This window comes from Stenella coeruleoalba (assembly GCF_951394435.1).
Source record: "Stenella coeruleoalba genome assembly, chromosome: 20".
In the NCBI taxonomy this organism is placed as follows: domain Eukaryota; kingdom Metazoa; phylum Chordata; class Mammalia; order Artiodactyla; family Delphinidae; genus Stenella; species Stenella coeruleoalba.
In genome coordinates this window covers 51199563-51260510 of record NC_137166.1, presented here as the reverse complement: position 1 = coordinate 51260510, position 60948 = coordinate 51199563, and the positions used below count along the sequence as shown (strand labels likewise).

The 60948-nt window shown below is 54.8% G+C and overlaps 7 protein-coding genes across 13 annotated transcripts; 4 read left to right on the top strand and 3 right to left on the bottom strand.

The window, feature by feature from the left end:
• Positions 1 to 559: 559 nt before the first annotated feature.
• Positions 560 to 6155, top strand: CA11 (carbonic anhydrase 11). Its single transcript, XM_079908537.1, has 9 exons — positions 560 to 1051; positions 1138 to 1212; positions 1967 to 2109; positions 3877 to 4062; positions 4294 to 4389; positions 4544 to 4616; positions 4709 to 4863; positions 5121 to 5286; positions 6042 to 6155. The coding sequence occupies exons 1-9, from the start codon at positions 985 to 987 to the stop codon at positions 6065 to 6067; spliced, it is 987 nt and encodes a 328-aa protein (XP_079764663.1). The 5' UTR covers positions 560 to 984; the 3' UTR covers positions 6068 to 6155.
• A 306-nt stretch (positions 6156 to 6461) lies between these two features.
• DBP (D-box binding PAR bZIP transcription factor) lies at positions 6462 to 13281 on the top strand. Of its 3 annotated transcripts, XM_079908538.1 has the most exons (4): positions 6462 to 7315; positions 8209 to 8619; positions 10239 to 10450; positions 12037 to 13277. In XM_079908538.1, the coding sequence occupies exons 1-4, from the start codon at positions 7177 to 7179 to the stop codon at positions 12250 to 12252; spliced, it is 978 nt and encodes a 325-aa protein (XP_079764664.1). In that variant the 5' UTR covers positions 6462 to 7176; the 3' UTR covers positions 12253 to 13277. The 3 variants fall into 3 exon arrangements, with proteins under 3 accessions (XP_079764664.1, XP_079764665.1, XP_079764666.1); XM_079908539.1 differs by lacking the exons at positions 6462 to 7315; positions 8209 to 8619 and adding an exon at positions 8652 to 8867 and having other exon boundaries at positions 12037 to 13281; XM_079908540.1 differs by lacking the exons at positions 6462 to 7315; positions 8209 to 8619 and adding an exon at positions 8652 to 8872 and having other exon boundaries at positions 12037 to 13281.
• Positions 13282 to 13297: 16 nt separating this feature from the next.
• On the bottom strand, positions 13298 to 20898 carry SPHK2 (sphingosine kinase 2). Of its 5 annotated transcripts, XM_079908532.1 has the most exons (8): positions 20678 to 20898; positions 20341 to 20469; positions 19655 to 19801; positions 16220 to 16694; positions 15219 to 15368; positions 15008 to 15102; positions 14801 to 14916; positions 13298 to 14392 (listed from the first exon to the last, which is right to left on the bottom strand). In XM_079908532.1, the coding sequence occupies exons 3-8, from the start codon at positions 19691 to 19693 to the stop codon at positions 13300 to 13302; spliced, it is 1968 nt and encodes a 655-aa protein (XP_079764658.1). In that variant the 5' UTR covers positions 19694 to 19801; positions 20341 to 20469; positions 20678 to 20898; the 3' UTR covers positions 13298 to 13299. The 5 variants fall into 5 exon arrangements, with proteins under 5 accessions (XP_079764658.1, XP_079764659.1, XP_079764660.1 ...); XM_079908533.1 differs by lacking the exon at positions 20341 to 20469; XM_079908534.1 differs by lacking the exons at positions 19655 to 19801; positions 20341 to 20469; positions 20678 to 20898 and adding an exon at positions 17590 to 17688.
• Positions 20899 to 21029: 131 nt separating this feature from the next.
• On the top strand, positions 21030 to 24963 carry RPL18 (ribosomal protein L18). Its single transcript, XM_079908541.1, has 7 exons — positions 21030 to 21095; positions 22251 to 22337; positions 22706 to 22813; positions 23346 to 23444; positions 23982 to 24105; positions 24249 to 24318; positions 24846 to 24963. Exons 1-7 carry the CDS (start codon positions 21093 to 21095, stop codon positions 24919 to 24921), a joined length of 567 nt encoding a protein of 188 aa, XP_079764667.1. The 5' UTR covers positions 21030 to 21092; the 3' UTR covers positions 24922 to 24963.
• Positions 24964 to 26985: 2022 nt separating this feature from the next.
• FAM83E (family with sequence similarity 83 member E) lies at positions 26986 to 35864 on the top strand (the record flags this gene model as incomplete). The annotated part of the gene is made up of 5 exons (XM_079908104.1): positions 26986 to 27459; positions 28904 to 29071; positions 29423 to 29547; positions 33417 to 33864; positions 35313 to 35864. 5 exons carry the CDS (start codon positions 26986 to 26988, stop codon positions 35586 to 35588), a joined length of 1491 nt encoding a protein of 496 aa, XP_079764230.1. The 3' UTR covers positions 35589 to 35864.
• Positions 30789 to 32160, bottom strand: SPACA4 (sperm acrosome associated 4; the record flags this gene model as incomplete). Its single annotated transcript, XM_079907837.1, has 1 exon — positions 30789 to 32160. One exon carries the CDS (start codon positions 32158 to 32160, stop codon positions 31780 to 31782), a length of 381 nt encoding a protein of 126 aa, XP_079763963.1. The 3' UTR covers positions 30789 to 31779.
• A 780-nt stretch (positions 35865 to 36644) lies between the features above and the next one.
• Positions 36645 to 44857, bottom strand: SULT2B1 (sulfotransferase family 2B member 1). Its single transcript, XM_079907679.1, has 5 exons — positions 44649 to 44857; positions 42253 to 42379; positions 41940 to 42034; positions 39095 to 39275; positions 36645 to 36849 (listed from the first exon to the last, which is right to left on the bottom strand). Exons 1-5 carry the CDS (start codon positions 44844 to 44846, stop codon positions 36656 to 36658), a joined length of 795 nt encoding a protein of 264 aa, XP_079763805.1. The 5' UTR covers positions 44847 to 44857; the 3' UTR covers positions 36645 to 36655.
• Positions 44858 to 60948: the final 16091 nt, after the last annotated feature.

The window sequence follows — 60948 nt, the reverse complement described above, 5'->3', positions numbered from 1 at the left end:
ATCGCGCGCCAGTCTCCCAGGGGATCCCGCCGCCGGGTTAAGGGAGCCCCTGGCGGAGGCCCGAGTGATGCATTGGGCGGGGGGCTGCAGGCACTGACGCAGGCTCCAACCTGGGTCCCCGCGAGCTGGGAGACGCCGGATCCTCCGGGGCCAGCGGCCCTGAGAGGGAAGACATCCGAGGACTCTTCCAGCTCCACCTTAAGCGCCCCCCTTCCCCCTTCTGCGGAGGATGGAAACTGCCAGCTCTTGGGCCCCAGGTGTCCGGGCCACCCCCGCCCCCATGGCCCCAGCGCGGCTGGGAGCTGGGGACCATCCCCCCAACGACCCCTCCATCCTGCCCCTGGGGCATCCCACACACACACCCACGCCAGCCCAAGGAGGAGGGTTTTCTGCTGTGAGAGCTCCCCCCACCCCCAAACAACGATAGAAAAATTAAATAACAGCAAGAGAGAAAAGAGAGGGAGGGGGAGGAGGGAGGAAGGGAGGAGAGAGAAGAGAGAGACGGAGAAACCGAGGAGGCAGGAGAGGAGGAGGTGGGGAGAGGGAGAGGAGCTGGAGGCCGAGCGGGAGCGAGGGAGGAGGAGGAGAAGGGGAGAGAAGCGGGATGGAGGTATGGAGTTAGGTGGCTTGCGAGAGCGTAATGAAAAGAGAACGAAGAGGGGGGTGTGGATTAGAGACCCAGAGGTAACCCGAGGGAGAAGCATAAGGCAGAGAGAGTAGGAAGATCGGGAGGTAGAGGGAGAAGGAGGGTTCGGGAAAAGAGGAGAGGAAGGGGAGGCATAGAGAGGGAGGAGAGGAGAGCGGAGTAGGGGCGTGGGGGCGTCTCAGTCCCCGGCTGCCTCAGTAACTGGGGAACTGGGACTCCCTGTGGGTAGGAGAGGAAGGCTGGAAGTCCGGAGGGGTCGGGGTTCCACAAAGAGAGGAAGAAGCTGAGAGAGGGCGGGCCAGGGCATTGGGAAGGGGTCGCCCCGAGGCCTCCCGGGGATGGGGGGTGCAGCTCGTCTGAACGCCCCTCGAGCGCTGCTACTCTGGGCCGCACTGGGGGCGGCAGGTAAGGCCTGGGGGTTGGGGCAGGAGCCCCTGACTGGGGTGGGGGAAGGGTGCCAAGGAGAGGGGTTCAGGCTGCTCTCTCCCCAGCTCACATCGGACCCGCACCTGACCCCGAGGACTGGTGGAGCTACAAGGATAATCTCCAGGGAAACTTCGTGCCAGGTGCAGCCAGGGCGGGGACCCAGGAGTCTGGGCTGCCGGGCGCTTTCTTCCTGAGACCCAGGAGTTCTCTCCTTCCCGCCCCCGACCCCCGCAGGACGCAGGAGTCCCATCCCCTTCCTTCCTCCCTCAGGAGGCCCAGCTTCTGAACCCGAGGGGCTCAGCATGGGACATTATACATTAGCATTTCAAGTAGTGAGTGGGAGGGAGTGGAAGGTAAGGGAGTGTGGGGCTGGAAAAGTGTGTGTGTGTTTCCTGGGAAAGAGGCAGGTAGGTCCTGGCTCCTACTGAGAACCAGAGGTTCAGTGGCCCCGTTGCCCACCTCGTCCAGCCCTCTCTTGCAATTCCTTCTCCCCACTACATTCATTATCCGGCTGTGGTACAAGTGAGATGAAAAGAACTACAACTCCCATGGGCTCTGGGGCAGGCAGGCACTGGATGGGTAGGCTGGCAGTCTAGGGGCTGCTGGGAGTTGTAGTTCCTTCCCCAATGACAATTTAAGATAGGTTTGATCAAAGAGACTTGGAGGTGTTGGGCGGGGTGGGGCGGTCCTTAGGAAACTCCTCCAAGATTCTTCTAGGACCTAGGATTCTGGATCCCAGCCCCCTCCTCCCTCAAAGCCAGGAGTCCAGACTCCCAGCCCTTCGTCTCCTGGGATCCAAGGAGTCCAGACCACAGCCTTCCCAGCAGATCCCAGCCTTGGGATCCAGTCCATATTTCTGACTCCCTTTCCTCCCTGCCCCACACCTGCTCCCAGGGCCTCCCTTCTGGGGCCTGGTGAACGCAGCCTGGAGTCTGTGTGCTGTGGGGAAGCGACAGAGCCCCGTGGATGTGGAGCTGAAGAGGGTCCTTTATGACCCCTTTCTGCCCCCGCTGAGACTCAGCACAGGGGGAGAGAAGGTAAGGGGCCTGGAGGGCGGGGTTACCGAATCCACTGGGGCTGGGCCTGAGTGGAGGTGGGGGGGCAGGGCTTTCAGTTGGGAGGCTGGCCTTGGGGAAGGAGGCCTACAACACAAGGGGTGGAGAGGAGGCTACTTACACTCCACAGTGGATCACCAATTGTTCCCTCCTCAAACATGGCTCCTAGTCTTCCCATCTCTTAGAATCAGTGGTAAAACAGACTCAGTGTGCCAGGCGCTGTTTTCAAACTTGATAAATCCTCTAATTTTCACAACAACCCCATGAAATAGGTACAATTATTATCCTTATTTTATGGATGCAGAAACTGAGGCACAGAGAGGTTAAGTTACTTACCCGAGGTCAAACACCTAGAGAGTGCCAGGGCTGGGATTCAAAGCTAGGCAGTGTGGTCCCAGAATCCATGCGTTTGCCCGCTTTGCAATACCATTTGTGGTTTTTTTTTTTGGCCGCGCCCCGCGGCATGTGGGATCTTGCTTCCCCCACCAGGGATCGAACCTGCACCCCCTGCACTGGAAGCGCAGAGTCTTAACCACTGGACCACCAGGGAAGTCCCGCAATACCATTTCTCATAAGAGGTGGCACTACCGTTCACTCAGCCAAAAGTCTCAGAGCTATTCCCCATCTCATTTCCTCCCTCACTCCCATTTCCCATCCATGTCCTTTCTAGACTTCTTGCTAAACAGCATTTCACTTCTTGTCCCTCCACTGCTCCCACCATCATCTTGCACCTGGACTGGTGCCATTGCCTCCTTGCTGGCCTGCTTCTCTGCCTCCTGCAATCCATTCTCCATCCCACAGCTAGAGAGATGTTTAAAAACACAAACCAGATCATACCACTCTCTCCTACTCAAAATCCTTCTATTAGGACAAGTAATAACAGCACACACTTACACAGTACGTAGCACGTGCCTGGCACTGTGCCAAGTGTGTTACATACATTCAATTATTTAAATAAAAATACAAAATACCCCATCATTGCCCACAAGGCTGTGCACCATCTGGCTCCCATCACCACTCTCTCCTTTGCTCACTGGGCTCTGGTCCCACTGGCTTCTTCACTGTCACTAAAATAGGCCATCTCAGGGCTTTGCACTGACTGTTCTCCCTTCTGGAATGCCCTTCTCCCTGCTCCTTGCAACTAACCCCTCCTTATCCTTCAGGTCTCCATTCAAATGTCACTTCCTCATGGAAGCCTTTCTTGACACCCCACCCCCATCCCAATCTATGGGTCGTCCCCCCCTTTTTTTGGCTGTGCTGCTTACAGGATCTCAGTTCCCCGAGCAGGGATTGAACCCAAACCCTGGCAGTGAAAGCGCAGAGTCCTAACCACTAGACTGCCAAGGAATTCCCTGGGTGTCCTATTATACTTTATCAGAACTCCCAGTTCTCCCCAGTGTGAGCATAGGATGTAATTAACTAAGCATTTACTTATATGATTCAGAATTTATTGTCTGTCTCTCCTCCACTGGAGCAGAAGCTCCATGAGGCCCAGAATTTTTGTCTACTTGCTCATTGCTCTCTTCCTGGCATCCATGGCACATAGTAGCAGCTCAATAAATATTTGTTAATTAAATTCACCAGTATTGAGCACCTACCATGGACCAGCCCAGAGTCTGGAAAGACATTAGTGTTCAGACTATGCTGAATGATTAAATGTTTGTTGGCAGAGGGAAATGTACGAATGGAAAACAGTAGGGAAAAGGTCTTCTCTCTGCATCCCTGTGAAGGCCTCCACCTCTCCCACAGCTCCGGGGAACCCTGTACAACACCGGTCGCCATGTCTCCTTCCTGCCTGCACCCCGGCCTGTGGTCAATGTGTCTGGGGGGCCCCTCCTTTATAGCCACCGACTCAGTGAACTGCGGCTGCTATTTGGAGCGCGTGATGGAGCTGGCTCTGAACACCAGATCAACCACCAGGGTTTCTCTGCTGAGGTGATGCCTGATAACCTCTGACCCTCGACCTTCACCCTGAGTCGACCCAATTCCTCCCACCTCACTCTCCTCTTAATGCCTCATCCCATCCTCCTCCACAGAACTACCCCCGCAACCCTGAACACTAATCCTTAACCTGACTTGGGACCCCAAAGGCCCAGAGCTGCACCCATTGCCCATTCTGTCCCCCCTGTCTGCCAGGGGACCCCACTCTCTGTGCTCCCCTCGCAGGTGCAGCTCATCCACTTCAACCAAGAACTCTACGGGAACCTCAGCGCCGCCTCCCGGGGCCCCAATGGCCTGGCCATTCTCAGCCTCTTTGTCAATGTAAGCCCAGGCAAGATTCGGGAGGGAGGGGCTGGAACCTGGGGTCTGAGAAGAGGGAGGCTGGAAGGCCCCAGACTCCGGGGTCCTAGGGGAGGAAGGAGTTGGGGGCTTGGACTTCCGGGTTCCTATCTCCTCACCTCATACCTCCCCACAGGTGGCTGGTAGCTCAAACCCATTCCTTAGCCGCCTCCTTAACCGGGACACCATCACCCGCATCTCCTACAAGAGTAAGTCCCTGGGCATTGGAGGGTGGAGAGGGTGGGGCTGGGGTGTGCACAGCAGGGGCACCCCTCTTCACTCTGACCTGATATTCCCGCAGATGATGCCTACTTTCTTCAAGACCTGAGCCTGGAGCTCCTGTTCCCCGAATCCTTTGGCTTCATCACCTATCAGGGCTCTCTCAGCACCCCACCCTGCTCGGAGACTGTTACCTGGATCCTCATTGACAGGGCCCTAAATATCACCTCCCTCCAGGTGACCCTGGCAGCCCATTGCGCCCTCCCTGCCACCCCCAACCCGTTCCTTGGCCTGGGTGTCCCCTTGCCTCACCTACCCTCCTACCCCCGGTTGAGAGGGAACTGGAGGGGATTCGAGAGTCTGACAACCCTGGAGCATCTGGTGGGGGCTGCGCAAGACCCCGCCCACCCGCTCTCGGGGGCAGGGCTTCCTGCGTGACGTCACCAGAACCATTCATTATTCACTCCCAGTTTCCCACCCCGCTTCCACGGCAGATGCACTCCCTGAGACTCCTGAGCCAGAATCCTCCGTCCCAGATCTTCCAGAGCCTCAGCGGTAACGGCCGGCCCCTGCAGCCCTTGGCCCACAGGGCCTTGAGGGGCAACAGGGACCCCCGGCACCCCGAAAGGCGCTGCCGAGGCCCCAACTACCGTCTGCATGGTATGATCCAGTCTGCACCCCCTCCACGTCTTGGTCTAACCCGCCTATGTGTCTCCCCTTGGTGTCTCAATATGATACAGTCCTACCCCCCTCTGCTGCTCTGTATGATCCAGCCTCTTGAGCTCTCACTCGCTCTTTCTCCCTTCCCCCTTTGTGTCAAAGTGGTACAACCCACCTCCCGGTCATAGACCATTGCTGGTCCATGATTTGTCTTCTTCGCTGCTTGCAACTTGGTATAACCCGAGCCCCCTGGTTTCCTTATGGTACGATCAAGTACTGGTCCGTGGTGCCTATTACTATGGCTTTCCGAAATGGTACAGCCCGAATCCTTTTCCCTGTTTTCATGTGGTACAACCCACCTCCCTTACTGAGAAACAGCATGGTACAATCCCCTTTCCCCCCCACTGCTTCCTCGTGGTTCAGCCCAGTGATCTAACGTCTACCTCTCTGGCTTCTCAACATGGTACAGCCCATACCCCCCACCCATGAATACCTTCACGTAGTTCCACTAATGCTGAAACCGGATGTCCCTATTCCACCCTCCTGCTGCCTCCCTATGGTTCAGCCCAGTGCAGTATAACCATTTCCCCCAGCTTCTCAACCTGGTACATTCCGGTTCCCCCTTCGCAGCCCTCCCTGTGGTAGAGCCCCGGGCGGCCCACCCACCCACCCCCATCCCCGCCCCCTGCATGCTCCCTTCAGGGTCCATCGTATCGTGCCCTAAACTAACGCCCCCCACCCGTGTCATCTTACAGTGGATGGTGCCCCCCATGGTCGCTGAGACTCCCCATCGAGGATTGCGCCTGCCTTTCCCAAGACTCCCCACAAGGGGGGGAGTCACCCCCAAAACAAAGCTATTAAAGGGACAGAATACTTCCTGTATCTCAGTGGTCTGATTCTAGGGGCGGCGGGGAAATATTTGGGTATTAAAGAATAGCAGCCTTCTTCTAGAAACCAATCTCCGTCTTCCTAAACCCCACTACTCGGTTTTTTGGCTTCCCGTTTCCCGTCATTTGGATTCGCGGCTCCTTTAAGCGGCTCTTCTCCCCTCCCACCCCTTTACCCACCCTCCCCGTCAGGCAGCACGCGCAAAGCCATGTGCTTCCCCCTCCCGTCTGCCTCATTGGCCCAAACTGGGTCACGGTCCCGCCCCCAACGCCGTCTCCCATTGGGTGAATGTAGGTCAGGGTCCCGCCTCCCTCCAAAAGGCAAGGTAACTTCACGCACTGAGACCCTCTCTCGCACTCCCAGGACTTGGCGGATCCAGGGGTCCCATTGGCTGTGCGTCTAGAGGGGTCAAGACGCCATTGGCCCGCGCTTTCAGCCGGAGGGAGGCACGCGGCTGGGGTGCAAGGCCGGAGTCTGGCGGGGGCCGAGAGGAGGGGTGCGCTCTGTGGCGTCGGGTGTTTTGGTTTGGCTTTTTTTTTTTTTTTTCCGCGAAAGAAGTTTGCTTTGGCCACGCCTCAAGGCAGCCGCCTCCTCCTGCCCTCTCCCCGGCCCTCCGCGCACACCTCTTGGTGCAGATTGCAAACCTCCTTCCTAGGAGAGGGCTGCAGATTTTGCAAGAGCCAGGCTCACCCACCTTGTAGAAGGAGCGCCTTGTGTCCCCTTGAACCCTCGGTTGCAAAGAGCCGGCCGCCTGATTTGATCAGCCCCTCACCCAGACTGTATGGTCTCCTGGGACCCTCTTGAGTTGCACGTTTCTGCACCGAGGACTGCAAATCCCCGTCGCTCCTAGGATTTGCAGTGTTCTGGATACTGGAGGCTTGCAAGCTACGCTCGCCCGCCCCTGGGCAGACACTCGCCCGAACCACAGGAGTGTGCTGCTGACTGGCAAGCCAGCTGTTCGCCTCTCCATGAACCCGTGAGCCTGCGGGCAGGTGCCGGGCGATGGCGCGGCCCGTGAGCGACAGGACTCCGGCCCCCCTGCTACTGGGCAGCCCGACCGGGGCCCCCCCTGGCGGGGGAGCGCTGCTTGGGCTGCGGAGCCTTCTGCAGGGGACCAGCAAGCCCAAAGAGCCAGCCAGCTGTGAGTTCTAGCCCCCATCTCGCCCAACTCAGACACCCTACTCCCTTAGTGCCGGGAGGGTCCACAGCTACCTCCTACGTGCCAAGAGTCCATCCTCCCAACCTTTATCTACCCAAATATTATACTTAGGTGTTTAGGCCCCTAGATCCCTCAGCACCCAGGACCCAAAAGTACCGGTTCTCATGCCTGTCCACTCCCAGGATTCAAGACTCTAGGCCCCAGCCCCCTCTTCCTTTTGGTTCCGAGAGTCTGGACCCCTGGGGTCCAGGGAGAAGGGAGGGGGGTGTGTCGGATGCTCACACGGTTGTTACACGGGCTTGGGCGGGGCCTCCTGGGGTCACATGGAGTCTAGGGATGAGGAATGTGCCCCAGGAATAGAGCCCCTTCCTGCCCCTTAGAGTGTGGGGGCAGGGAAGAGGGGGTACAGTGCGCAGAGAGTGGGGGGGGTTGTAGATTACAGAGGAATTAACAGAGCTGTCATTTTTAAAATCTCTCCTGCCCAACCCTCCACCTACCTCTGTCTGAACTTCCATCCCCCTTCTGTGTGTCTATCCCTTCCTGGGTCTCTGTCCCCATCTCTCTCTTTGCGTCCCTGTCCTCCCCTCTTTTTGAGTCTCCCTTCCTCTCTATCCCTTTCTCGGTCCGCCACCCCCGTCTCTTGTCTTTTCTCTCTGGGTCTCTCTCCCTCTCTGAGCCTCTGTCCCCTCCTCTCTCTGGGTCTTTGCCCTCCCTCCCGGGTCTCTCCCCCACTTCCCTCCTGCCCCCCCTCTCTCTGGATCTCTGCGGTGTGGGGCTCCATCTCCTCGTTCCTCGTGTCTCTCTCCTCTCGGAGTCGCTTCTTCATCTCCGTCTTTCTCCTCCTCCCCACCCTGCCCGCTTTCCCTGGCCCGCAGGTCTGCTGAAGGAAAAGGAGCGCAAGGCGGCCCCGCCGGCAGCCACGGTCCCCGGGCCGGGCCTGGAGCCAGCGGGACCTGCGGATGCCTCAGCTGGGGCGGTAGTGGGCGGCGGGTCCCCACGGGGACGCCCTGGGGCTGCGCCCGGCCCGGGTCTGTTGGCGCCGCTACTGTGGGAGCGGACGCTGCCGTTCGGCGACGTGGAGTACGTGGACCTGGACGCCTTCCTGCTGGAGCATGGGCTCCCTCCCAGCCCGCCGCCCCCCGGCGGCCCGTCGCCAGCGCCCTCGCCCGTGCGCACACCTGCACCCTCCCCAGGGCCCGGCTCCTGCGGCTCGGCTTCCCCTCGCTCCTCGCCCGGGCACGCCCCCGCCCGGGCTGCCCTCGGGGCCGCCGGCGGCCACCGCGCAGGTGCGACGGCTAGGGCGGGGCAGGGCCCTGGTTGGGCGGGGCTTGGACTCCAGAGGGCGGGGGTGTGAGAATCTGGGGGTCAGGAAGGTGGGACTGGGGCTGCATGCCCGAATTCCGGGTCCCCTAATTGGGAGATGTCGGGAGAGGAGTCCGGATTCTGTGTCCCCTAATGGATCAGGAACTGCGTATCCTGGACCTATAGGAGATGAGGGACTTGGGACCCCAAGTTCCAGGAAGCCTGCCCAGTGGTGAGGTCGTGTGAATTTTACGTGGGACATGAGGACAAAGGCTCTGGATACTCGAGGAGTAGGGATTGGGGTCCCAGGACAGTGGAGTTATTTACTGGGGAGTGGACTGCACCCCAGAATCTGGACCCGGAAGCGGTGGAACTGGGGTAGGACCGGAAATCCTAGGCCTCTACGAGGGAGGAAGACGAGGGCCGGACACAGACTTCTGTTTCCCCAGGACAAAAGGGACTGGCAGCCCTGCCTCCTCGGCCCCCCCATCCCAGTGGAGAGGGGCTGGCGCCCCGGGTCCCGGAGTCCTTCAGAAGGGACCTTCATCCTGGGTCTTCCATTGGGGCAAGGACCGAGCTTTCTATATTCCTGGGGTAGGGGCTTGGGGTCCCAGAATCGTGTATATCCTAGTGGCGAGGACGTTTGGGGCCTGAGAATATCGAGGGGGTCGGTTCTCGAGTGTTCCCTAGAGAGCAGAGGGATCTGGATCCTTGGCGGTTGAAAGGTTCGAGCTGGGAGACCCCAGGGAGCAAGAGGAAAGGTGTGCTCCATCTGGCACCTTGGGGTAGCCAGGGGCGGACTGCAGGTTGGGGATTCCTGGACACACCTGCTCCTGGTCCGACCTCCGGGCAGGACCGGGGCCCTCCCCTTCCCAGTCGCACATTCCCGCGCCACGTGAGTCCTCTCCTCCCTCCTCCGTGCTTCGTGCTTCGCGCACGCGCGGTCACGCGGGAGGGGGCGGGACTGGGGAACAGGAGGGCGCCCGTGGCGGCAGGGGGGCGGGGCGGGAAAGCAGGCGCCAGCACGTGACTCGGCCCTGAACCTGTGTCCTCGGTTGGCCCCAGCTGGCTCTCTCTTAAAGGTACAGGCCTCTCTTACGCTTGAACCAACCTGGAACCTCAGAGCCCTTTATGCTTCTTGTCCCTAACTCTTTGGACTTAGCAGCTCTTTAAAGAGCTAACCTGAGGTCTTTTCGGTGCATTAAATTCCTTTTCTCTGAACAGCGGGGGGTCTAGGCTTTGTTTGGGGATTCAGTTAAGAAGGGTAGGACTATAGGGAAGGAAGCTAACGCTGTAACTCTGAAGTCCTGAGGTTTTAGAAGCAATAATTGAGGTTCCTGTGTTACTTAGGGCAAGTCACATATGATTGGGCCTCAGTGTTCCTGTGTGTAAAAGTGGAGCTGGTTTCATGATTTCTAAGCATCTTTGTGGCTTAAGGAACCTTCATATTTTATATTAGGGAGGTTGATCCCTGGCAGGCTTTATGTTAAACCCCATAAGGGCCTTCCTTGTGGTGGATATGATACCTGAGCAGGGGGTAGCCTCTGGGAACCCCCTCCCCAAAATAAATACACACTCAGGTGGCACATTCTATTTCCCCAAGGCCTGACCTCTCGGGACACACCCAGCCCTGTGGACCCAGACACGGTGGAGGTGCTGATGACCTTTGAACCTGACCCAGCTGATTTAGCCCTGTCAAGTATTCCCGGCCATGAGACCTTTGACCCTCGGAGACATCGCTTCTCAGAGGAGGAACTTAAGCCCCAGCCAATCATGAAGAAGGCACGGAAGATCCAGGTGCCAGAGGAGCAGAAGGTGAGCATTGCTGGGTGTAGGACGCAGGCTTCGTGGGTGCTGGCTCCAGAGCCAGCGGTGGCCCTTTCTTTAGTCAGACCTGGGTTTCTCACTTGGGATTAGCTCACATTCTCCTAACCTACAGCTAAGGACCAGTCCTCCTTGGCCAGGGGCTGCACAGGGACAGAGGTTTGGGCTTGAGATTTGTGCAAACCGTATCGTTGTGGGATTCGGACTCAGCCAGCACTGCTGGGACAGTTTTACAGGCTTGGAGCTTCTCCTGTCGGTTGGACCCAACACCCTCATTGGGGCAGGCTTCGGGCTCTACCAGGCCCAGTTGCTAAGGATAGCATCCTTTAGGAATGTGATATCAGCTTGTTTCTTCTGAGCAGCCAGCTAGGCAGGGGTTGGTCCTTGAATCTCTGAGCTGGGGCATCCTTCAGGGCAACTGCATCTGCCTAGGATGAAGCTTTGCCAGCCCCTCTAGGCCTTGTTTTCTGGACTCACTGTTAAGAGGCCTCAGGTTCTCATTAGCGGCCAGGGCCACATTCTGATTTGGGGTGCTTTGGGCAGTGACTGCATCTCTCTAGCATTCAGTCTTTGTCAGTCCTGGGTTCTTCCCTAACAAGAAGTACTTGGGCTTGTCTCACAGACTTTGGCGTGTCCTTGTGTAAGACACAACTACTTGAAGCAGTGAGTACTGGCCTGTAAACCAAATCTAGACCAGTGGTTTCTCTTGCCATGAGGCCTTGTTGCTAGGGAGTGGGTTTACCCTAGCTAGCAGGGACTAGGCTTTAATGAAATGGGGATGGAGGGGCATCTTTCAGAGCTCTGGGTCGTCCTTGTACTAAGGAGTGGTCCTCCTCCACAGCCCAATTCCAGGACTGGAGAACTCTAGACATAATGGTGTGGGGAGGTCTCAGGATAGGCCCGTTTGCAACCAGGGACTGTTGGGGAGGAGGCAGCTCCCTGGCCTCTATTCAAAGCCAGTGGGTCAGAGACTGGCTGTGGTCACTGGGACCACTTACACCTCACTTTTGTTTCCTAATGAGGGGTGAGGTTGCCTTGGCAGCAAGGTCAGAAGGGCCCAGCTCTGAGAGGATTTTATGGGACACCAAACCCCATCACTAGGGAACCTAGGCTTTCCTTAGCAACCAGGATCTGGAAAGGTGATGTATAGGGCAGTGCTTTTCAATGGGAGAAGTCTTCAGACCCTGAAGGTCTTGTTGCTAGGGAACAAGAATCCTTAGCAAACCAGGAGCTAACTGCAGGCCTTTTGTCAAGTGAGAAGAGCTGGGCCTCCTCTGCACAGTGGAGACTTGAAGCTCAGTTGCTTGGGGTGGGAGGCTATCTCACGCCTTAGCTGTTGCTAGGGGCCTGCTGTCCATAGCAGCCGGGGCTCTAGAAGGCCAGATCCTTGGGTACCCATTCAGGGGAGATCGGGTATCCTCTAGGCCCCACTGCTGGGTGAGCAGCAGCCCAGGGTGGGGGTGGGGGGTAGGTTTCTTAGGTGCACTCTGGTCCTTGAAGTCAGAAGCAAAGCTGCTCCTCCCTTCTCTCGCTGGGCCGGGGCCCCTCTGGACCTCAGTGCTTTCCCACCCATCCAGGATGAGAAGTATTGGAGCCGGCGGTACAAGAATAACGAGGCAGCCAAGCGGTCCCGCGACGCCCGGAGGCTCAAGGAGAACCAGATATCGGTGCGGGCAGCCTTCCTGGAGAAGGAGAACGCCCTGCTACGGCAGGAGGTGGTGGCCGTGCGCCAGGAGCTGTCCCACTACCGCGCCGTGCTGTCCCGCTACCAGGCCCAGCACGGAGCCCTGTGAGGCCGCCCCCACCCCAACAGGTGGAGCTCTCCTCCGCCTCACTCAGACTTGCGCCCTGACGCCCTCTTCCCTCCCCGCCCTGTGGCCCACGGGCCGGCCAGCTGGGTGCCCCAGGGATGTGATGATGCAGATAAATACATTTATATTTTTAAGAAAAAGTGAGCCTCCCCGCTCCCTCGCGGGGGCGGGGAAGGTCCTCAGTGTGTGCCCCCCGGCACGTCGGGGACCCCATCCTCCCACCGCCTCCGTTAACACGATCCTGAATAAATCTTGAGAACCCCAGAGCCAGCTGTCGTGGGGGAGGAGGCAGCTCCCTGGCCCCAGTTCAAGGCCAGCGGGTCACGCTGGCCGCAGTCCATGGGCAGGTCTGGGCTTCGGTCCATAAAAGGCAGGAGCTGCTGGAAGTGCCTAGAGTCTGTTCCCTCCCACGGGTTGCTGGATGGAGGAAGGGGCGAGGGCCTGAGAGGAATGAAGCCACTACCTTTATTGCATAGACCTTTTCAATTGCTTTGAAGATTGGGGCTGGGGGACGCACAGAAGACGGAGGAAACGAACTTCCCCGCCCCCACCCACGGGGGGACGGACATTAGTGCAAATCGGAGCGCCGCCCGGGGAACTTGCCCCTCCTGGGCTGATTGGCCAGCTTGGTGGAGACACCGGAGTAGACGGGGCCGGTTATCTAAGGCCTCCCCAGCCCGTACATTCCAGGTCACGTCACTGGACTACGCGTTAAGACAGGCTCCGCCCTCAGCCGACCTGGCTTTCTACGAGCCGTTCTCGAGGGTCTGGAGAACCCGCCCTCGTTGATCAGGCACTACCCTTGGGGCGAGCCCATTTCTCCGTGACCGTCAGGACCCCAACCCCCGGAATTCGGGACATCCTCCAGCATCACCTCTGGTCCCCTAGGGTAGGGCGCAATCCTGAGACCAGGCAGGACCACTGTAGCCTCCGCCCTGACTCTAGCAGCCACACCACGACCCCTAGCTCAGGCTCCGCCCCCTCAGGAATGTAAGCCCCGCTCCGGGCGAGTTCCAAGCTTGGTTGGAGTTAAGGCTCCCGCCCAGGGCAGCCTGAAGGACCCGTGAGCAGAGTACCGAGGCCGGGATGCACCTGCGCCTGCAATGGCCCATACTCCACCTGCTCCCCGTCCACCGTGAGCACGCCGCGGGGCGTGAGCGGCTCAAGGCGGAAGGCACGAGCCGCAGCGTAGCCCAGCTGCGGACAGCCCAGGCTGAAGTGGCTACCGCGCTCCATGGCCAGAAACAGGCGCAGGAGCGCCGCCCGTGAGATGCCACCGCGCACCCAGCACAGGTGCACCAGGCCGTCGTCAAAGCGCGCGTGGGGCGCTGCCACTAGGTCAGCCCCCAGGTGACTGGGTGAGATGGCCAAAATAAGCACAAAGTCCCCCTCCATTGTCACCCAGCCTGGGGGTAGTGGAGCGCCTAGAGGAGGGAGCAGGTGGTCAGGTGGGCCCCCAGCAGAGATGGCTACCCGGGCATCAGGGGTGGGAGGTGGGAGCCCAGAGGATGCTGGCATTTCTGAGGCCCCCTCGGTGATGGGTGAGAGTTGAGCTGCCTTGGGGGAGCCAGGCGGCGAGGGCAGCAGTGGGTCTGGGGACAGTGGAGCATCCCCGGCCCCACCCCAGTCCCCAGCCAGCTCTGGGCCCCCACCGTTGAGGGACAGGATGGGCAGGGGTTCAGGTGAGCCAGGGGAGGTCAGGGCAGGCTGAGGCAGGGGCAGGGGCAGGTCAGACACTGAGCGGTGCAGGGGTGAGTGGGCCACGGGTGGAGCTGGGCCGGGGGCTAGGGTCAGCTCTGACTTGGCACGTGGCAGGCCATGGGCAGGGGCGGGTGAGGCGGGCTCCACCGTGGCAGGGAGGTAGGAGAGGCGGCCGCGGTAGGTGTGCAGTGTGGCGAGGCCCAGGACTGTGCCCAGCGTGAAGCGAGCACTGCCCAGGGCCCTGAAACGCTCGCTCTGGATGTCCACATCTGACACAAAGCCCCAGGCCACAGACAGGAAGGAGAAACAGCGGGAGCCGGAGGCCAGAGTGACGGAGAGCAGGTCCAGCGGGTGGCTGCCACCCCGGCAGAGCAGCAAGGAGCAGTTGAGCAGCAGGTCAATGCCCAGGGCCGGCTCAAACCTTCACAGTCAGACATGGACGGATACGGTGGGAAAGAGCAAACAGGCTGGGTGAGATACACAGTGCCAGGCGGGGAGGAGAAACACACAGACGGGTGGGGCAGCAGACAATGGGGAGAGGAGGCCGGGCATGTCCTGGGGCCTGCCCGCAGCCATTTGGCCACCTCCAGACGGACTCTTCTTACTGAGCCAGGTTCCCTGTCAGTTCTTTCATTCCATAAGCATTCACTGAGTGCCTCCTGTGTGCCAGGCACAGTTCTAGGCACTAGGGAGACAGCTAAGAACAAGACAGGCAAAAATGTCTGGGGGGTGTGGGGAGCATCCCTCAGCCAGACTGACCTGGCTGAGGGGAAGATGTGGTGCAGATGTACCAGGTCCCTGTTATCCCAGGAGGGCTCCTCCCACCTACCCCCCATGCTGGTTCACGGCTCCTGCCAGTGCGTTGCCCGAGCCACAGGGGAGGATGCCCACGGGGGTCTTCACGGCCTCTTCCCAGTCGGGGCGTTCTAGGAGTCCATTCAGTACCTGGAGGGTGGGAGACCAGACACCTGCGTGTTGGCCCTGGCCTCCGCAGTCCCACAGGGCTCAGGCTTGGGGCAGGGTGGTCCTACCCTACCTCATACAGCAGCCCATCTCCGGAGACGGTGACGATGCCATCCCACTCGCTCAGGCTCAACCCCTGGACCAGCTCCCGGGCATGGTTATGTCGTTCTAAGGTGGGGAACCAGGAAGTGAGGCAGGCTGTTCCACCCCTGACCAACCACCACTCCCCAGGACTCAGGAGTCCTAGCCCCCAGCTCCCGCCTCTATCATGACACTGCCCTTACCTGTCTGGATGAGGTTGAAGGACAGCCCCGCTTCAGAGATCATGGGCAGCACATGGTTCTTACACCACTGCCAGGCCAGGCCCCGCCCCCCAAAGGGATTGACCAATAGGAGCAATCGGGGAGGCCTTGGCAGAAGGTCGGGGGTGATTTCTGCAGAGAGAGGAGAAGGAGTCTACAGAGGTCAGGGCACCAAGCCCCTCACCTCAGAACCAGTAACTGCAAATAGCCTCCAGTGGAGGTGGTGGAGGGCTGGCATCAAAACCTGCTGGGAGTTGAAAGTTATTTTCTCCCCGGCCTCACCAGCTCAGGCCCAGGTGTACAGCCCGCCCCCCTCCCAGGTGCTGAGACAAAGGCAGGGATCCGGTGTCTAATCCCAGAGCCCTTTGGACTCACAGTTTGGGGGGGGGGAGCTGTGGTTTCCACCTTCCACACCCCCAAACACCTGGAACCCAGGAACAGGTTACTCCACTGTGAGGGCCTCACCCCCAGCCAGCCAGGACCAAGGAAGGCCCGCCGGCTGGGGACCCTGGAACCTTTACCTTCCTGTGCCAACTGAGTACCCTAGGTGGGGGCCTCTGCCTGAAAGCCTCCTCTGAATCCCCACAGCTGGATTAGATGCCACCTCTGGGCTCCTGAGACGCCCCAGGGGACCTCTGCGAGTGCCTGTCATGCAGGGTGGTGACTGAGCATATCTCACTTGGCTGCTCTCACCAGCCCGGGAGCCTCTGACTCATCTGTGGTCAGGACCCATGAAAGGGGGGAGGGGACAGAGACAGAAATCTCATGAGAGCAGCAGACCCAAATCCTTCTCTGCCTGGGATTTTGCCTTCTGTGCCCATCCCTGTCTGTGCATCACTCTTTCAGTATGAACCCAGAGAGACACATCACACAGACAGACACACAGAAAAGTAGAGACAGAGATGCCCACAGAGATGCCGCAGAGGGAGATCTGCGGAGACACCAAGGTGGCCTTAGGACAGAGAGGCCGCCCAGTGCCTCACCCCCGTCCCCAGGTAGTGGCAGTCCGCGGAGCAGACACGTGAGGGCAGTGGCCCAGCGCTGGGCCTCAGCACGGTTCTCCTCGTAGGTGGCCGCCCCGTCGGCCCGGAAGGTGCGTGCAGCTCTGCGCCGGCCCCCCCGCCGGCCCCTCGGGTAGGTGTAGATGCAGAAGTAGGCTGCTGAGTCCGAGGGGCTTCGGCTCCGCAGGGTGCAGCAGCCTGAGACCTCAGCCAGCAGGACCAGGCCACCCCGGGGCCGGGCTTCAGGCTTTGGCCGCAGCCGTTGTATGTGCAGGGCTTGTGGTGTGAGAGTGAGGGCGAAGCGTGGGCCTCGGGCTGGGTAGGAGCCAAACTCGCCATGCAGGAGTGGGGTGCTGGGGGTCAATGGCAGTGGCGGTGGGGGGGCCATGGCCTTGACCCTGTCCAGGGCGCTCCTAGGCCTGTGGCCCCAGCTCCAGGTCAGCTCCTGCTCTGGCCTCTGTGGGGAGGAAGGAGGGTAGGAGTCAGAGTCCAGGACCCCCATGGTGGGCAGAGGGAAGCAGGGGCAGGGCCTGTGGATAAGAGGAGACAATGAGGGGTGCTGACAGGCAAGATGGGAGCACCAGACAGGCCCAGACAAAGTGTGGGAAGACTGAGGACGCAGGGCAGAGGTCAGCTGGCCAGGAAGGCCAGCATCCTGGAGGGTCCGCACCCAGGCATGCAAATATTCATTCCTTTATTCCCCAAATACTTATTCAGTAGTATGTGCCAATCATGGTGCCAGGCCCAGCAAACACAGCAGGGAATAAAACAGACAAAAATCCCTGCCTTCGTGGAGTTTATATTCCAATCGGAAGACAGGAAAACAAGATAGACATAAAATACATATCGTGTTGGATGACAATTAAGGACTTTGGAGAAAAATAATGCAAAGGAGAGAGATCAGGATGGTGGAGACATATAAATAGACATACAAAGGTAGAGAAAAACACAACAGAACACACACACACACAAACACCCCCACACACCTACACACAGTCAACTCCAGATGGAGAAAGTAACAAGGAAGAGGCACTGAGACACAAAGAAAAAGGTCTGAGAGCCAGAGAAACACTGAGAGGAGACAAACAGCTTCAGTGAGATGAAACCTACTATAATGAAAGATACTTAGGGAGCAGAGTGAGAGTTTAGGGGCTCCAGAGGCCCTCTGAGAGTCAGACAACAGAGTTAGGAGAGAAAGAGCAGACAGGAGAGGCAAGAGGTAGGGGATGTAGTAGCTGGAGAAACTGAGAAAGGGGTGTGACATGGAGCAACTAAGGGGTCAGAGAGGTAGAGGAGCCACACGCAGGCACCTGCAAGGGACAGGAGCCAAGAGCTGGACCTCAAGCACTGACCTGGGTGTCTGGCCGCCTGCTCTCCAGGGAGAGAGTGGGAGCTGGGCCTGAGGTCCCCTCCCCCTGCCCTCTGCCCAGTTTCTGCCTCCTCCTTCCAGCTCACCTTTGTTCCCCACTGCCCCGCCCACCCAGTCACCTATCAGTCCTGCCTCTCACCTTCCCCAGGCGCAGAACTGCCCCAGACACACCCCCATCTGTGGCCTCACTCTCAGGAGCCACCTCTGCCCCCTACCCTGGGCAGCTCTTCAAGCCCCACCCCTAAACTTGCATTGACTCCCCCCCCCACTTAGAGCCCTAGATCTCCCCCAGTTCTGGGGCCTGCGCCTTGGTCCCTAGGTCCCCAGGTCTCTGGCCTGGTCTCCATTCTCTCCACCCTCCATGTACCCCAGACCAGGGCCTGGGTCTCCATCCATAGATCCCCCCAATCCATAAGCCTGAGTCTCTGTCTCCGGTTCCCCGGGTCCCGGCCCTCCATCCCCACCCCAGTTCCAGACCTGGGTTTTCATTCCTGGATCCCTCAGTCCTGGTTCTGGCTCTCCATCTCCATCCCACACCCCTAGTACCCAAGTCCCGGGCCTGCGTATCTGTTCCTCTTGCTCCCTCAGTCGTCCTGACTCGGGTCCCTGTCCCGACACCCCAGACCCTCCTCACACGCCGGATCCTCCTCCAGGCGGCCACTCAAGTCAGCACCAACTGCCCCCCATCAGACCCAGGGGTGGGGGGGGAGGGTGTGCATCCGCTCAGCCAATGGCCGCGCGGCCGGCCTAAGTTGCACCAATAAGAGCGTGCGGGGGCGGGGCCAGCAGACTCGCGAGCTTGGCGCAGGGGCCTGCCGCGGGAGAGCGGGAGAACTGGGCGGGGTAGCGCGCTTCGCGAGATCAGCCGCCATTGTAGGTGAGGGCACACGCGCAGCAGAGGCGGCTTCACGGAAGCATGGCCAGAGCCCCTGTCGCCATCTTTGTTGAGGGCAAGTGGGCCTCTCCCATCCTTTGACTTTATAAAGAGAAGGGGCAAGGGGGAGAAGGTCTTTAACTGCAGATAGAGAATGACCCTAACACAGTTAACAAAGACCCAGAGATATGCAAAAACAGTAAAAGGGAACAGTGAACCAGAGTCAGAGGCAATAAGAGACTTGAAGAGAGAGTGTTGTCTCTTTTTCAGACAGTTACAGAGAGTCAGAGAGATAGACATAAAGAAAAGCAGAGATACAAACAAAGAGACAAAGACAATGGAATTAAGAATGTGCAAGGTGGGCTTCCCTGGTGGCGCAGTGGTTAAGAATCCGCCTGCCAATGCAGGGGACATGGGTTCGAGCCATGGGTTCTACATGCCTCGCGGCAACTAGAGAAAGCCCACGGAACGAAGACCCAACGCAGCCAAAAATAATAAATAAATAAAATAAATAATAGATTTTAAAAAATGTGCAAGGTAAGGACATAAGAAAACCCAGAAAATGATGGACACAGCGAGACATGGGGACAGACACTTTCAGAATGAAAACCAGGGAGGAGAGGCTCATTAATTCACAAACTATTTACCTTGGGCACAAGCTAGCGTGGGGGCAGCATGACATAAATATCTGCCCAGTGAATGACCCAGTTACACGGTAAGACGGAGACTCAGGAGAGAGACTGGGAGTATCTGAGAGAGACCTCTAGGTCAGGGGTGAAGGACAGAGAGAATATTAGAGGCTGAGAGGAACTGAAGCCAAGAGACAGAAAGCAAAGATGGTGACAGAGATACAGAGAGGCAAAGACACGATGAAATTGAAAGAAATCATGGCAAGAATAATATCAGGTGACCAATCAATGTACCTAGTGTTCAACTGAGAACAACAACAGCACCAGATAACATGTGCCAAAAGTAACCCGGAGAGAGGGACAGAAACCCAGAAAGATGGAGAGACAGGGAAACACAGTGCGTGTGCTTAGGGCTCCAGGGGAAAGAAAGACAGATACAGTAATCAAAGAGGCCGGGACTCAAAGACCAAGGAACAGGGTCAAGGAGGAGAGAAGGAAACTGTGTTCCATCGTATGGTGATCTGGACTTTCAGATGGACACTTACCTGGTCCTGCTGCTCCTCTGCTTCAAGGTGTCCATTCATCTGCAGGCCCTCTGCTGTGTTATCACATCAGTAAGACCCTGGCCCTGGGTCGGAGGCCATGGGAAGGTGGTATGGACAAGGAGTCAGGCCTCATGGTGCAGGCCTGGCCTGTAGGAGCATGAAGGGCAGAGGAAAGGAGGCCAAGCTAGCAGTGCTGCAGGGCTTCCACGAAAACAAGTGGACAAGTCAGCTTCATCACTGCCCCAACCAGTCCATCTGGTCCCATCCAGTAAAGGCTAATAACAGCAATAGACGCCCCTTTTTGCAGATAAGGAAAGTAAGGCACAGAGAAGTTACACGACTTGCCCCAAATCACAGAGAGGTTGCCCAAGGTCACACCATTAGTAAGTAGCAAAGCCAAGAATTGAATTCGGTTACAGATGGTATCACCATCTTTCTGTCTCTTCTCCTCCTTGGATCTCTACCTTCCCTCTCTTTCTAGGTCTTCTAACTCCCCGGGTCACCATTTCGCCACCCTTGGTCTCTTTCCACTCCCCTTCTGGGTCTCCATTCCTCCTCCTCTTTGAATCTCTGTCTCCCTCTGAGTCTCTCCTCCCCTCTCTTTCAGGAGTTTTTTACTCATCCCTCTCTCCACCCCATCCCCCAAGCCCCGGGGGCCTCAGTTTGCCTCCTCTGTGCTCCAGTACCTTGCACGTCCCTCAAACCGAACCCGCTGGGCCACTTGAATCTCTCGGCTGGGAAAAGCAGCCTCCAGGTAGCAGGGGCTGAGTAGGGTTCAGGGAAGGGCCATCTGGGGGCAGAGGGAGAAGCTGAACCTAAAAGGTGGAAATACAGAATGCCATAGACTGGGCTGCAGCAAGAAGATCTCGGATTAGACCTCAAATAAGACTTCCCGAGCTGCGGCCGAAGCTGGGAAGCGCAGCACGAGATAAGGCAGATGTGAGCCTGATAAGGAAACGCCCAAAGCCTGAGGTCAGAGGTTTCCCGAGGTCCCGACTAGCCCCGCCAGCCCCGCCTCCTCACCTCCAATACTCGGCCCTCTAGGTCCTCCGGGAGCCACAGAGAGGCCTTCGGCGTTGGGCCAGAGCGTCACCGCACGACACGTCTTCCTAGCTCCGCGCGACATCTCTCTGGCTCCGAGATCCCCTTCTGCCGGAAGACTATCAAGAACAGGGACTGGATAGGGCCAGAGAGGCCTCCGACGTGCTGGCCCTTCCCTCCTTGGCGTAGCGCTTGTTCCCCTTTAGATGTTCCTCCACCCAATTCCGGAATCGCCCATCTAGCTGGTCCTCCGATTCACCATAGAGAGACATGAGTCAAGATAGAGCGCCGCGTCGCGCCCGTGTGACGTCACGTAGGCGCCACTCGCTGAAGGCTTTCCCCGCCCATCCTAGTTCTGTTCTCTCTTTCCGGACCTGGCTAAGGAGGAGGCGCCATCATGGTGAGCGCGTTTTGCGGCGTTCGGGGCTTGATCATCCGCTGCCATCCGCCGCGGTCTCGCGCTGGGGACGTTCCAGAGTGAGGCAGGGGTTCCGGGGTGTTCGAAGGAGGCGACTCCCGCTGTGGGGAGCTATTTTGGGAGCCCGAAGACCAGGAATGGGCGTTCTCAACCTCCCGCCCCTCCCATAATTCTGTATTATAGGTCCTATCGAATAGATGATCAAATCGAGGGGCAAGGAGGTTAAGTAATATGACCGGGGTCACAGTGCCAGTAAGTGGCGGAGCCAGGATTCGGACCCAGGCGCTGCTCCCACAGCCACTCTTGCCTGTGCTGTCCCTGGATCCGTCACTCCCCAGCCTGAAAAGCTGGGTTCTGGGGCGGGGTGGGGGGGTGTCAAGCGTCCGGTGCCCTAGTGTGGGGGCCAGGCAGGCTTCCGTTCGAGTCTCAGTTCCCTACCCACCGTATCATCATTCCTGTGCGCAGAAAGCATCTGTTAATTGGAGACCCAGTAATTATGCCTCAAAGATGTGAGTTCGAGAAGAAATAAGTCAAAGGAAGTGCTCACCACGGGTCCCTGCATACATTAAGTGCTGGATAAATGAGAACAATTAATAATTAGGTAGTTCTTTATAACTCATGACACAGCCTGAAAAACTTGGAGGAAAGCAGGCAGGGGATGTAGTGGAAATCGTGGGCTCCCTTCAGTTTTAGCACTACTGTGGGAAACGATACTTCATAAAGAGGTCGTTCTAGGGTTGGTCTGTGCAGAGTAAGTTCTAGAAAAAAGAGTCGTTTCCTTTATAAGAACTTGGAGTCTGCCCTTGGTTTAAATGTTTTTGATAACGCTCCGCGCATGGGAGCAAGGTTTGGGAGCTTAAATAATACTTACGTTGTTGAAAAATATAGTTTCTAAAGAAGTAAAAACTTGGGTTAACGCGGCTGCTGTGTTAAGGTCTTTCACGGTGCTGTGTGCCGTGTGTTGAGGCCCGGGGAGTTTTAAGTATTTTCCCAGAGGGTTCCCAGTGGTGATCTGGGATTTGTTGTCTCCAGAGACTGGGGCTGTAGCTGTTTCTTAGAGGTGAGGAATAACTGTTTATGGGGTGAGGAATCTGCCGGATCAGAGTTGGGTTCATGGTCTTCCCTTCACCCCTGCAGGGAGTTGACATCCGCCACAACAAGGACCGAAAGGTTCGACGCAAGGAGCCCAAGAGCCAGGACATCTACTTAAGGCTGTTGGTCAAGGTGAGGTTGGGGCCTAAGCCCTCTAGGCAAGGCCACCCTGGAGATATCAATACAAGTTCTAGAGCCTCCATGCTGGTATTGGTCCCGGGCTCCTTGCAGGGGCCTTCAGGGCAGGCTCAAATCTCTGCTGCTTTCCCTTAGCTTCTGGAGATTCCAGTGTTTTCAGCCTCTGGGCTGGTTTACCAGTGGGGAGGGGGATTTTCTGGGTCCCTGGCCAGGAGGGACCTAGGCCAGCTCTTTCCCGTGGGCTTAACGGGATGGGGCAAAGCCCTAAGTCACTTCTTTGCCCCTTCGTTAGAAAGCTGAGAGGGAGGGAGGGGGGCGGGTGGGCTGCCCCGGGTTTAATGCTCGTTTTCCTTCCCCTCCAGCTGTACAGGTTTCTGGCCAGGCGAACCAACTCCACCTTCAATCAAGTTGTGCTGAAGAGGTTGTTCATGAGTCGCAGCAACCGGCCACCCCTGTCCCTTTCCCGGATGGTGAGGGGCTGAGGCGGAGGGCATAGCCAGCCTGGGGAGCGACTGGATCGTGTCTGGAGCTGGACTTCGGGTGGAAGGGCGGGCTTGGAGCTCTCTGGTAGCGGCTTGGCTATCAGCTGGCTTAACCTCATCCAGTGGTGGGTGCAGAGCTCTGACCCTCTGATTGTAGCTGAATAGTGGGGGCATGGGACTGGCTTGGCCTCTTGGTCTCATTTTCCTTCTCATTGTGTGTGTCTGGGGGTGGGTTACAGTGGCTTTATGAGATCTTCCTGAGGTTTCAAGTTATAGAGCATCTTCTGTGTCAGAAGCTTTCTGTAGGAGAGAACCGTGGAGAAATCTGTTTGTATTTTCTTTGGAGATTTTCCCAGACTGGACCTGAGATTAGGCTTGTGCTAGCTTGAGAGGTGTGGCGTGGGTAGGTTTAGCCCAAACGGGACACAACTGTTGGTCCTTGGGATGCCTGAATGGGTGGGATTGGATTTAACCACCAGAAGGGACTTGTTTAATGTGCATTTCATCCCCACCGCCCCAGATTCGGAAGATGAAGCTTCCTGGCCGGGAAGGCAAAACGGCTGTGGTGGTGGGGACTATAACGGACGACGTGCGTGTCCAGGAGGTGCCCAAACTGAAGGTGAGCGGGGAGGGGGCTCAGGAGCGTGTTGGGTGGGTCACGGTGAGCTCCTGTGGACCCGGCTCAATTTCTCGTGCCGCCGGCAGGCTCATCTCACCTCTGGGTAAGGCAGGCGTCGTGCCTGGGTTGAAGGGTGGGGGGGGGGTTGTCCCTCACATTGTTGATGGCAGGTATCCCTGGACAAGCCCCTTCTGGGGCCCAGCTGATGGTACTCGCTCTGGACCCAGACAGCCAGAGTTCAGACCTGGATTTCTCTGCCACTTTGTAATCTCTGGACAAAGTCCTGGATTTCTTTGTGCCTCAGTTTCCTTATACATAATAGTTTCAGGTTGCGGTGTTAAAGGGGTTTCTAGGAGTAAAGTGGTAAGAATGGCTGTCGTGAGCTCAGGAAGCTGCCTCCAGTAGTTGGTGGTGTGGTGATTGGGCCGAGGAAGCAGCTGGGACTCCTGCTGGGCCTGGGCAGTGGACAGGAAGTCCCAGCAGCCCCTGGGTCACCCTCCAGGGGGCTCTGGCCACACCTGTCCTCTGTGTCCCCAGGTGTGTGCTCTTCGAGTGAGCAGCCGCGCCCGGAGCCGCATCCTCAAGGCGGGGGGCAAGATCCTCACCTTCGACCAGTTGGCGCTGGACTCGCCCAAGGGCTGTGGCACTGTCCTCCTGTCTGGTGAGTGCTGCTTAGTGGCTTGAGGGGGTCTGTAAAGAGCTGTGGGACTGCTAGCAGCCTTTACCTTGCCAGGCCTGGGCGGTCAATGACACTCCCACCCCCCCCCAGATCAGCCTGAGCCACCGCTTCCTTCCCTTCCCCAGGTCCTCGCAAGGGCCGAGAGGTGTACCGGCATTTCGGCAAAGCCCCAGGAACCCCGCATAGCCACACCAAGTGAGTATACCTAGCCCTGGACCCCAGCCTGCAGGTCTAGGCGTTGCCACGCTGCCAGCTGCTTCTGTTTCTCCCACTAGTCCAGCCTCAGGTCTCTCTCGAATTCCCCCACCCTCTTACCCGCTTTTCCTTCAAGACTGCCTAAAGTTCTGTTCCTCGGGTGTTGAGCTCCCTGCACAGCCAGCATCACAGATGCAGGCTTCCCAGGGCCTGTCCCCGTCTTTGTGGTGGGGCCTGCATTCTGTCCAGCGCTGGGGCGCCCAGGTGGATGGCCCCAGGGCCTAGTGCAGGCGCTTCAGCAGCCACTCCTGCCAGTTTTGCTTCCTGCGCTGCCAGGCTCTTGCAGCAGCGGACTTGGTGTCACCACTGACGCTGCTTGGGTTGAGCGAAGCCCCCTTCTGGTGTCCCTGTGCTTCTCTGTTAGAGCAAGCAGCTCTCTTCTGAGCTCCCAGCCAGACAGGTGGCGGGGGCGTCCCTCGCTTGTCTGTAACGTGTGCCTCTTCTCACCCTCCCTTCTCTCTCTGCAGACCCTATGTACGCTCCAAGGGCCGGAAGTTCGAGCGCGCCAGAGGCCGACGGGCCAGCCGTGGCTACAAGAACTAACCCCAGATCCTACCTTGTTATTAAAAAGATTTTGGATGCTAATGGCCTTTTGTGTATTATTGGGGAACGGGGTTGGGGGAGGGAGAGGATCAGAACCGGCGGTGAGAACGCCTTTGTTTGGGGGAATGGTTGCCACGCCCTTTTCTGGGGAGACCAGCCTTTGGGGTGAACCCCTTCCGCTGTGCTGGGGGACGGAGCCTACCGTCCCAGGTGTGTGTGGTCACTGCCCTAAGCCTGTTGGCTCCCTTGGACCTCGCTGCACCGTTGGGACCTGGCAGCCATCTAAGGCCGAAGCCCCACCTCTTTCCCAGGTGTGTGGTGAAGCACCTGCTGTTTTCTCCAGTTAGCCACGCCTACTCTTAAAGGAACCGCACTCCCCTCCCGGATCACTGCTCGGGAGGGCTGGCGGGGCTTGGACCAGGAAGTATAAATGGGGCGGGCCGCCGTAGCGGAGGGGGCACGTGAGAATAGGTGATGCGCTCCCCCTCCCCCGAAGCTTGAGTCAGGCGGGCCGTCAGTCTCTGGGCGAAGCCTGTTGAGTGTGTTCCTGGAGCTGGGACCTTACTGTCCTCTGTCTCCAGGGGCCTGTGTCAGCCCTACCCCTGTGTTTGCACAAGGGGCCGTGGTCCCCGGATCCCGGGAAGAAACCCGGTGAATAAGGCGAGGCGGCCGGAAGAGCCGCAGAAATGAAAGGAGGTCTCCAGGCCCTTGATCTGACTGTTCTCTGAAAAGGCAAGAGAAGGAGGGGTAGGGGTTGGAGACCTGGACGCAATGGGGGCGTCTGGGGAGGGCAGGAGGGAGAGGGAGTGGCCTGGCTTTATTCCCCGTCCTTCTCTTTGCAGGGCTGGTCGCTGCGGTCTGGAGGAAGGGAGCAGACTGGGTGCTGGGATTGGAAGGAGGGCTGCTTGTTGGCAGGGATCAGGGGTCCACCCACCAGAGGCAGGGTCAGGATCCTCAAAGGGACGTCTTGGGAGGGAGAGATGCAGGGTGTTCCTTGTCTAGGAATAAGTGGATGGTCCGATAGCAGGAGATAGTGGGATTAAGGCAGAAATCCAGGCTGGAGTCAGCATTGATTAGAGGACAGCCAGAAACAACCCGGTGGCCCAGGAGACAGGCAGGGGCAGCCGTCTGAGGAACTGTGGCTAGTTAGTCGGCCCCTCAATCTAGATGGGCTGGTTCCATGATAATCAAACCCCCTGTAGAGGGCATCCGCCACTGCAGCAGCCTGAGTGGGTGTGAACGCTCAGGGAGCAGAGTCCTCAACCGGCAGAGGAGACAGACCTAGTTCCCCAGCTGGGGAAGGTGATACCGAGGTTTAGGGCTGCAGTGCATTCTTCCGAGGCTGAGAGGGGAGATTCAAAGAGAAGTCTTCCGGGATGGTCAGCCCGTGAGCGCTGGTGAGCCAGCCAGCTGGTTGTCGGGAGAAACCGGTTCTAACGGAGCCAGCTGGGTGCCCCACTCGGCGGTCAGATACTGAGAGTGTCAGTTGGAAGCAATCGGTGTCTTCCAGACAAAGAGACAGCCAGAGAGGGTCGGTTAGATGTGCTGACTGCCAGGGAGAAACAGGCATCTCGCCCTGCCTTTAGTTAGGGACATTTGGGTGCTCAGAGACGGGCAGACAGCCTGTTGCCTGAAGATGGGGAAGTCAGCCTGAGCCAGCCGAAGGGTCAGTTGGGGCATCATGTAGCCAGCGGGCTGGAGGTGTCGGGGAGCAGAGATGGGCAGCTGATGGATCGCACAGTTGGAGACAGTGTCAGGTGGTCAGCCTGACCAACACGCAGGGCCAGTCATAGGCTCAGCCAGACCATCAGAGGCTGGCAGGAAGCTCAGATGGCCGGTGGGCTGTTGGTCTGAGCAGAGCCACGCACCCGGTGGTTAGTCGCTTGGGCAGTCTGATTATCAGGACGGCAAGCCAGGGACAGTGCAGGGAGCCATTTGGACTTAGGGCTGTCCTGCCTTGCACGGCCACACAGACTCTGTCGGGAGACCCCCAGATGCTCAGTGCCCAGAGACGGCCAAGCCCTTGGACATCCAGCCTCTCCGTCCTCCCACCTGAACGGCCTAATGGCAGCCTCCCAGCTGGCAGCACTGGGAGGAATAGAGTCAGGGGCCGGGCAGCTGCCCCTGACCGAGGCCACTCCCAGCTTCCTGTATTCCGAGGGCCAGAGGCTGGCGCTGGAGGCTCTGCTGAGCCAGGGTGTGGAGGCGTTTGAGGCCTGTGTGCAGCGCGAGGGGCTGCGGCCCTTCCTGAGTGGAGATGAGCTCCGGGGCCTGGTGGCGACGGCTGAGGACTGGACGGCAGCGAAGCAGGAGCCTAGCAGGGCAGCAGAGGGAGCCACCGCCACCGATGGGGACTTGGGCAGCCTGACCTACTGGCCTGGACAGTCAGAGGAGCCGGTGCCCATGCTGCGGCTGGGCTGGCCGGAGGACTCAGCCTGGAAGGGTATCACCCGGGCACAGCTGTACACGCAGCCACCTGGCGAGGGCCAACCGTCCCTCAAGGAGCTGGTGCACCAGGAAATCCAGGCCGCCCACAAGGTGGGGGCCTCAAGGGCCTAGTGTCCCTTCCTCAGAGCCGGTCATCCTCACATGCCAGCCCCCAGATGTGGGAGTGAGTACACATCACTTGGGAGCCAGGCATTCTGAGCTGTGCCCTCCTGGAACTTGTGTGTCCACATCCCTGGAACCCAGGAATCCATACCTCCCAGCCCCCAGGACTTGGGCATCCACACCCCCCAGATCTCATCCTCTCCCTCTTACATATGGGGGGGGTCCCATCTTCTCCCCAGGACCTGGGTGCCTTAGGCATCCATGGCCCTTGGACCTACTTATGACCCCCCTGGTCTCAGTCATCTCCTCTACCACTTCCACCACCAGGGTGGAGGTCTCCATCCTCCTTTCGGGGAGGGCCCAGATGTCTCCCCTGCAGCACCCCCTGGACAGCACTTTTTTTTTTAACAGTTTATTTAGTTACATATTTTATTTATTTATTTAATTTTATTTTCAACTGCGTTGGGTCTTCGTTGCTGCGCGCGGGCTTTCTCTAGTTGTGGTGAGCGGGGGCTTCTCTTTGTTGTGGTGCGCGGGCTTCTCATTGCGGTGGCTTCTCTTGTTGTGGCGCACGGGCTCTAGGCGCGCGGGCTTCAGTAGTTGCGGCACGTGAGCTCAGCAGTTGTGGCTCGCGGCCTCTAGAGCACAGGCTCAGTAGTTGTGGTGCACGGGCTTAGTTGTTCTGTGGCATGTGGGCTCTTCCCAGACCGGGGCTCGAACCCATGTCCCCTGCATTGGCAGGCGATTCTTAACCACTGCGCCACCAGGGAAGTCCCCCCGATTCTTTAACAATTTTCCTGTTACTGCTCCCATGCTAAGTGCTTTACATGAGTTAACCTGCCTAATCCTCAGGAGGACCCTGTGAGGCTGAGACTTAATGTGCCCATTGAGGAGATAGGGAAACTGAGGCACGGCAGATTGTCTCTTGCCTGTACGTGGCCGAGTGGGGATCTGAACCAAGGCTGTCTGGCCCGTGAGTCAGGGTTCATCACCACTACCTTTTTCCGCCTGCAAGATCCAGGCCTTCAGCACCCCCCAGTCCCCAGAGCTCGCCGTGGTGGCCTGGCAGGTCATCCCTCCCGAGGACCCAGGTGGGCAGCTGCCCACAGTGCCCTGCGAGGGCCTCCAGCCCACTGACCTCTGGAGCAGGGCAGCCATGTATTAGTGTCACAGCTCAAGGGATACGGTTGCAGACGTGTGATTTATGATAACAGTTTTCAAGCAGTTAGAGGTGTGGGTCTCGAGGAAGGGCTGTTTTCTTCTCATTCACACGTAGGCACTGCATGAACATAGTGCATGTCTGGGGGGCCTCCCCCTCAGGCTCCCTGAACATCCCATGGAGACTGGGCCCTTAAACCCTCCAGAGCACGTCACCCTCTGCATGTCCCCCTAAGCCCTAGGCTCCACCCACAGCCCCTCTCCCCACCCTCAGCTGGTGGCCGTGGTCATGGATGTCTTCACTGACCCAGACCTGCTTTCGGACCTGGTGGATGCTGCCACACGCCGCTGGGTGCCCGTCTACCTGCTCCTAGACCACCAGCAGCTGCCTGCCTTCCTGATTCTGGCCCAGCAACTGGGGGTGAACCCCTGGACCACTGAGGTAGGGGCCTGGCAGGAGGGACCCCTGAGTCCCCAGTGCCCTGGCACTGGGAGCATCAGACGAAGACCCTTCCATGGGACCCTGGGTCATCGAGGTGGATGCCAGCTGAGAGGGTCCCCTGAGATGTGATGCCCATGACAGGGGTGAAACTGGGGTCAGCCTTCTCATGGGGTCCCTCTGAGTCAGGAATATCTGCAACAGACCCCTGAGGCCCTGGGGAAGCTGGGACAGAACCTTCCAGAGAGTCATGGGCCACTTAGCTAAGACCAGCCTGTAGGGATCCTGAGCCCTCGGCACTGGGTGGAGGTCTGGGGGGTCAGCCTGAGCAAAGGCGTGCCTCCCCCACCCCAGAACCTGGACATCCGAGTCGTGCGGGGCTGCAGTTTCCAGAGCCGTTGGTGTCGGCAGGTGAGCGGCAACGTCCGGGAAAAGTTTGTGCTGCTGGACGGCGAGAGGGTCATCTCAGGATCCTACAGGTGCGGCTACCCCCCCAACCACCACACTGCCCGGTCTCCTGTCCCCAACTGTCCCTCAGTGGTTTCAGACAGCAGTTGGCAGCCCCTTTCCCAGACTCTCTTTCCTCATCTGTAAAATGGGTCTAACCCCCTGCTCGGGAGAGGAGGCGTCCTGTAGCAGAATAGGCTGGCACTGGCCCTGCTGCTGGGCTGTTTAGTGGCTTGGGGGTAAGTCTTCATCTCTATGACCCCTGTGTTTCCTCATCTGGAAAACTGGGCTCTCACTTGGTGTGTGGGAGTTTCCAAGCCAGGGGGACCTGGATTGAAGTCTGAGCTCTGCCTTGGGTGAGTAACTCCACCTCTCTGAGCATCTGTACAAAAATCAGAGCTGGGGCTTCCCTGGTGGTGCAGTGGTTGAGCGTCCGCCTGCCAATGCAGGGGACACAGGTTTGTGCCCCGGTCCGGGAAGATCCCACATGCCGCGGAGCGGCTGGGCCGGTGAGCCATGGCCGCTGAGCCTGCGCGTCCGGAGCCTGTGCTCCGCGACGGGAGAGGCCACGACAGTGAGAGGCCCGCGTACCTCAAAAAAAAAAAAAAAATCAGAGCTGGTATGCAAATGGCCCAGCCCTCAGACCATCTCATGTCCCTCCTCTGCTCCCTTTGGGGTCTGATTGACCCTGGAACCTGGCTCCGTGACTTCTTAGTTCTGTGACATTGGGCCTTCCCCACTCTGAACCTCAGTTTTCCCATCTGGAAAGTGTGAAAATAGCAGCATTTACTTCCTGGGAACAGCATGTCAGGGGGCACGTGGACTCCGGGTCAGATGGCCTGGGGTCAAATCCTAGCTCGGACAGTTACTGGCTGTGTGACTTTGCATAACTGACTTCCGCTCTTTGTGCCCCAGTTTCGCCCTCTAGACAATGGGATGGTTCAGTGAGTGCGTCTACAGCAAGGTTTCTCAACGGAGGCACTACTCACATTCGGAACTGGAGGACTCTGTGCTGTGGGGGGGCTTTCCTGGGCTGAACTGCCCTCTACCCAGGAGATGCTGGTAGCGTTCCCCCTTCCCCAAGTACAACTACGCAAACTGTCTCCAGACTTTGCCCGGTGCCCCCTGAGGGACGGAAGTGCCCACTTGATGACCTTTGCTCTAGGCTGCTGGCTTTGAACCTTGAGCAGGCATCAGAATCACCTGGACGACTTGTTAAAAAAAAAAAGCAAACAGATTTCTGAGCCCTGCTCCTTTTCAGCCGGGCTGGGATGGGGCCCGAGAATTGGCATTTCTAGCAAGTTCCCGGTCGATGATACTGATGCTGCTAGTCCAGGGACCACACTTTGAGAACCGCTAGCACCGAGACTGGGGGGTTGTTTTTTTTTTTTTTTAAAGGGCTTCAAATGCTTGGCTCTTTTATGTATCTATCTATCTATTTATTTATTTATTTTTGGCTGTGTTGGGTCTTCGTTGCTGTGCGAGGGCTTTCTCTAGTTGCGGCGAGTGGGGGCCCCTCTTCATCGCGGCCTCTCTTGTTGCGGAGCACAGGCTCCAGACGCGCAGGCTCAGTAGTTGTGGCTCACGGGCCTAGTTGCTCCGCGGCATGTGGGATCTTCCCAGACCAGGGCTCGAACCCGTGTCCCCTGCATCAGCAGGCAGATTCTCAACCAGTGCGTCACCAGGGAAGCCCTTTTTTTCTTTTTTTTTGTCTGCAACACGCAGCTTGCGGGATCTTAGTTCCCCAACCAGGGATTGAACCCCGGGCCCTTAGCAATGAAAGCGCAGAGCCCCAACCGCTGGACCGCCAGGGAATTCCCGAGACTGGGAGGTTTTGAAGAGAACCCACGTTCCCAGCTTCACTTGGGGATTCAATGAGATAACGATGCCTGGCACGGAACATAAGAAGTGCTCCATAAACGTCAGCTGTCGTTTATTATTTATTTTTTACCATATTTCATAGACTCTAAGGTACCACCAAAGCAAAGAAACATCCTGATCAGAATGTGAAATGATACGCGTCTTAGAACCAATGAAATACAACAGCACAGTCAAACCCATAAGGCCTGGTTCCCCACCACTAAATCAGGCCTGATGCTTCGTCGGGCGCTGGGCTCTGGTGACAGCCCTAGAACGATGAGGCCAGGGCCACAAGGGGTTGTCCAGGGTCTCTGGCCATTTGACAGGGGAAGGGGATGGAGGCAGGGGGCATGGGGGGGCAGCGCAGGCGGGAGACCAGTCCTGGGCCCTGCCCTCCAGGTTGGTCACAGCAAATGTCGGAGCAATTGCAGCGCGCCCAGCGCCAGGCTGGTGGTGGCCCCTGCCATCCGGCCGCCTGTGGGGTGGGGGGCCCCGTTACACAGGTGGCCGGTGCAGCAGTTGGTGGTGAGGCTGTAGGTGACGCCCATGTAGCTGACGGGCTCCTCGCGGCCACACGAGGTGGCCGGCACGCAGCCTTTGTTGGTGATGGGGCTGACGCCGGGGGCCACCCCATGGCCCGTGAAGCAGTCCTCGTCATCGCCACAGCGCATGTGCATGCCGGGACAGATCGTGGAGTCGGTCAGCTCACAGAAAACGCAGTCCTTGGTGCCCATCGTGCCTGGGGGCAGAGCCATCACCAGAAGCAGCAGCCAGCCGAGGACCATGGTGGCCTGGTGGCGGGACGGTGCCCAAGCCAGGCAGTAGGCTTCCTGGGCCTCCCGGAACTGCTGAATGGCACTCCTCACGCCCGCAAGGCTTGTACCCCTGGTTCTGGTCTCCCAGGATCAGCACCTGGCGTGTCCTTGGTTCCCAGTGCTCTGCATCCCTCTCGGAAGCTCTGTTGTGACCACGGCTCTCTGGTCCTTGGGTCTCAGAAACTCCACCGGGATGGAGATGAGCCAGTGGCCGCTGCCTGACAAGAGACTTTGTGCAGCGGAATGGGGTGACCTCACAGACCCCAGCCAGGGTTCCCACTGACTGCTCTGGGGGTGAGGTCATAGGTGGGGGAGGGGTGTCACAATCTGAGGGGCAGGCTGGCCGGCCGACCTGCCCGGGAGCAAGGACACTGCCGCTCCACCTAGGTAAGGGAGCTCAGACCAACTTTCATCATCTCGGCTGCGAACTCATCCGCTCTGCTGGGCGCTGGGTGCTGTCCCGCCACGTGCAAGATACACAGCCCGGGGCGAGCCTGTTTTTCCGATGGGCAAACTGAATGAGGCTCAGGAAGGAAAACTGATACGTCCAAGGTCCCCTGAGCCAGGACAAGAGTCCAGGTTCACTTAATTCAAGAGAGCATTTACTGAGCACCTGCTGTGTACCAAGCCCTGTGCTCAGTGCTTTAAATCACAGCCACTGTGGTCACAGCGATAGTAAGGGCACAGCTCACCACGGCTCGCAGGCTTTTAATGCTGGGCACCTACCAGGCCCCGGGCCGGAGGCCTGACCCATGTTCTCTGATTCTAATCTTCCTACGTTTTAGCTCCATATTACAGATGAACAAACTGAGGCAGGGAGCAGGCACACCTAGAGCCTGGCACACAGCAAGCACTTAATAAATGGCAATCACTGTAGGAAGCAGCTGAGTCTTTAGTCCCCGAGGGTGTCAGAATCCCATCTCTCTCCAGAGGGGGAAACTGAGGCATGCCTCCATGGGGACAAGGCAGAGGCCAGGTTTAAACTCGAGTCTGATTCCAGATGATCATTTAAGTATGTTAACTGATGTTGTCTTCACATCAACCCTCTGGGGTAGGTACTTCATTGTTCCCATTCTACAGAGGTGCATGTTGAGGCCAGAGGGATGGCAGGACTTGGCGGAGGTCCCAGAGCCCGCCCTGGGACCAGGTTGGGGCCTGGTGATGGGGGCCAGACCAGGCTTCTGGGGATGCTTGGAGATCCTGACCCCCACCTCTGTGCCCCCCAGCTTCACATGGAGTGACTCACGCCTGCACCGTGGCCTGGTGACCCTGCTGACCGGTGAGATCGCCGATGCCTTCAGCCGAGAGTTCCGGACACTCTATGCGGCCTCCTGGCCGCTCCCGCCCGCGCCCACCCCAGGTCCCTTTGTCAGAGCCCTGGGGGGGTTGCAGCTGGCCTACAGCCCGCATCACGTGGCCCGCCGCTGCTCCGTGGCCCCCCTGTCGCCGCCACCACTGCCTGATGGCTCGCTGGCCCAACGCCTGGCCGCCTGCCGAGTCTTCGAGGGGGACAGGCAGGAGACCCTGGCCAAGCCAGGGCCAGCTCTTAGCGACATCCTGAGGAGTGTACAGCGAGCCCGGACCCCCAGTGGCCCCCTGGCCCAGCACAGCCGCTCCCTATGGGACCTGAGCCGCCTGTCCCAGCTGTCAGGCTCTAGTGACGGTGACAATGAGGTGAGACCTGGTGGCTGGCCTGAGAGAGAATAGCTGGAAGAGGATAGAGGCATGTGAGCGCCTGCGATGTGCCTGGCCCCGGGGGTGGGGTGGGGCGGGGAAAAACAAAACTGCTCCCCTGCGTTCATAATCGCATCGTCCACTTCCTGTACCCCTACTGTGTGCTGGGCAGGGGAGCGCCTGGTAACACTGGGCAGAGACCCCGAGAGCCCTGGGTGTGAAACCTGGCAAGATACACCAACTGTGAGAGCTCCGGGCGTGGGAGGGGGAGAAATGCCTTCTCTGAACCTCAGTGTTCTCATCAAGGAAATGGGCTGAGCTAGTGTCCCCATCCTCAGTTTGCTTGGGAGGAGGAGTCAATGAAATCGAAAGAAATAGAATAATCACCATCATTACAATAAATTCCCAAAGTGGAATTTATTTTGATTTCCTGATATCTTCCCAGGGCAATGAAGCGATACTCTTATTACACTCACTTTTATGGATGGGAAAGCTGAGGCTCAGAGAGGTTGTGTTTAACTTGCCCAAGTCAAAGCAACGATCTTTTGCGGGCACCTTGCCACGTGCCAGGCCCCGTGCCAAGCGCTTTCGCAGAGGTGGTTAAATGTAACCCTATGAGGTGGATGTGATTACAGCTCTCCACCCACCCATTTCACAGATGGGGAAACTGAGGCACCAGGGAGGAATTGGACCTTAGCCCTGGTTGCCTCCCAGGCAAGACTTTTAAATGCTCTGCTTGCTGGCTTCCTAGATTCGAGTGTGCTAGGGGTATTGGGGAGGGGATTAGGGAAGGTCAGGGGGGTCTCCCCTCCCTTCCCCCAGCTGCTTAGACACTGGGGTTCCGGCAGAGCCTGCCCCAGTTCTCTGGGGAACCCTGGGCAGGCCCTCAGTGTCCTCAGCTGTGAAGTGGGCTATGGAGAGGGTAAGAGCAGAGCCACGTGGGAGAAACCGGTGGATTCTCCTTGGATCCAGACAGACCTGGGGTCAGTTCCTCTGTGAGCTGTGCCCCCTCTGAGCCTCAGTTTCCCCATCTGCTAAGTGGGAGCTCAAGGACTCTCTGGAGAGTGAGGGAGAAAGTCCCAGGAATCATCTCCCTCCACCCGGGTCAAGGGGAGAAGAGGGATGGGCAAGGGCCAGGTCCTCACTTCTCCCCCGTCCTGAGCCGCCCTCACCCAGCATCAACTCCCTTGGCAAATATTTGCTCCCCCCATGAAGCTGCCGACTGCTTCCTGTTCCTCCCCACCGCAAAGCTGCGCGTGGGGATGCAGCTCCTTGCCCCTTCTGTAGGTCTGGGCGTCCCTGGCCTCCCCACTCACTTCCTTCCTGGTTCTGGAGACCCCTCGGAGTTTCACACCCTCCCCTCCGTCATCACCTCCCTCCGGTCTCACCTCCTTCCTCCTCTGGGCCCCCAAGTGCCTCCTCTCACCTCCCTCTCTTTCCCTCCACAGCTCAAGAAGTTCTGGGGCTCCAAGGACACCCCAGCCAAGGCTCTGATGAGGCAGCGGGGCGCTGGAGGGGCCCCCGGTGGTGAGGCGGACTCCGGTCCCCTGGCCCCGTCCCAGCCCTGGGGTGGCCCCTTGCCTCTCATCCCTGCCCGCCGCCTCCACTATCCGTCCCCGACCCGAAGGCGGTTTGGTGAAGATGCTGCCTCCAAACTCCCAGAACCCAGAGGCATCCGGCAGCCAGATCGGGCCGCCCAGCCAGGACTCAGGGGGCGGCGCTGACAGGAGCCGAAGCCAAATGGGGCTGGCCCCGTCCCAGGACAGTCGGACAACTGTTGCTCAAAGCCCCCCTGCCTCACTGTTGTACCTTGAACAAGGCTTCTGACCTCAGTGTCTGGGAAGTGGAAGGGATTTTTTTTTCTTTTCTTTTCTTTTCACTTGTTCTAGAACTTGGGCAAGCCCGGTGCTCACTCTAGACCTCATTGTCACAGCCTAGAAAATGGGCATAAGGTCTCCACTAGCTGGCATCCTAGAACAGCACACATCGTGTTCCGGCCGGGTCAGAACTTCTCTGAGGAGAGGCCTGGCTGAGTGGCCCCCATGGTGGAATTGTGTGGAGTGAAGATGGGGCGTCCCTGGGGCTGAGGGGGGGCTTCCTGCGCCTGCCATGCTCGGGAGCTGTGGGTAAACTGAGCTTGGCCGAGGAGAGGAGAGAACCCGACCAGGGGAGCCGAGCTGAATCATGAGGGACCGGAAATTGGTGAGGACATGCCTGTTGGGGAACAGGTCAGGGCCATGGAGAGGGACCCAGCAGGTGCTGGAACTGTTTTGTGGGCGCTAAGGGGGGAGCTGTTAGGGCTGCCTTTTACCCCTGCTCAGAATAAAGCTGCTTCGTGCCAGAAACTTGCATTTCCACAGTCTCATGGGAGACCCAGGAGTCCAGACCTGACCCCCCTACTCCCTCAGACCCAGGAGTCCGGGGCCCCAACACCCTCCTCCCCAAGGAGCCAGGGGCCCTGGTCGGCATCACTCTGCTTCCCAAGGATCCAGGGGTCTGGGCTGCAGCACCCTGACCCTAGGGGGGTCAGGTGCCCAGTGCTGGCCTCCCTTCCCCCACCTTTGCCTCTGGGAGAGGCTTCTGAATCACCGACCCCACTGGCGTGCCAGGTGGGTTAGCGGACCTCGCCCTCCCCAGGCCTTGGGTGCCCTGCTCGGGTCCCCACCCCGGCCTCGGTGGCCGGCAGAGGCGCCCCGTCCGCCCTCGCGCGCCCCCTGCCGCCCGCCTGCGGCACGCCACCTCCAAGGCGCATCGAGGAGCCGGGGCAGTAGCGATGCGTTTATTCTCAGGGTCACGGGTGGGATGGCTCGGAGGCCTGGTCTGGGCTGGGACTCGGGTCGGGACTGGGGTCGGGGTCCGGACCGGCGTCCTCGGGGTCCACGTCCCAGGGGAAGGTCGGCAGCCCCCGCATCCGCTCGCGGTAGACTCGGTCGAAGGCTTCGCTCTGCGCCACCGTGAAGTGGTTCTTCCAGTCACCGCAGATCCCTGGAGGGAAGGGAGGGACGGCCGAGGTGAGGGGTATCCAGAGCATCGTCCCCCGCCCCCAAGATCCCAGCACCTTCTTTCCCACCTCCTGGCCTTTGCCTATGGCGTTCCCTTTGCAAGAAGCGCTGGCCTTCCCCCGGCCCCCTCCATCTCCATGTTTGCCCCTTTCCCTCCTGCGATGATGGCTGACACTTACACTGGCAACCAGTCGCCTGGCCAGACCCCTGGGCGCCATTCTTGCCCCCTCCCTCCCTCAGCTTCCTCCTGCCCTACTCCTCCCTCCAGCAGACCTCCTACCTTCCTCCACCGACCTCTTAAATCTCTACCCAGAACATCCGCCTCCTCACCTAGCATTCCTGCACATCCTTCCCAGCCCCTGTATCACCTCCCCTGTGCCCTGTCCCTCACCTCCCTTGCTAGAACAGGGCTTCCTCGCTCCAGTGTTCCAACGCCTCCACTACCTTCAGTATTGCTCTGACACTGGGAACCAGTGCTTTCCCTGCACTTAGTGGGGAAAGTGCATGCCGACCCTTTGCCAGGATTCACTCCTTAGCCCCTCACAGCAACCGAGAAGGTAAGGGGCATGACTTTGCTAGTTCTCTGTGCCCCGAGGTGAGCACTCAGATCCCTCAAGTTTCTCATCGCATGGGATAACCAGGGCCACTAGCCTTTACCTGGAATCCTGGGGCCAAAGTCATTTGGATCACAGTATTTTTTTTTTTAACATCTTTATTGGAGTATAAATGCTTTACAATGTTGTGTTGGTTTCTGCTGTATAACAAAGTGAATCAGCTATATGTATACATGTATCCCCATATCCCCTCCCTCTCACCCTCCCTATCCCACCCCTCTAGGTGGTCACTAAGCAGGGAACTGATCTCCCTGTGCGACGCAGCTGCTTCCCACTAGCTATTTTACATTTGGTAGTGTATATATGTCCATGCCACTCTCTCACTTCATCCCAGCTTACCCTTCCCCCTCCCTGTGGATCACAGTATTTTGAATTTTAACAAATATACCACATTACATGACACCCCTAGTGAGGTCTGGGGGGCTCCCTGTGGTGGGCTGAATAATGAGCTCCCACCAAGATGTCCACGACCTAACCCTTAGAACCTATGAATATGTGACCTGACACGGCAAAAGGGACTTCGCAGATGTGATTAAGTTAAAGATCTTGACGCTTAATGGCAAACATCCTTATAAGAGGATGCAGGAGGGTCAGCGTCAGAGAGTAGAAGATGTTTCTGAAGGTGGAGGAAGGGGCCACGAGCCAAGGGATGCAGGCGGATCTGGAAACTGTAAAGGCCGGGAACCAATTCTCCCCTAGAGTCTCCAGAAAGAACACGGTACTGACACTTTAATTTTAGCCCAGTGAGGCTGATTTTGGACCTCTGACATCCAGAATGGTAAGGGAGTGAATGTGTGTGTGTGTGTGGTTTTCTTTTTAATCTTTTCTTTTTTTTTTTTTCTTTTTTTGGCTGCACCGTGCGAGATCTTAGTTCCCCAACCCCGGGGCCACGGCAGTGAGTCCTAACCACTGGACTGCCAGGAAATGCCCTGAATGTGTGTTTTTGTTTGTTTGTTTGTTTGTTTGTTTGCGGTATGCGGGCCTCTCACTGTTGTGGCCTCTCCCGTTGCGGAGCACAGGCTCCAAACGCGCAGGCTCAGCGGCCATGGCTTACGGGCCCGGCCGCTCCGCGGCATGTGGGATCCTCCCGGACCGGGGCACGAACCCATGTCCCCTGCATCGGCAGGCAGACTCTCAACCACTGCGCCACCAGGGAAGCCCCCGTGTGTGGTTTTTTAAGGCACAAAGTTTGTGGTATTTGGTTCCAGCAGGAATAGAAAACTAATACACTCCCACCCTCAGCCTGTAATCCAACACTTGAATATTTCTGGGGGGAACTTTAACGCTAAGAAGGATTCCCAAGGACTCCAGATAGCCTCACAGCGTTCAGAGCTGGCTATGGCAATGCCCTGATGCGTCTTCTTCCCACGGGGAGCTCTCTGGGAGTGGTGGGTCTGAGACGGCAGGCACATCCGCAGCACCAGCTGTGTGCCAGGCCCCGTGCTAAGCCCTCTGTGTGGATTCATGGGTCCACAGTGACCCCATGAAGGCAGCCCTGTTGGAGCATCCCCATGTAACAGCTGGGGAAACAGGCCCAGAGAGGTTAAATAACTGGCCCAAGACACACAGCCGGGCAGTGGCCTAATGGGGCTTGGAACCCCAGAGTCCCCTCACCTTTCCGGAGGAAGGCACCGTGGCTCTGGTCCAGCAGGCTGGGGGGCAGCAGGGAGAAGTTGGACATGGTGTTGGCTTTCATGGCTTTGAAGGCCGAGTGCGCCACGACGGACTCCAGCGCTTCCTCGCCCAGCGGCCGGCCCAGGAACTGACAGATGCGCTGCACGGATCTGTGGAGATCCTGGGGGCAGGAGAGAGGGGTCAGGGGATGAGTCAGCGGAGGTGAGGGGAGCCCAGACCAGGAAGGAGCATCAGTCCCAGAGTTCATTTGCCTGACTCCCAACCCAGACCTGGAATCTGGGTGATTCTGCCTCTTTGCCTCAGTTTCCTCACCTCCAAGCCGAAGGGTTGGGCTATGGCCTCTGAAGGTTTTTGACAGTGTGGGGTTTTGGAGGGTTCTGTGGGTGGGAGGGAAGGGGTGGGCCTGGGTCAGAGGTCACAGCAGGGGGCAGAGGTCAGTCCAGCATCTTATGGAGAGTCACCCTCTTTCAGGTTTGAAACGGGTGTCAACTGGTCTGTGCCCCAAACTGCCCCCCACCCCAGGTCCCCATCCCAGAACAGCCCATCATTCACCCAGAGCCAGACTCCTGGCCCGGCCTCACCTCCCCTTGCCCCCTCCCCCTCTTGCCCCTGTCAGTCAACAGCCCGGTCTCTCCTGCTTCAGCTCTCTGCCATATCCCCTGCTCTGTGTCCCCACAGCCCCTAGCACTGGCCAGGCCTTGTCCTCTCCCTCTGGACCCTTGCCTCACCCTCCTCCCCGGCCTCCCTGCCTCCAGTCCCTCACACCCAGAGCTCACCCTGCCCCTCCCCTGTTCCCAGCCCTCCTGTGGCTTCCCAGGGCCCCAGTCCCCAGGCCTCGCTTTTAAGGACAGGCATGGCCTGGTCTTTCCTCTCCTTCCCTGTGCTTTCCTCCCTGCAGGCCTTGGCATGGGGCTGCCAGGAATGCCCTGCACCACCCTTCTCCACCTGACGAACTTACCCATCCAAATGCAGCTCAAGTATCACCTCCCTCATGACTGATGGTTCCAGTCACTGTGGATTAAGCACCTACTGTGTACCGATCTCTAGTCCAAGCCCCTCATGTGTATTTTGCCAATCCTCCCAATAGCCTGGCAGAGGGCTGTCATTACCCCCATCAGTAACTGGAGGCCCAGAGAGGGGAAGACACTTTCCAGGGTCACACAGCCAAGGAGGAGCTCAGATTTGAGTCTCCAAAGCCCACAATCCTCTCTTCTATCTCCCTGACTTCCCTGATACGCAGCGCCCGGCACAGTCAGCCTTCTGGTCAGTTCCACCGACCCCACGGCCCAGATTTTCCAGGTCATTCTTGGTTTCATAAGCCTCCATCCCTTTATCCTCTTGAACCACTGACGTGTCCCAGAAATTCTAACATGTTGGCAGCTCCTCACACTCAGGGGCAGCCCAGAAGCTCGGTCAGGCTGCGTGGCCCAGTTTTTGGTTCAGAGAACAAAGCTTGATGGAAAACAGAGGGGAGGGGTGATGCCGAAATCTTTTCTAGATCTTTCCATCAAAAGAGATTTACCAGGGTGGGAAAAAAAAAAACCAAACCCATGGGGTCTGCAGTGAAGAACTGTGCGCCTCAGGCAGCTTCTCAACTCTCTCGAGGTTATAAGCCCCCACTTTCCTCCTCTATAAAATGGGGGCGATAATAATATTGGGGTGAACCATTTGAAAATTATCATATTTTGCAGTTTGAGAGGCAGAAACATTGGCTATTATGGTTATTATTAATCAGATAGGCCCTTGCTCAGAACCTAATTACTCTTACTTTGGCACACTATACTCACACTTTGCTGTACCTTGTCAGACGGTTACAGTATGCCAAAGCCAGGTACTGTGGTCCTTAAGAACCCTCTGAGCCAGCATTTTCCACCCATTTTAAGGATGAGACCTCTGAGGCTCTGAGATTTTAAAGAGGGTTTTAACGGCTTTTTGAACACCAAAATCCAGGCTCTTTCTGCTACACAAAGTACCAACAAAAAGGAGGATACGAAAAATACATGAAACGCACACACAGGAAGAGAACGTGTCTGGGGCCGTTGGTGAAGGAACATGTATTGGGAACCGCTTAGATTCCCAGCCTCTCAGAACAGATCTTTGTTAAGAACACAGAAGAGTTGGACACGTTCAATGTGGATTGGTCCATCTGGAAGCCCAGCGTCCTCCTTACAGCCGGGCAAAGTCGTAGTCATTCTGCATGGTCCCTTCTTACAGGCAGCCCTTCCTGATTGCCCCAGCCAGAAGGCCTCTCTCTCTCCCAGGTGCCTGCCCCAGGGATGTTTGACGGGGTCCAGGCAGGCTCCCCGTCTGCCTCCAAAGGCTGTCTCCTTCCACTGCTTCCCTCTGCCTTTCAGGTCACAACCATAGTGAAACCATCATCACTTCCCATGGGTCACAGTTTTGTATCGTCTCATTTAACCTATCACGTCCCCTGCTCAGAGGCCACCTGTAGCTCCCACCTACTCAGAGAAAAGCCAAAATCCTCGCTGTGGGTCCCATCCCCTCTGTGCCTTCATTTCCCACCCTACCCCCTCTCAGCTCTGGCCACTCCAGCCTCTTTGCTCTCCTTGGAACACATCAATCACACTCTCACCTCAGGGCCTTTGCACTGGCTCTTCCCTCTGCCCGAAACACTTTTCCCCAGATAGCTCCATGGCTCTCCCCTGACCACTGTTCTGAAAATCGTGCCCACACACATTCCGAATCCTCCTTCCCCACTTGCCTTTTCTCCTTAGCTCTCTGCCATCTGGGAAGGGGAGCTGGAGGGCGTGAAGAAGGGAGGAGTGAGGGGGCGCTGGGTGGAGGTGCGGGAGGGGGAAATCACCTGCTGCAGCTCCTCGTAGGTGATAAACAAGAAGTTCTCTTTGCCCTGCATCCGAATCCAGCCCTTAATGTGGTCGAACCAGGAGCCGAACTGCACTGAGGGCAGAGAGACAGGCAGGGTGAGGGATGGGCAGCTGGGCCACCCCCCGCTGGGGCTCAGAGGGGCCCAACTAGCCCCACATGGCCCCAGGCTTTGGCCCCTTAGAGCTGGAGGCCTCCCTCCAAGCTCCCCATCCCTGCCTCTCCCCAGCTCCTTCTTATCCCTCCTCTGTCCACTAGGGGCTCCCCCCACCTCACTCTGCCCCAGTCCTCACCTTCGCCTTTGAGGAAGTTCTTCAGGAACTGGTCAGGCGTGCCAGGGTCCTTCAACTGCCTGGCGATCTTGGAGTAATGATAGAGCGAGACCACCACGTCTCGGGGGTTCCGGCCCATGTAGATCACCTGTGTGTGGGTGTTGGGAAGAGGGGAGAAGATGTCAGACCCCGAGGTTTCATGCCCTCGAGACCTCTCTCTTCTGATCCTGCAGCAGGACGGACTCAGGGTAGACTTCTCCAGGGACTTCCTAGCTAATGGGAGTTCAGATCAGTTCACCTCAATCCACAGGAGGGGAGAGCTCCCTCCAACCACATTCTAGGAAAAGAGAGGGACTGTTTCAAGACCAGGTGGAGGGACAATTTGGCTTCAGGAAATAAAGAGTGGAAGAGGAAGGCCTGGGGTTCAGGGTAGGGGAGATCATGGTGAGGGGTGTTGACCAAGAGAAGGACAGCCACCCTTCCTTCCCATTCCTGCAGAGGAGGCCCCAGCCTCCTCCCCTGCCCCCCAGCCTCCACACAGCCCCAGAGGGTCTTTCTGTACCCAGAGCTGACCGTGCCCTCCTCGGCTCTCCAGCGCCCCAGAGTGGAGTCCCAGACCCTGGGTCTGGCATTCAAGGCCCTGATGACCTGGTTCCCATCTGTTTACCGGCTTGATGGTCCACAACTAACCCCACTCCAGCCGCATCAGATCTGTCCTTCCCCAGGACCAAGGTCAGCCACCCAGGTGGTCAGCCATGGCTATGTGGCCAACCTCCAACAAAAACCCTGCATGCCGAGGTTCGGGTGAGCTTCCTTGGTGATACTCCGTGTGTGTTGTCACATGTCATTGCTGGAGGACTGAGCACTGTCCATGCAGCTCCACTGGGAGAGAGATAACTTGAAGCTGGTGGCTGGTCTCACCCTCCCCTAGGCACCTTCCCTTCATCTTTTTTTTTTTTTTTTTTGCCTCACCACATGGCTTGTGGGATTTTAGTTCCCTAACTGGGGATTGAACGCGGGCCCTCGGCAGTGTGAGCACAAAGTCCTAACCACTGGACCGCCAGGGAATTCCCACCTCTTCCTTTCATTGACCTTAATCTCTATCCTTCCTCCGTGATAAGCTATAATCGTGAGTATAACAGCTTTGCTGAGTTCTGGAGTCCTTCTAGTGAATCACTGAACCTGAAGGTGGTCTTGGGGACCCCTAGATTGCAATCTGATCTCTTCTCTGTCTATACTCACTTCCTTCCTTGGTGATCCCACCAGTCTCCTGGCTTTAATTTCTCTGTCTCTGTCTCTCTGTCTGTCTCTGTTTCTCTCTGTCTCTGTCTCTCTCCATATATATATATACACATCTCAATAGGTTGCAAATAGATGTGTCCAGCCCACATCTCTCCTGTCAAATCCAGATTTGTCTATCTCACTGCCCATTGGCATCCTCCACCTGGGTGTCGATGGGTCACAGCAGAACCATCTTCCTCCCAAACCTCTCCTCCACAACCTCTCCGTCTCAGTTCATGGCAGCTCCATCCTCCCAGTTGCTTAAACCAAACCCCCTGCAGTCACCCTTGACCCATCTGTTTCTCTCACACCCACATCCAACCTGCCAGCCACTCTTCCTGGTTCCATCTTCCAAATACACTCCAAACCCAGCCCCTTTTCTTCACCTCCCTGTGGCCACCATCCTGTTTGCCTCCATTGTCACCTCCTCCCTGGCACCTGGCTTCTGCCCTCACCCTGATGGTCTGTTCCCTGACTTGCAGCCAGAGGGCGCCTGTGAAAACCTAAGTTGGATCCTGTTTCTGCTTGGCTCTGAGCCCTCCCCTGGCTCCTGTCTCAATCAGCGACAAGAAAACTCCCCACCGAAGTGCACACAGCCCTGCACATTTTGGTCCCTGTTACCTCTCTGACCTCATCTCTCTTCCTCTCTCCCTTGCTCACTTAAATGCAACCACACAGTCCTCCTTGCTGGACCTCAGGCATGCCACATAGACCCCAGGGCCTTTGCACCTGTTCGTGCCTCTGCCGGGAATGTTCTTCCCCCAGACGCCCCCTTTGGCTTCCTTCCCTCACCTCCCAGGTCTTTACTCAAACCACGCCTTCTTACTGAGGTCTCCTTTGACCACCCTATTTATAATTGCAACCCGTACCCCTAACTCTAACCCCCATGTTCCCCTCCTTCTCGATGTGAACTGATCACCTTGGATGTATTCAATCTTTTCCTTATTTACTCCATCTATTCTTTGTCTGTCCCCTTTAGAATGTGGGCTCATAAGGCAGGTGTTCCTTGTGTGTGTATTTGCTGCTGTTCTAGATCAGGGTCGGGCACACAGTAGGTCCTCAATAAATAGGTGTTGAGTTCATCAGTTAGTTATACTTTGCCCCACCAACACACACTCCCCTCCATCCTCCCACACCTTGGCCTTGGAGTTGAAGAAGGCCTTGGTGAAGAGCTGGATGGGGAGGTGAGAACTCATGAGGCGAGGGCTGGGCTGGTCGGGGAGGCTGAAGGCACCCATGATGGCCTCACACCAGGGCGACCGCTTCCAAATGGGCACTGAGCGGATCCAGGAGGGGTCCCCGTCCTTTAGGATTAAGCTGAGGATCTCAATCATCCAGTTTGTGCCTGTTGGAAGAATTGGGCAAATTAATCAGAGGTGGGGAGGGGTGAAGGGGGGACACAATCAAATTCATGATGGTTGCATTATTGTACAATTTGCTACATATGTTTAATGCATGGATTCCTCACACAGCACAGAAGTTAGGATTGGTTATGTTTTTTTAAAATTGAAGTATAGTTGATTTACAATCTTGTGTTAGTTTCAGGTGTACAACAAAGTGATTCAGATATTTTATATATATATATATATATATATCTTTTTCAGATTATTTTCCATTGTAGGTTATTACAAGATATTGAATATAGTTCCCTGTGCTATATAGTAGGTCCTTGTTGTTTATCTCTTTTATATATAGTAGTGTGTATCTGTTAATCCCAAACTCCTAATTTATCCCTCCCTCTTCCCACTTAGGGTTGGTTATCTTTATTTCCAAAGCAGGAAATTGAAGCTCAAAGAAACAAAGTTGCTAACTAAGGCGGCAAAGCTTGGAAGTGGCAACTGTCCACCCAACCCCATTTCGTTTCTCTACCGGGAATACAACAGGACGACATTTTTCCAGCCTCCCCTGAAGCTACATGTGGGACCGTGGGACTGAGTTCTGGCCAAGGAAGTGCGGTGGCAGCCATGTGCAGCCATTTCCAGACTCGGCCCATAAACACCGGCCACGTGACCCCTCCTCTCCACCCCCACCCCCACCCCCGCCCCCTGCTGGCTGAGTGCAGAGATGCCAGTGGAAACTGGGGCTCCTGGGGATGGCAGAGCCAGAAGATGGAAGGAGCCAGGATGCTGGAGACTGCATGGATTTCCCCCCCACTTCCCCCCATCTATCCAGCACTAGCTGGAATTTACAGGAATGAGAAATAAATTTCTTTTTTTTTTTTGGCGGCGCCACGCAGCTTGTGGGATCTTAATTCCCCGACCAGGTATTGAGCCCGGGCCCTCGGCAGTGAAAGCATGGAGTCCTAACCACTGGACTGCCAGGGAATTCCCAAGAAATAAATTGCTATTGGGTCCAGCTTCTGAGATTCTGAAGCACTCCATTAATACATAGAGGAAGCTGGAACTGAATTCAGGTGGCTAGACTTGAAATCTCAGCTCTTTTCACTGCCCTTTCATGGGGGTAAGCCCTTGATTTCTTGAGGGAGCCATAAACGTCACATAGTAGGAAGGGATCTCATCCATGACCCAGTTCACAGGTCTGGATTCCAGGAGATTACAGGTAGGTCAGATGAGAAATCATCGTAATGTGAACAATCACCTGGCATTAGTATTATATTGTCCTGGATTCTAAGAACTACCCCGTGCCAGTTCCCAGTGTATCGCCTCTCAGCTCCAAATCCACTCTTGGTTGCCCTGCTTTGTGCCATTGGAGCTGTGTAAACGGATCTCCTTTGCCACCTAGCGCAATGTGAAGCTGTGTCAGTAGAGGGCGCAGAGGAACCCTGCAGAAGGATGGGATTTCTCCTCCTGGTTCTCCTGGGCTTCTCCCAGCCAGCTCTTGTGATGGACAGCGGCCAGCAGTGCAGTAGACCCCAGTGACACTTACTCCCCCTCACCCCGCCCCGCATCCCAAAGCAAATTTCCTTGGGTGCTCTCTGCTTCAGTCCTAGAGGGAGGGGCTTCGCCCCGTATTGGCTCTTCCTGTATTGTTTAGGGTTCTCTTTACCCCTTGGTGTTTTAATCCCCTGTTACCACTTAATAATTCTTTTTTTGTGGGTATGTGGCAAAAGATACCTAACATGAAATTTACCAATTTAACCATTTTTAAGAGTACGGTTCTGAGGCATTAAGTACATTCATATTGTTGTGCAAACATCACTACTACCGTCTATCACCAAAGCTATTTCAAACAAAGCCTGCTGTTTGGGGAACAGATTTCCACAACTTCTGTGGAGGGAAATTTGGCTATATTCATCAAAATTGCAAACGCACAGAGGCTCTGACCAAGCAATCCATACCTAGGAATTTGTTCTACAGATAAACGCATACGTGTGCAAATGACACTTGCACAAGATGTGGCATTGTGTGTAAAGTTTATATGGTGTATAAATGCAAAAGACTGGGGACTTCCCTGGTAGTGCAGTGGTTAAGAATCCGCGTGCCAATGCAGGGGACATGAGTTCGAGCCCTGGTCCGGGAAGATCCCACATGCCGCGGAGCCCCCACAGTAGCCCCCACAGCTACTGAAGCCCGTGTGCCTAGAGCCCCTGCTCTGCAACAAGAGAAGCCGCCACAATGAGAAGCACGTGCACTGCAGTGAAGAGTAGCCCCCGCTCACCCCAACTAGAGAAAGCCCAGCCCACGTGCAGCAAGGAAGACCCCCAACGCAGCCAAAAATAAATAAATAAATTTAAAAAAATAAATAAATGCAAAAGATTGGAAACCAGGAAAAGCTAATCAGTGAGGAACTAATTAAACAAGAATTCTTGTACATCTAATGTTATGCAATACTATGGAACTGTAAGAAAAAACAAAAACCAGGAAGCTTTTGTTTACAGTTCTAAGATAGGATGATATCAAAATACAAGGAAAAAGAAGGCACAACCACAAAACAAAACAAAACAAAACAAAAAGATGAGGCAAAATGCCGTGTATCGTGTTAACCTTTGTGGGAAAAAAGTTAAAAAAAATTATGTACACTTTTTTTTGTACATGCAAATTCTGGAAAGATCCACAGAGACTACTGGTGACTGTGGGAGAAGAGAGATGTTACAGTGTAAACCTTTTTGTACCTCTTGAATTTTGAACTATGAATGCATTACTTTCTAAGAGAGAAATTAAGATATTTTAAACTTTAAAAAATAGCTAGAATAACTGGACAACCATATGCAAACAAAGAACCTTGATCTAGACCTCATACCACACATAAAAATTATCTTAAAATAGATCATAGACTTTAGTGTAAAATCGAAAACTGTAAAGCTTCTAGAAGAAAATATAAAGGCCATCTTTATGCCTTTGGTTTAGGAAAAGATTTCATAGCTGTGACATCAAAAGTCTGATCCATTAAAGAAAAAATTGACAATTGGAGCTCATCAAAATTTAAACTTTTGCTCTGAGAAGACACTGAAAAGAAAATGAAAAGACAAGCCACAGACTCGGAGAAAATATTTGCAAAAGGCATATCTGATAAAGGATGTGTACTCAGATTATATAAAGAACTCTCAAAACTCAATAATTAGAAAACAAACAACCCAGTTAAAAAGAGCAAAAAAAAAAAAAAAAAGTGGAACAGACCCATTACCAAGAAAGATAATGATGGCTAGTAAGCCCCTGAAAAGATGCTCAACATCATTAGCCACTAGAGACATGCAAATTCGAGCCACAATGAGATACTAGAACACATCTGTTAGAATGACTTTTTAAAAAACTTGACAATATCAAGTGCTGACAAGGAAGCAGAGCATCTGGAGCCCACCTATGTTGCTGGAGAGAATGCAAGATGGTAAACCAGCTTGCCAAAAAGTGCAAGATGGTTTCCACTATGGAAACCAGTTTGACAGTTTCTCATAAAGTTAAGCATACATAATTCCCATAAACTCAGCAATCCCACTTCTAAGTATTTACCCAAGATAAACGAAAACGTATTTCCATGCAGACTTGTACACAAAGCTTCATAGCAGCTGTATTCATACTCATCCCAAACTGGAAAAATACCCAAGTGTCCTTCAACAGATGAATAGATAAACCCACCGTGGTCCACCCAGCTGATGGAATACTCCTCAGCAACAAAAAAATACAACTTGGATGGATCTAAAATGCATTATGCTGAGTGAAAGAAGTCAGTCTCAAAAGCTACATAGGGTACGATTCCATGTATATGACATTTTGGAAAAGCCAAAACTATTGGGGCCGCAAACAGATCAATGGTTGCCCGGGGCTGGGTTGAGGAAGGAGCTGACCACAAAAGGCTGTGAAGGGTTTTTTTGTTTGTTTTAGGTGGGTGATGGAAATGTTCTATATCTTTTTTTTTTGGCCATGCCACATGGCTTGGAGGGTCCTAGTTCCCCCACCAGGGATTGAACCCAGGCCTCCTGAAGTGGAAGTGCCAAGTCCTAACCACTGGACCACCAGGGAAGTCCCTGAACTGCTCTATATCTTGATTGTGGTGTATCTTGTATATGTCTCTCAAAACTCATAGAACTCCAAGAGGAATGAAAACACATCCACAGACAGATTTGTATATCAATGTTCCCACAAGCATTATTCTTAAGAGTCAAAGAGTGAATACAAACCAACTGATTGTTTATCAACTGATAAATGAATAAGCAGGATAGAGTATAACCATATCATGGAATATTATTCGGCCATAAAAAGGAAGGAAGCACTGACAACAGCTTGGAAGAACCTCAAAAACATTACTCTAAGTGAAAGATACCAGACACAGAAGACCGTATATTGTATCATTCCATTTACCTGAAACGTCCAGAACGGGCAGATCCGTATAGTGAGAAAGCAGATACCTAAGGCTTAGGGATGTGGATGTGGGGATTGGGAGGTGATGGCTAATGGGTACGGAGTTTCTTGTTAGGGGTGATGAAAATGTTCTAACGTTGACTGTAGTGGTGGTTGCACAGCTTGGTGAATATCCTATAGCCATAGATTTTGACACTTTCAAATGGGTGAATTGTATGGTATGGGAATTATTTTTTTTAATGTTACCAAAAAGCAAAAAAAGCCTCATCAAACTCTATGCTGGAAAAGGTGAATATAATATTTTGAAAAATTTCAAAAATATTTTGAAAAACATTAAGAAGGCAGCTCCAACATTTTAGAGAAGAACTCCCCCACCCCCTGCCACCGGGCCTCTCCTGTCACTCCCTCCACCGCAGTCCCACTGACCTTCTCTTGCTTCCTCAAACTCACCGAGCCACCTCCCACCTCAGGGCCTTTGCACATGCTGTCCCTCTGTCTAGGATACCCTTTCCCACTCAAACTGCTCTGCAGATTCCAACTCTCTGCATGAACATCTTCTCCCCAGGAAGCCTGCCCTTATCTCGCAGACCTTCTTATTACCTACACTTAATGCTCTCTTCACCTTTCCTTGGCGGGGAGGGGACCCACCCTAACCCTAATTAGATAGTAATATAGGCGACTGCATGTTTAAATGAAGCCTGTATCTCCCAACAAATGTCTCCTTTGTTCAGAGCTGTGTCTCTGCACGTGGTAGACAAACAGTAAGTAGAATTTCAGTAACCGAATGGAGAAAATTAAGATCTTTCTTTCCTTCCTTCCTTCCCTCCTTCCTTCCTTCCTTCCTGAAATATTTATTGAATAAGTTCCAGGCACTGTTTTAGGTTGAAAGAACACAGCCGCGATCAAGACAAACCGGAATATCTGTACTCACTGAGCCATGTTCTAGTGAGGAAGCCAGACTAAATCAACAAATGAAAATACGATATAGTGGCCGTCAGTGAAGAAAAATATGAGGGGCGTTAAGGAATAGAGAGGGACAGGATGGGGACGCTATTTTAGCCAAGGAGGTCCGGGAAGGCCTCCCAGTGGGTGTGAGAGCCAGCCCGGTGGAAGGGAGGGAGCGAGGCCCACAGGGATCTGGTGGGAAGGGTGCCCCCTGGCGGAGGGACCTGCCAGTGCAAAGGCCAAGCTCACCTTGGTTCTGAACGGACCAAGGCGTCCCCCATCCGCCCCACCCCCTCCCTCTTTCCTCTTCCATTCTCCTTAGTGTACCCTTCTCATCACCCACAACATTCTCCGTAGCACCCCTGCCCCGGCCCAGCGGGTACCTGACTTGGGGTAGGTGATGATGAAGATGTCATCGTCCTGCACTTCCGAGTTCTCTGCGATGCTGATGCTCTCAGGTGAGTAGATGCCGACGGGGAAGAGGATGCCTTTATACCTGAAGTATTCGCCTGACAAATTCTGGCTGTAGGAGGGTGGGGGAGAGACACCGTAAGGACCGGGAAGGAGGCGAGGACAGGTGTCACCCCTGGGAGAGTGGGGGGCCAGGGGGCCTGCTTTTTTTTTTTTTTAAGGTCGGCTGCAGGCGGGATCTTAGTTCTCCGACCAGGGATCGATCCCGTGCCTCCTGCGGTGGAAGCGCGGAGTCTTAACCATTGGACCGCCAGGGAAGTCCCACGGGGCCTGCATTTGAGTGTCCTTCGAGGTCCCAGGAGCCTACACAAGGGTCCAGCTTTACAGCTGAGGCCTCCAGGACAGATGGCGGCAGAAAGTGGCGGAGGGATCTCGGGGCAGGTGACGGAGGGCAAGCAAGGAGATGGGCGAGGTGCACCCCGCTCGCTGGTGGAACGCTGGCAAAGAATTTTCTCTGCGCCCTTTTCCTCATCTGCAAAGTGAGGATGGTTTACTAACACCCCATAACAATCCTATGAGGTGACAATGATTATTATCCCCATTTTCTGGATGAAGGAAGCGAGGCACAGAGAGGTTGAGTGACTTGCCCAAAGCCACACAGGTGGCGGGACAAGCAGCGCTTCACCTCTGCAAAGTGGGACTAAGCGCTTTCCACATGTTTACTCTTCACCCCAACCCTCCAGAAAGGCAGCACCCCCCATTTTACAGACATAGGCCAAAGAGTCAGGTGCCCTGCCCATTCCTAAGCGGCCACAGAGCGGCAGGGCCACCTGCGAAAACCAGATGTGGAGTCCCTGGAAAGCTGGGGCAGTCTTAAGCGTCAAACCCCTCACTCAAGCTGCTTTTCCCAAAACCCTGCAATGTGTTCATATAACCATACAAGGAAGTACAGTTTTCCAAAGTGAGATGTATTGAGAACAATCCGTTTAATTCGATCACTCTTGCCTTTGCAGCCTCCCTCGAGATCTCCTGACCCTGGCGTGGGAGAGCGATAGGTGTTTTGGGGACCTGGCTAAGGTAAAGCTGAGTTGGGGATACATTTCATTGGACTTTCCTGGGATATTTACAAGGTTTGCGGTCATGTCTGTGTGTAGTTATGGGATGGCGAGCTGGCTGGGTGCACGATTTGCTTCTGGGACACTAGTTGGGCGCAAGTAATGACAGGAAGGCTGGGGACACGGAAGTCGGATCACGCTATCACATGCCCAGGGGCGCTTGGCACCAAAAGTATGGGGTGGAGGAGGAGACTCAGGTTTGAAGCCAGAAGCCGGTGTGTTATTTTTCTGGAATATTTGGAGTGTTTGCCAGCTTTCAGAATGAGACAAGTCACTGTAATTTCTTTTCTCGTTCTAAACAAACATTCCTTCTTCCTAATGTTGCAGTCACACGTACTGATTCTTTCTTTCTTTTTTTAAAAAAATTATTTATTTATTTTTCTGGCCGCGCCAGGTGGCTTGTGGAATCCTATTTCCCAGACCAGGGATTGAACACGGGCCCCCTGCAGTGGAAGCGCAGAGTCCTAACCACTGGACCGCCAAGGAATGCCCCTGATTCTTTTTCTTAAGGGGAATCCCCTCAAAACAGTATAAGCTTCAGGCCCCATGAAACACGGATTTGCCCATTCTTAGCCGTTACTCGGTGCTAATTTCCATTTGCGGTCCTTTCTGGTACACTTAGGACAATACATCGAACTGGGGGAAAAATTATGCGTGTAAGTGGATTATACTGTCTGTGGATTTCATTTCGGGGTAGTGAAGAGGATTTATAGATATTGTGAGGATTTATAAAGAGGGCTAGGGTCCCACCACACAGGTAAAACTCAGAAACAAAATGTTGAACGGGGGATGAAGGACACAAGAGAGTCTAGATGATATGATTCAAATTAGGGGAAGTTCAAACACAGGGACAAATCACCTAAGATGTTAGAAGGCAGGAAGATGCTTACCCCTGGGAAGTGGGGGCAGATGGGGGCGGAGCTGGTTACAAGGCGCGCCCTCTGCAAAATTCCTTGGGCAATTGACTGAAGCTCTGTTCACAGCACTTGTGTTTTACTTTAATAAAACTTGCAATGCACCTATGGTCACCTTATCTTTGATAAAGGAGGCAAGAATATACAATGGAGAAAAGACAGCCTCTTCAATAAGTCTTGCTGGGAAAACTGGACAGCTAGCTACACGTAAAAGAATGAAATTAGAACACTCCCTAACACCATACACAAAAATAAACTCTAAATGGATTAGAGACCTAAATGTAAGACTGGACACTATAAAACTCTTAGAGGAAAACATAGGAAGAACACTCTATGACATAAATCACAGCGAGATCCTTTTTGACCCTCCTCCTAGAGGAATGGAAATAAAAACAAAAATAAACAAATGGGACCTAATGAAACTTCAAAGCTTTTGCACAGCAAAGGAAACCAGAAACAAGACGAAAAGACAGCCCTCAGAATGGGAGAAAATATTTGCAAATGAAGCAACTGACGAAGGATTAATCTCCAAAATTTACAAGCAGCTCATGCAGCTTAATATCAGAAAAACAAACAACCCAATCCAAAGATGGGCAGAAGACCTAAATAGACATTTCTCCAGAGAAGATATACAGGTTGCCAACAAACACATGAAAGAATGCTCAACATCATTAATCGTTAGAGAAATGCAAATCAAAACTACAATGAGATATCATCTCACACCAGTCAGAATGGCCATCATCAAAAAATCTACAAACAATAAATGCTGGAGAGGGTGTGGAGAAAAGGGAACACTCTTGCACTGTTGGTGGGAATGTAAATTGATACAGCCACTATGGAGAACAGTATGGAGGTTCCTTAAAAAACTAAAAATAGAGCTACCATAGGTCCCAGCAATCCCACTACTGGGCATACACCCTGAGAAAACCATAATTCAAAAAGAGTCATGTACCACAGTGTTCACTGCAGCTCTATTTACAATAGCCAGGACATGGAAACAACCTAAGTGTCCATCGACAGATGAATGGATAAAGAAGATGTGGCACATATATACAATGGGATATTACTCAGCCATAAAAAGAAATGAAATTGAGTTATTTGTAGTGAGGTGGATGGACCTAGAGTCTGTCATACAGAATGACGTAAGTCAGAAAGAGAAAAACAAATACTGTATGCTAACACATATATATGGAATCTAAAAAAAAAAAAAAGGTCATGAAGAACCTAGGGGCAGGAAGGGAATAAAGACGCAGACCTACTAGAGAATGGACTTGAGGACACAGGGAGGGGGAAGGGTAAGCTGGGACAAAGTGAGAGAGTGGCATGGACATATATACACTAGCAAATGTAAAGTAGATAGCCAGTGGGAAGCACAGGGAGATCGGCTCAGTGCTTTGTGACCACCTAGAGGGGTGGGATAGGGAGGGTGGGAGGGAGGGAGACGCAAGAGGGAAGAGATTTGGGGATATATGTATATGTATAGCTGATTCACTTTGTTATAAAGCATAAACTAAAACACCATTGTAAAGCAATTATACTCCAGGAAAGATGTTAAAAAAAAAACTTGCAATGAATGAATAAAACATTAAAGGGAAAAAATTATGCTTCCCACTAAAACAACTGTTTTTAATAAAAATGAGGCAAGGGAAAAAAAAAATGGAGACGAGGTGCTGGGCCCAGTGAAGGTGAAACCCCAGCTGTCTTGCACAGGCCTTTTCTGTTAGTTTTCCCTTGTGCGCCCAGTTGACAGATGAGGAAACTGAGGCCCATTGAAGGCTGTGACTTGCCCAGGGATCTCCCAGTGTCTTTCCTGAAGGCCTCCACCAGCTTCAGAGATCTGAGGGATGGGGAATTTCTCCAAGGCTTGGCACCAGGCTCAGGCTTGCAGGAGAAGGACAAAAGCTAGAGAATTGTTTCCTCTGCCTGGGGTCAAAGGAGGGCTCTGGGGAGCCCAGGTAAGGCTCAGCCCAGCCAGGGTTTCCAAAGGGCAGTGTCCCAAGGCGGGGCCGGGGGGAGGCTACGGAGGAAGCTGGCATGTGGTCTAGGGTCTGTTGGAAAAGGCCCCCTTTGTTCCTGGCTGGGGGATGTTCCCCAGGGGACCAGGAAGGAAGGGCTGGTCACCTCAGAGGGGTGGTGGCAGGGGCTTTGCAGGCCCTGTTTCTAAGTAACCTAAGTAAGACAGATGTGAGAAATATTGTGTTTCTGGAGCTGGACATTGCAGGCTCAGAGTCTGACTTTGGCACTCTCTAGCAGAGCTGAGGCCTGGGGCTTAATCTCTCTAGGCCTCAGTTTCCTCAACTGTAAAATAGGGATAGGAGAAGTAGCATGGTGTCTTGGTTAACGGCATAAACCCTGGAGCCGGAATACCTGAGTCTGAATCCTACCTCTCTCCAGTCATGTGGCTGTGGGCAAGTCATTCATCCTCTCTGCGCTTCAGTCCTTCCATCCATAAAATGGGGATAATAAGTAAACATTACCTCATAGGATGGTCGTGAGCATGTAAAAAGTGCTTAGAACGGGGCCTGACATAGGAATATACACTATATAAATGTTTATTAATTTTTAAAAAATAGAGATAGTGGGAGGGTTTAATGCACCCAAAGAAATAAAAATGATTAAAATAGAGCCTGGCTTGTGGTCTGCCTTCGATAAATCCAGGCTAAAATTATCGTTATGATTATACTTAGTAATAGAGGCAACACCGGGCATCGTGTGAGCCCAGAGGAGGGGCTGCTTGGCACCGCCTTTGGCACACAGTAGGCCCTCAGCTTATTGTAATTACTTTATTGTTCAGTGATGTCATAGGTTGAGCGCAGGCAGCAGAATTAGTGATGTCACTAGTTGCCAGGCGGATTTAGGCCAGTGGGCGGGGCTGTGAGGCCATCCGTCACTAGGCAGATTAGCTGCTAAGTGCCTGGGTCTTGGCTCTGGTGGGTCACATGTGCTCTCTCTGTGCCCTGGGCAGCAGATCTCACCTCTTTGAGCCTCAGTTTCCTCTTCTGACACATGAAGATAACAGTAATCTCAACCTCAAGGTTTTAATCCTACCTAAAGATTAAAAGGGATAATATACATTAAGCCCCTGGCTCCTAATAAATGCTCAGGACACTGAAGCGCCCTTTAGCGTGCAGCGCTATTTTTGTCTTTGATCTCACCAACAGCTCCTTGAAGGAGAAGTGTTCTCCCCAGCTTACCGGAGAGGAAAATGGGGTTGCCAACCAGGAAAAGATACTGTGCCCTTCAGGAGTCCTTGAAATAGTCACTGAATGCATACATGAATAAATATGAGGGTGTCCCACCATCCCCCTCAGCACTTACAATCTCCAAATTGCGGGGCCAGGGTGGAATCCACAGTGCCGGCACATTGTTGGTGTCCAACCAGTATTTGACTGAATGAATGAACGTGTGAATGAATGAATGTGTGGTTGAATGAATGTGCGAATGAATGAATGTGTGATTGAACGAAGGTGTGAATAAATGAATGTGTGATGAATGAACGTTTGAATGAATAAATGGGTGAATGAATGAAGGGGGTTACCAGGAAAAAAGTTAAGGAAACTCAAAGAGCACTTGTTACCTCCTAACACCTGCCTCTGTGGTTCTCAGCCCTGGGCATTTTAGAATCCCCTCTGGGGACTTTAGAAACTTCCAAAGCCTGGCCTCATTCCAGGTCAACAGTGTCCAGACCTTACCATGCGCCCTCTGGGCCGAGAACAACTATTGCTCAGTAAATGACTGAGCATCAACGTTTAATAAATAATCGAGACGTGACTGGGGGAGAGCTGGGATCTCCCTGCATGTTATGAGGCGACAGGTGAGAAAACGGAGGTTGAGGGAGGGGAAGCGATTTGGCCAAGGCCATGCGGCAAGTACCGAGCAGAGCTGAGATTTGAACCTCAGCCCCGTAGACAGTTCTGTTCCAGGCCCTCCTTCCCCACATCCCCCTACTCCAGTCAAAGCCCCCCAGTGCACCAAGCACTATTCCAGCCTCTGGCCTTGCATCAGCTGTTCCTCCTGCCAGGCGGCTGGAGAGGGGGGACCCCACCTGGCTTCCTGCTTGACTGAATCTTACTGTGTGTCCCCAAACAGGTGCTGTGTGTCTTCTCTCCCCACCTTGTAAATTAAATCTGGCCCTGGGGTGACCTTTCCTCTCCTTGGGCTCCGAGCCTGTTCTTTTCCCATGCCAGGTCCAGGGCCTGGCATGCAGCTATTGCTTGGTTGGAGCAGAGGAATGAAGGTGACAGCTGGGCTGGGGCAGAGACCAGCCGCAGGAGGAACAGCGGACAGAGCTACAGCCCACATGACGGGCAGTGGGCCAAGGACGTACTTAGCCTCCTCGAAGGGGCCTGGCCTGCCCTGCTAGGGAGACCCCAGGACATGAAACTCTAAGAATGGCCCAACCTGGCGATCCTCCTTCCTCCCATCCCCCCGCCCCCCAGTCCACCAGGCCTTAGCTCTTCTTCTCTGTCCCCACTACCCCTGTCCAGCTCAGGTCTCCTCCTCGCCCCCCTGGACCCTCAACGCAGCCTCCTCCAGAGTCTCTTGGCCTCCAGTTTCTCCTTCCTGTTCATCCCCCACGTGGCCCAGAGCTCAAGGCCCTCCGTAGCCTGGGCGGGGGGGCGTTCTGTCTGGATTGCCAACATATCAAAACACGGAGGGCCTCCCTCAATATTTATGAAGAAATACAAATAACACTCACAGTGCCCCCTGGCCCGACACTCCTCACTACTTTATGTGCCTTAGTTCGTTTATTTCCTCAACAACTCTAGGAGGCTACCCGCTATAGTATTTCTATCCCCGCGTTACAAATGAGGAAGTAGAGGCACAGAGAGGCAAAGTCACTTGGCTAACATCACACAGCGGCAGACGGCAGAGCCGGGCTTTGAACCCACCCAGTGCCATGGGGTAGCGCCTCGCCAATCGTCATACAGTTGTCCTCAGGTGTGCTCATTCTGGGCAGGGGCTCTGGGGTCTTGGGGGTGGGGGGCAGTCAGGAAGACCTAGGTTTGACCTCAGGCAGCTTACATGACCTCTCTGAGTCTCAGTGTCCACCTCCTTCCCCTTGGTCACAGGAATATTTAACTCCTAGGTGTATGTTATAATTATTATCATTATATTGTATTCTATTCGATATTGTATATCCATAGACCTCAATGAAATATCTTAAGATAAGCATAGATTTTAAAGCAGAGTTTCTCCTTCTCCTGGGAGTTCACCCAAGAGAAACAAAAACTCTTTTTCACACCAACGTCTGTACTCGCATGTTTATAGCTGCCCTATTCATAATCGCCAGAAACTGGGAGCAGCGCAAACGTCCGTCAGCAGGTGAGTGGATAAACAGTGGTACATGTACACCACACGGTACTACTCAGCAAGGACAAGAAGCCAACCTTTGATGCTCACCACCGCACAGATGGGTCCCAAAGGCATTGGGTGGAGTGAAGGAAAACAGACTCAGGAGATCGCCGTCTGTACGATTCCATGTAATGTCTGTGGTGGGTGGAATGATGACCACCCCCCAAAGAGGTCCATGTCTCAGTCTCCAGAAACTGCGAACATGATCCATGGCACCAGAAAAGGGATTTTGCTGCTGTGATTATGTTCAGGTTTTGAGATGGGGAGAGAATTCAGTGGGCTCTAAATGTAATCACAAGGGTCCTTGTAAAAGGGAGACAGGAGGGTTAGAATCAGAGAGAGAAGATATAATAATGGAAGCAGACGTCAGAGAGGAGAGAGATCGGAAGAGGCTACGCAGCTGGCTTTGAAGAGGCAGAGGAAGGGGCCACGGGCCAAAGGATGCAGGGCCTCTAGGAGCTGGAAAAGGCACAGAAGGGAAGGGGAGGAGTGCCACCCTGATAACACTTTGATTTTAGCCCAGCAACGCTGATTTCAGACTTCTGACCTCCAGAAGTGTATGAGCACAGATCTGTTGTGCTCATACACAGCACAGACACTGTTGACCTGGAATGAGGCCAGGCTTTGTGTTGCATTTGTGGTCATTTACTGCAGCAGCAATAGGAAACTAATATGTCATTTCTGACAAAAGACAAAAGTATATGGACGGGGAATAGATCAGTAGCCGTGGGGATGAGGGGTGGGAGGGGAGAGGGCAGCTAGGGATGGGGGAGGGTGTGACTACAAAGGGCTGATGGTGCAGTTTTTTATTCTGATTGTGGTGATGGTTACACAAATCTATACATGTGTTAGAATTCATAAAGCTATACACACACCCCCACACACAAATCAATTTTACTGATTGATTTTTTTTTTAAAAAAACCTCATTCATATCAATGTCAATACTTAACGCCCATTAACCATTATTATAACAAGACATCCCGTTGACCAGCGTCCCTCTTGGCTACCCAGGGTTGTGCAGAGAAGCAACCCTTGCCTGTATTACAGACCTGCCTTCGATTTGCCGTGTAACCCGAGGTCACTCTCAAAACCTCTCTGGTCTCATTTGATGAACGAGCAGTGATGGGTGGGCAGGGACCAGGGACCTCTTTTCCAGGGACCTCCCAGTCTGATGTTCAAAGAGAGCTCCCCATTCCAGGAGCTTTAGGCCATCTTGCCTGAGATGGGGCAAATTCATTCATTTGGCCCACAGATATTTATTGAGCACCTACTATGTGCCAGGCCCTGGGGGATAGGAAAGTGAGTACAACTGACAAAACACACAACAAAACCAAAAAACATCAGAACATAACAAGAATCCCTATTGCAGTTTATGTTTGAATGAACAATAAAATGAACACAGAATGTTCAAAATGTAGTGTATCGGATGGTGATGGAAAAAATGAAGCTGGTGGGGGACAGGAAGCGTCTGGGGTTGGGAGGGTTTGCAATTTGAGATCGATGGAATCAGGGGAGGGCCCTCCGAGGAGGTGACATTTGAGCAGACCTGAAGGAGGTGAGGGAAGAGCTGTGAGTGTGTGTACCAGAGGGAATAGTGTGTACAAAGGCGGGGAGAGGGCAGGCTGCTGGCATTCAGGGGTCTTGTGGGACTGAAACTGACCCCCACTCCTCTGAGAAGGCCCCGCCCGTCCATGCATGCGATCCGGCCGCATGAGGAGGTTTTCCGCAGCCCCGCTGTCCTGCTGACTCACAGCAGGTGCCTGTGGTCAACTCGCCTGCCTTTCTCGGGAGAGCGTTTTCAAGGCTCCTCAAGCCTGAGCTGGGTTCAGTGCGCCTTATTCCCAGGGCACCTTGCGCAGTGGCGGCCGCCCTCCTTTGCCTGAGCTGCTCTCGCCTGCAGGAGTGCCTTCCCTCACCTCCCGAAATTCCGCTGCCTGGAGCCCATCTGGGCGAGCGTCCCCATCTCCTCAAGCGTCCCCATCTCCTCTGGCCACCTCCACCTCAGTGGAGTGACTCACGCCTTGGCCAGAGCGCAGAGAACCGGGCTCTTTCACTCTCCTGCTCTCATCTGCGGCCACTGAGGAGACATTAGAATAACGTCTTTGGGAGATCACTTGGCAACATTTTAAGTTATACAGGCCACCTCCACTCAAGCAGAGCACACCCGGTCCATGCGCATTTTTACCCCTCTCAGCACTCTGTTCTTTTCTTTCATAGCCCTTTTAATACTTAGTAACTATTTTCTTTGTCTATTGACTTCTTGAAATCAATCTTCCCCACTAGTAGTAACTACAAGGGAACAGAAATTCTGCTTCTCCCATGTCCCACCTCCAAGAACCAGCATCAGACAGGCAGGCAGAGCTCCATTATATCTGTTGGATGCACAAATGAACGTGACCTCCAGAAATTTATGGGATGGGTGACCTTGAGGAAGTGCCCGGTGATATATGGACCACCATGCTAATTGCAACATTGTAAGAGGGACCTGAACAACAGAGAACTGGATAAATAAATCAGGACTGGATGAATAAATCGCCGCCTGCAAACCTTGGAATCCAGCCATTCAAAAGGAGGCATTTATGTTTTGATAGGGATTGGGGTTACACATGTATTTCTCAAAATGGCACACTTCATAAGTTTGTGCAGTGCCCTGTACATAAACATCATCTATTAAAAAAAAAAAGCCCATAAACAAGTATGGAAGTCTATTTCATAATATGCAGCCTGGAATGTTTAAGGTGAAATGTTCTGATGGTTGCAAATCACTCCTTTGAAATGCATCACCAATACAGATTGCTGGATGGATAGAAAGATGTACAGATATATGATAAAACAAGTATAATAAAAATTTAGGAGTAGTGGGTATAGAGGGGGTGCGTGCTGAATAATTCCTCCAACGTTTTTCTATGTCTTGGAATTTTCATTATGAAAATTCCAAA

What these genes read in the sequence shown, in the direction of transcription:
- CA11 (XM_079908537.1), top strand. Translation starts at nt 985, where the DNA reads ATGGGGGGTGCAGCTCGTCTGAACGCCCCTCGAGCGCTGCTACTCTGG. An exon ending in ACCAGGGTTTCTCTGCTGAG is followed by an intron (nt 4,063 to 4,293) that starts GTGATGCCTGAT and finishes CTCCCCTCGCAG; the next exon opens with GTGCAGCTCATCCACTTCAA. An exon ending in CACCCGCATCTCCTACAAGA is followed by an intron (nt 4,617 to 4,708) that starts GTAAGTCCCTGG and finishes ATATTCCCGCAG; the next exon opens with ATGATGCCTACTTTCTTCAA.
- DBP (XM_079908538.1), top strand. Translation starts at nt 7,177, where the DNA reads ATGGCGCGGCCCGTGAGCGACAGGACTCCGGCCCCCCTGCTACTGGGC. An exon ending in GCCCAAAGAGCCAGCCAGCT is followed by an intron (nt 7,316 to 8,208) that starts GTGAGTTCTAGC and finishes CCTGGCCCGCAG; the next exon opens with GTCTGCTGAAGGAAAAGGAG. An exon ending in AGGTGCCAGAGGAGCAGAAG is followed by an intron (nt 10,451 to 12,036) that starts GTGAGCATTGCT and finishes CCACCCATCCAG; the next exon opens with GATGAGAAGTATTGGAGCCG.
- SULT2B1 (XM_079907679.1), bottom strand. Translation starts at nt 44,846, where the DNA reads ATGATTGAGATCCTCAGCTTAATCCTAAAGGACGGGGACCCCTCCTGG. An exon ending in TCTTCAACTCCAAGGCCAAG is followed by an intron (nt 42,380 to 44,648) that starts GTGTGGGAGGAT and finishes ACCCACACACAG; the next exon opens with GTGATCTACATGGGCCGGAA. An exon ending in CCTACGAGGAGCTGCAGCAG is followed by an intron (nt 39,276 to 41,939) that starts GTGATTTCCCCC and finishes TCCTGCCCCCAG; the next exon opens with GATCTCCACAGATCCGTGCA.
- SPHK2 (XM_079908532.1), bottom strand. Translation starts at nt 19,693, where the DNA reads ATGAATGGACACCTTGAAGCAGAGGAGCAGCAGGACCAG. An exon ending in GCCACTACCTGGGGACGGGG is followed by an intron (nt 15,369 to 16,219) that starts GTGAGGCACTGG and finishes CTCTCTCTGCAG; the next exon opens with AAATCACCCCCGACCTTCTG. An exon ending in GCCGTGAACCAGCATGGGGG is followed by an intron (nt 14,393 to 14,800) that starts GTAGGTGGGAGG and finishes CTGACTGTGAAG; the next exon opens with GTTTGAGCCGGCCCTGGGCA.
- RPL18 (XM_079908541.1), top strand. An exon ending in ACTTAAGGCTGTTGGTCAAG is followed by an intron (nt 22,338 to 22,705) that starts GTGAGGTTGGGG and finishes CTTCCCCTCCAG; the next exon opens with CTGTACAGGTTTCTGGCCAG. An exon ending in AGGAGGTGCCCAAACTGAAG is followed by an intron (nt 23,445 to 23,981) that starts GTGAGCGGGGAG and finishes CTGTGTCCCCAG; the next exon opens with GTGTGTGCTCTTCGAGTGAG.